A 62,884-nucleotide genomic window follows, 5' to 3' on the forward strand; every position below is an offset into this window, starting at 1 on the left:
GAGAATGTCTGCGGAGGAAAAACAGGGGGCAGGAGCTACAGAGAAGGGTCTCACTAACCGTAGTATTACCAGCACCAATTTTGACCAGTTGGGGTCTTTCCCAGCAGTCTGGGTAACCTGTTGAAACACAAGCATTACAATATAACCTTCTACAGCGGGCCTTCAGAATTCAAGTGTGCATGGACGATGGTCCCCAGACATGTTACAGAAGCACTGGGAATGCTGACATTAAGGCAGTTGGGAAACAGCCCCAACTCAAAACTGAGAGCAGAATCTGGATACAAACCTACCTTTATCCCAGCTCTTTACTCTTCAATGTAAGAACAGATGAAGATGCCACAGATGAAGACTCACTGCACAGGGTCAGCAGCATTTTCCAACCAGGGGGCTCCAAAGCACCAATTGTCTTGACAAGCCATGATGCAGGCCCCACCCAAGAGGCCTTCTCCAAAGGGCCTGTCAACTGAAAAGCACAACTAAGGTCAGTGACAGAGCCATAGCTGCTCCCTACTGGCTGTGTCTCCATGGTAATCTGTATGGCGTGTAAAATGCAAATAGCCACGTGTTATAAACTAGCTCTAACCCAGGGCAGCCAATGAGAACTGTAAGTACAATTATTGGTAAACAGATCTACCCAGAAAGTACTGAGAGTCCTGTTGCTGGAAACCACACTTGTCTATAAGAACTAATCAACCCCCTGATTTTCCAGAGTGTGTGTTAGCAGGATACCTCTAGGATGGAATCTGAATCCAACCCAAGTCAGAAGAGCCTGAAAAGTGTCCTGAAGCTATCTAGTGGCCTTGATTGACTTTCTAGCATACACATCCCCATACTGCCCTGACTAGCTGTGCCAACTGCAAAGGTAGATTCTGTGACGAGGCCAAGGACACCATGCTCTGTAAATAATGGACTGGATTCATTGTTGCTCTACAGCCCTTTTGACAACCAAGTCATAAAACAGGTGGGATCAGGGAGGTAGGAAGGGAGGGTGGGAGAAAATGTTACTGATTAGAATGAGGAAAACAAGGGAGTGAAGCACATGGAGTCAACAGTATCTTAGCACTAGAAATAAATGAGAAATGTGGTGTCAGCATCTCTGCCATGTGTAACCTGGAGCTATTTGTGCTTTATGGAAAGGCTAGGTAGGAGTAGGACAGAGCCAGGAGGTGGAAAAGCTATAAGGGATGGGTAAGGCCAGCATTGCTAACTTTCATAATTTTAGGAGTCTGACAATATTTGTGTTTCTCAAAGGTCCAGCTCCTGGGATCCTGTGATTATGGGGAAATAAGCTTCTAGCCTTCATGGGTATGGAGAAAAGCTTTGAAAATATGACATGGTTGTACCCTAAAGGCTCAGAAATCAGAAGGCAAAGAACCCAAATATTATTTTAAGCCAATCTCATGATTTTGTGGGGCCTGATTCACCAGTTCTGAAAGCTCAAGGTTGGTGATACTGGTAAGTACCCCAGAGAATACCCCCGGGTGCAGAGAGCTCATGTGCCAGATACCAAGCCAGCTCTGAGTTCTCCATAAGGCATGGAGAGCTTGCAGTTAACAGCTCAATCATTTTTATTTAAACATTACAGAACCCAGCGATGGGAAAAGGAGGTTACTCACTTCGTGCAGTAACTGCAATTCTTTGATATATGTCTCTCTATGGGTGCCCCACATCAGATGCACATGTGCTGCTCAAGCACTTGATCGGAGATTTTCAGTTAGCAGTGCCCATTCGGCCCGCACACATGCCCTATGCCTCCTTGTGCCATATACCAAAGCTATATTGGCTGCGCGAGTGAGCCGTCCTCAGTTCCTTCTCCACCCAAACACCCCCGAAGGAACAGTCCGAAACAGAGGGTAAAGAGGGCAGGTAGTAGAGTACCCATAGGGGGACACATCTCAAAGAACTACAGTTACTGCACAAAGTGAGTAACCTCTTCTTCTTCTTCTTCTTCTTCAAGTGGTGTCCCTATGACTGTATTCCCAGATGGAGGAGGGAGCTTTGGAACAGAGTCCAGAATTGAAAATAGTACTGCAGAACCAAGTGCCTCATCAGATCTGACAGCATGGATCAGGGCATAATGTTTTGAAAATGTATGTATTGAAACCCCTGTAGTAGCCCTACATATTTCAGATACTGGTACATTCTTCAGTAATGCCATAGATCAGTGTTTCTCAAACTGGGGTCGCCGCTTGTGTAGGAAAAGCCCCTGGTGGACCGGGCCAATTTGTTTACCTGCCCCGTCTGCAGGTCCGGCCGATCACGGCTCCCACTGACCGCAGTTCGCTGCTCCGGGCCAATGGGAGCTGCTGGAAGCGGCGCGGGCCAAGGGACATACTGGCCGCCGCTTCCAGCAGCTCCCATTGCCTGCAGCGGCGAACCGCGGCCAGTGGGAGCCGCAATCAGCCGGACCGGCAGACGGGGCAGGTAAACAAACTGGCCTGGCCTGCCAGGGGCTTTCCCTACACAAGCAGCGACCCCAGTTTGAGAAACACTGCCATAGATGTTGCCTATGATCTGGATGAATGTGCTATTACCCTTTCAGGAGATGGACCCACATCTGCAGCATCATAACAAATGATAATACATCCAGATATCCATCTTGAAAGTCTCTGAGTAGAGATCGGGGACCCCATGGATATATCCTCAAAGGAAATGAAGAGCCTAGGTGACTTCCTAATTTGCTTGGTAGAAGGCCAATGCCCTTCTAACATCCAGGGTATGTAAAGAGGATTTCTGTAGAGAACTGTGTGGCTTTGGGGGAAAACACTGGTAGGTCAATGGATTGATTAAAGTGGAACTCTGATAGAACATAAGGTAAGAATTTAGGGTGTGGATGTAAAGAGACCTTGTCCTTAAAGAACACCATAAAAGGGGGATCTGCCACCAAGGCTCCAATCTCCACAGCCCTATGGGCCAATGTGATGGCTACCGTCTTCTTAGATAAATGAAACAGAGAACAGGTTGGCATTCTTTCAAATCAAGGTCTCATAAGGTAACTGGGTACAAGGCTGGGGCCTCAGGTCGGGGTAGGGTTTTTAATCTGTGGATAGAGATTCCCCAACCCTTAATAAGCATAGACAATACTGGATGAGCAAATATGGAGAATTCTTCTACCAAAGGATGAAAGGCTGGTATTGCGGCCAAATGGACCTAAATTGAACTAACTGATAACCCTGATTTCTTTATATCCAGCAGACAATCCAGGATGACTGAAAGTGGTACTGAATCAGGCAAGAGGCAGTGAAAATACCACCAGTGAATCTCTTCCAATTCTGCAGGTAAGTAGTGCGGGTTGATCTCACTGCTATTAACACCTGCTGTACTTCTATAGCACAGTAGGATTCTAATGCCATGAACCATCTTTTCATCCCAGAGAACTGCTAGGTTGGGATGAAGTGCCTGACTCGCATCCTGTGACAGGAGATGAGGAATGGTTGGGAGTTTGAACAATGGTTGGAGACATAGGTGAAGCAGGTAAGGGTATCAAGCTTGTCTCGGCCAGGTCAGCATTGTAAGGATAAGTCTGGCTCTGTCCAGTCTGATTTTGTTTGTCACCCCTTACTATAAGCAGTGTTGGAGGAAATGCATACAACAGACCCTCTTCCAAGACAGAAGAAAGGCACCTTCCAGGGAATGATGGCCCAGACCCCTTTGAGCAGACCCAGACCCCTCGGGTCCCAGTCCCAAATGTCTATGCTTGCCTTCCTTGCTGGTAGAAGGTACCAAGGCCCTATCAGAGCCATGTTTCTCCTTCATGTTCTGGAACTTTACAGACCTGCTGGTACCAGAGGAGGAGTCCTTCAAATCAACAGCACTGAGTCAAGAGGTCACGGCTCCAGAGACTGTAGATCTCGGTGGGGACTTGAACGTTTTCAGAGCTGGCTCCTTAAGGTGAGAGTCCACATTTCTCTTTTTGGAAGCCTTCCCTGAAGTCTCCAGAATCTTCCTTTCTTAGGGGAAGCCAGCGCCAAGGTACATGGGGCACTGGATCTATCTGGAGACAGACATATAAGTGGGAGATGCGTCTCCTCACCTGACTCAGAAGCTGGCCGAAGGGACTGTTCCATCATTAGCAGTCTGCATTTAAACTCACTGTTGCTCCTTGCCCTGGACATGAGGGCCAGGCAGAAGTCGCACTTCTGGGTGATGTGGGATTCCCACCTCAGAAGGGGCGGCCAATGTTGGGGTGGCGGGGGGGCGCTTGAGGGTTTTTTTGTTTGTTTGTTTTGGCTGGGCAGCGTGGGGGTGTTTCGGTGGCGCAGTGCTGAGGGAGCAGGGGCTTTGGCGGCGCTAGGAGGCGCGGTGTGGCACTGGGGGGCGGGCTGGGGTTTGGCCAGCAAGGCCCGGCCCGGTGTGGTGCTCCGGGGGTTTGGCCAGCCCGGCCTGGCGCGGCACTCTGGGGGTTTGGCCAGCCCGGCGCGGCCCAGCGCTGGGGGGCAGGGTTTGGACATCCCGGCCTGGCCCAGCGCTCCGGAGGTTTGGGCGGCCCGGCGTGGCGCTCGGGGAGAGGGGGTTTCGGCGGCGAGACGGGGGGGTCGGCAGCGCGGCGCTGGTGGGGGGGTGTTATGGCAGGGCGGCGCTCTTCTTTTATGCCTCAGGCGGCAAAAAAGTTAGAGCCAGCCCTGCTAGCGGGGGGTGGGGGGGTTCGAACTAAGATACACAACTTCAACTACGCTATTCGCATAGCTGAAGTCAAAGTATCTTAGTTCGACTTACCTGGCCGTCCTCACGGCGGCGAGTCGACTGGCGTGGCTCTTCTGTCGACTCCACTTATTCCTCCTGCCGAGGTGGAGTACGGGCATCAATTAGTGGATTGATTTTATCGCATCTCATCTGGACGCGATAATCGATCCCCGATACATCAAACACTACCCGACGATCCGGCGGGTAGTATAGACATACCCTTAGAGTGGCCGTCACTCACAGGTATAGCATCTCAGCAGAAGATGCAATGTTTTAAACCTGGCAAGCAGGCAGGCCCTGACAGGAAAACAATAAGTCTCCCCAAGGGAAAGAAGAGGACAACAATCATCCCACTACTTATCAGACTAACTATAAGTACACTAACAACTATAAAAACAATCATAACAACTACCGAAATATTAGAAAAGCTGAGGCACACTCAAGATGGACACTCTAGGGCAGTTGAGAAGGAACTGAGGAAGGTTTGCCTGAACACCCTTATATAGCTTCAGGATCCAGCACGAGGATGCATAGGGTGCATACGTGGACCAAACAGGAACCACTAACTGAAAATCTCTGGTCAAGGGCTCAAGAGGCACATGCACACCTGAAGTGGAGCACCCATAGGGACAAAACTCAAAGAACCACCTGCTGTGAGCTGCAGCCACTCACAGTCAGTTCTCTCCCCTGCAGCCCAAACTGGAGGGTGATCTTTGGCCTTGTCAGTCATGCCCTAGGTAAGCTGTGCAGCCACGTGGCCATGCAGCAGGCTATTTAGGGCCGTGCAGGTCCCCTGGCCCGGCCAAACCCCTCCGGAGCTGCCAGGGAGAGAAGCCCCTCCCCCGGCCCGGCCCCATCAGAGCTGCCATGGCGGGGACAGGTGCCCCTCCCCCAGTCCGGCCCAGGCCTGCCAGAGTTGCCGGGGAGAGGTGCCCCTCCCACCCAGCCCAGGTGCTGCTGCAGGGAGAGAGAGCTGGGGAGAGTCCTTTCTCCCCGTTGTAGCCCCAGGGTGGCCCCATCCCAGAGCCTGCACACCCCAGCCAGAGCCCTCACCCCCCTACACACCCCAACCCTCTGCCCCAGCCCTGAGCCCCCTCCCACACTCCGAATCCCTTGGCCCCACCCTGCCAAGGTGTCACACATCACCTCCATATTGGTGCACATAACAAAATTCCTTCCGCACATGGGTGGGAAAAATTAGAGGGAATGCTGGTCACACCCACCTTCTTATATAAGAGCCACAGTTGCTCTATATCTCACCTCACAGCATCCCACGTGTTAGGTGTGGGGGCAAAGATGGGGGACTGGGGCCGGGGAAATGTGGCCCAACTGGACTGGTGATTCTGCTACATATAGGGGCCGACGAACTGGCCCCAAATCCTCCCCTCTGTATAAGTGGTCCCTGCAGCTTGGAGCCAAGCGAAGTTGTGGAGTGCCATGCAATGCTGGCACTAGCACTGCATACACTGAACCTGTTCTGCGGAAACCCAGACAGCTTCACTCTACAGAGCTGGTAACCCGGCCTTTCCACCAGCGCTGATTTCTTTAAGAACTTAAAGAGCAAAAAGGCCTATGCACACCGCCCCCAAAGGCAGCTGAAGCTAAGCACGCCCCAAGTATGCCTATAGAGGTGCTAGAATGAGCTTTTGTAGAGCCGGAAAGGGAGATCTACAGGACTGGGGATGATGTTCTTATCCTACATGTAGTTGGAAATTAACAGCTCTGCCAAGACTTACACTCAAGCAGAATAAGACACTTTCCCCTCCCAGCCCCCTCACATCTAACCATTTGATCAATCCCCCTCTCTGGCACCTGATCATAGAAAGTCCCTTTCCCATTAGCAATCTTCCTGCCATGCAAAGGGTTAAGTGATCAATAGCTGCAATTTCCAAGAAACTGAAACAGTTTCTAGTAAGACAAGTTCATCCCCTGCCTGCTCTCCGGCTCTGCACACATGTAATTTAGCTCTGAAATACGTCCCTGGGTTCTCCTCCCCGAGCAGCACCTCCCCAGGGGAGCAATGAAGAGCCCCTCTTGGTGTTCAGACCAACTGGATGGTTATCAGTGGCTATCAGCAACACTACTTTATGCTGTCTGAGCCTGTATTTACATTTCAGGCCTGTTACTGCGATCAATGCTTTGCAGAAACACTAACCCTAATCTATGGCAAGTTCATAACGTCAGAGGTCTGTTGTCTCTGGCTCAGGGTTTGGCTCCCTGGCTAACAGTCAGTCCTTAAAATTCCAAAGAGCTTCTAGGCTGTGTGAGATGGAGATACTGACACCACATTTCTGATTCCTTTCTTTTAGTATTAAGCAACTTCTTGGCACAGTTTTACTCATTTTCTTTTTATCCTTGAAGATAAGAGTTTCATCAGTGGCTCTATGCACGCCTCCTACACTCCCTACTGATTTGCATTACACCAACATCTAGAGACCTCACCTCAGATCCCAGCCCTTTGGTACGAGATGTACAAACACATAGTGCAAAGATCCCTGCCCCAATAAGCTTGCTATCTAAATAACCAAGAGAAAGGGTGAGGAGGGACTGCCCCCATTTTACAGATGCGGGGAGGGGACTAAGGCACAGAGACTAAGTCACACTTGCCAAGCTCACATTTAGTCTGCAGCAGAGGTGGCAATTAAGCTGAGATCTCCTGAGCTCCAGGCCAATGCCCTAACCCCAACTATCCTTCCTCTGTCCAGCAGGTTCCAGATAAGTAGCGCTCCTAGCCACTTAACTCTCTGGGTCATTTAAAAACTCCTGATAGCCTGTTACATCCTGTGGAAGGGAAGGAGAGCAATATCTGATTCTTAAGCATTATCCATCCCATCTGGTTCTGTGAAGCTTGCTCCATTCCAGTTGGTGGAATCAACCTGTTGGCCACCAGGCATGCGGGGAAAAGTCTCACACTACCTGAAAACGCTTAGAAAATCTGAGAGGCCTTTGCAACTCCTTGTTTTACATTTGACCTCGTTAAAGATCTACTTGTATTTGTTTTAATAATAACTTTTCACCTCTAGGTACGCAGTCAAGGTAGTAGGGATTGAACAACGTTGGCATCTGCTAGCGGTTAGATGACCTAACCCGCATGGAATGAGTTCAGTGGGTCTCAGTACAGCTCCCAGTGGTCAAGGAGCCACAGCTCCACAACAACCACAGCTGGTAGTAATTGACCCCTTTGCTGGCAGTCCCGGGGGAGAGGCCACACAGCAAATGGTGCATGGAGATTGGACTCCCAGTTCAACCCCCACAGGTACCCTCTCTAGGTTGGGATTGAGGGCTGCTGGTAAGGAGTAATGGGAGCTTGTGCTGCCACTAAACTTGCTGAGGGTATAAATTAGCTTTTCAGAGCTGTTAGCCCTGAATTTTCAAATGCAGGAAGAATGGCCTGGGAGAAAGGTTCCTGGGGGTAGGAGGGTTCAAAGCTCAACTGAAGAGCAATAGCGAAAGGACTTTAGTGTCAAGTTTAGTGCTTATTCATGCATCCTTCAGTTAATGTACTGTACAGGAAGCCTGGAAGCCTCTCTTGCGCTAACACGCTAAACTCCGCTGTATGAAATAGATTGAAGAGAGGGCATTACTGCAGGGAAACAGGAACTTGAGCCTGTGTAGGATTGGATTTGCAGATGTACAAATAAGTATAAGTGGTCTTTTGCCCTCATACAGGTTATTGACTTCTTTTAGGGAAGTATCCTACAAAAGTTTGTACTGTAGGGCAGTAAAAAGACAAAGGTTGTGCGCTGGAAAAATTTGTTTACAAAAATTACCCTTCTATGTTTGAGGGTGCTCACCTGCACAGTTCAGCATCCACTACACTGAACACCTGAAAATCCAGTCACTATGGAAACATGTACATGGTAGTACCACAGCGATGTACTTGGTAGTACTTGGCTGTACATGTACACTACCAACATTCATAGCAATAGCCAGTAATGCTTTCTCTCCAAGATCTCACCCCTTCTGTTCATACATAGACCTAGCCATAGCAACTCATGCTATCATCTCTAGGCTGGACTAATGCAAAACATTTTGTACCTGGCTTTGACAGTGGAGATTATATATAAACTATTAGTTCAACTCGCAGCAGCCTGCCTACCTAGCAACAAAAGGAAAAGTGCATGTCGCACCAATGCTTCGCCTTCTAGATTACCTGCCCATCCAATTTTGGATCTGATTCTGTGTCCTAGGGCTGACAGACTCTGTGGTCTACTACAACAGATGCAAGTGGGTGGAGCTGCTGTTGCAGAGTCCAGGCTGATCCACACCTCCGTTAAGGTTTGCAACCACTGAGATTCTCAGGAGAAAGACACTGGATACTACAGGGCTTTGCAGAGGATAGCTACAGATAAGGGGAGTCCTATGGGGATCAGCTGGGTTGCCTCTTTTCTGCTATAGTGAGGCAAATAGGACTGAAAAGCAATTAGCTAACTACGCTGCTCTACAAGACAAAGTTAATCCAGCCGCATGGGTGAATCAAGGGGGTTAATGCTCAGCTCTCAGCAAAATAGTTATGAGTTATTTCTGCTTCTGGTTTGCCCTCATGCATGTCCAGCTCTTGCAATGAGTTCCACACAGGGGGACCCCTGCAGCTGCACAAAACTAACTTCAGGAATTGGGCACTTGAGGAAGTCAATTTACCTCCCTGTGGCTAAGTTTCCCTATCTGTAAAATGAGAATAATACCTCTACTGGACGGGAAGGCTGCAAAGCTTAATGCATTGTAAACTCTGAGATCTGTGGCTAGAAGCCACCATAGAAGTCCAAGGTATTAAACCAAAAGAACAATATGATTTTTTTTTTAATTGTGTGGAGGCTAAACATTCTGGGTATTTAATAAGTTAAACAAGCCAACTATAAATGAGCAGTACTAAAAAGTTTCATTCCTCCACCAGCATATTCTTCCCTACACAGCCTATGATAGTTGCCATTTTAATGACCGGATGGATAGTTGGGAGAGTCCACCTCGATAACAAATAGTGTTTTATGGGCTTTTTCCCCTACCCTGTCTGATGCCAGAGGCATTACCTAGCTATCTGGGCCATCTTTTCCACTGATTTCCCACTCCTTAGTACTACCTGCATCCATGAAATTGTTTCAATTTCCCCTCCCTCTATTTATCACTCAACTGTTTTGAAACTGTCAATTTTTCTAAAGTTCAACAAATGGGGGAAGGAAGAAGTAAAGATTAAAAAATTGGCCAAATACCTTTTCAATAAGAAACTGGCTCTGGAAGTTGTGATCTACTGCCACTTACTGTTGGCTTTCTCAAACTGCAGTCAGCGTTCATTTCTCTGAAAAGGGACTGTGTAAACGGACAGTGTGGCTGGTTCTCTGACTTCCATGTCAAATGTGCTCAGCTTGCAAGTGATTTTTTTTTCATAAGTGCCAGTCCTGTAAACTCATCCTTAGATCTGAATGTCAAGCTGGCTTCTTTCCTTCTCATGGACTGCTACCAAAATCAGCCCTCAGTAAAACCAATACAACCTAAACTCATCCAATTAAGCTCCTAATGACACCTGGCCTAACCTACTGCCTGTACTGGGTTTGCTCAAGAATGACTGTCTGGCCTGATAACTGGTACTTAGTGGTAACAGTATTGAGAAGGAACAGCTGCAAGCTCATTCGCACAGCTGAGTCGGATCCGAAGAGTTGACAGCAGTAAAGTGGCATTTAAAAAAAAACTTGATTTTAGTCACTAAAGAAAGCAGCTCAGACATCGATGCACAAAGGAGCAGATCTGCAATGTAAGGAGATTAAAGTTTGCAATTTTCAGAGCAGAACCACACTTTCAGCTCAGAATGGATTTTTGTGGACATGTCGGACAGGCTGTAAAACCTGCTTCATGTTTAGAGGGGGGGAATTCCCCACAAGCTAGGCACTGTGCTGATTGATGACTAAACAGCCTCTAATAAATTAGATGAAGAGCCTCCTAATTTAAATACTACAGTTCACTGTAGTAATATCCCCTCCCCCAAACAATATAGTAATCATTAGCACTTCTTTAGTGCTAGCTCTTCAAAATACTGTTTAGAAACATCTGATCCTCACTATAAGGGGAATGATTGATCTCCCTTAACAGAGGGGAATCAGAGAGCTTTGTTTCTAGTAAACAGGATCCTCAAAGCATAGCATTGAAATGATGACAGGTTTCAGAGTAGCAGCCGTGTTAGTCTGTATCCTCAAAAAGAACAGGAGTACTTGTGGCACCTTAGAGACTAACAAATTTATTAGAGCATAAGCTTTCGTGGGCTACAACCCACTTCTTCGGATGCATATGATGATATGCATCCGAAGAAGTGGGTTGTAGCCCACGAAAGCTTATGCTCTAATAAATTTGTTAGTCTCTAAGATGCCACAAGTACTCCTGTTCTTATTGAAATGATGGCAACTTCTACACCGTTGTAAGTGTCCAGAATGATACTGCTCTGCTATCTGCTCTCTGCCAGCTGACTAATAGTAGGCTGCCTCTGCTATTACAAAATGCCAAGTTTAAATAATGAGGACCTATGTAGGGAGAGGGTAGAGCCATTGAGTCATGATCCGGTTTCAGGGGTCTAAGACACTTTCATAAGAAAGGTGCAATCAGCTTGACAGCCTTTATGTCCAGGTGCAACAGGGTGTCTGCCACCTTCCTCCTCTACAATTTATTATTAGTTATTTGACTGGTGTGAAGAAATGTATGCACCCAGGAGCTAATCTTGTTCTCCTCAGGTGCGTCTCCTGATTCACGGCTTCCTTTCTGCTGACTCCTCCTGTCTCTCCCATTCTCCTCACTGAACTCAAGGCAAGATGAACTCAAGGCCTTAGCTTTCTCTCAGGGTTCAGAAATACTCCCCCTTTCAAAAAGGGTCAGGCTGGTGTTATTTTAAAATTCTTTATCTACCACCTCAGCTTCCGGCAGGCAGAAGTGCTTGGAGGGAGTCCCCATGTTGCCAGTCCTTCCCTTCTTGGTCTTGTGTCTCCAGTTGCTGGCACAGGATAAACATGCACGGTCTGCACTGACCCATTAGACAGAGGAGTAGAGAAGATCCTGGTGTTTCATTAGTCAGGGGGCATATAGAAATAACAGAGCAGAGTTCACCTGCTTTGATTCCGGCAATGCACTAAAACACTTTTTTTTTGATTTGAGAATACATGCAAACTAATCTGCAATGAACAGATTATGTAAAGGTCCCATAAAGATGGTGAATGTCATGGCCAGGAACAAGGGCAGAAAATGGAGTTAAGGTACAGCACTGTATCCTGAAATTAAAGGAATATTCTAGTGGTGTTGGTTTTTTTTAAATAAAATAAGCCAATTAGAATCTGCAGGCAATCTGGTTAATATACTGGGCACTTGTGTAACAGGGCATGGCTACAAAACTAATGGAAACTGCATCACCTTAAATCCATCTGCCTGAGCTTTTCATTTTCATTTTAGCGCATGCCTCTTCCTAGGACTGGCTGAAGAATGGGCCACAGCTGTGACTGCTTCCCCATCAATTTGTCACAGCCACTGTTAATCTCCTGGAAGTGATTTGCATTTCAATTGCTGTTGCTTTGACTGAATTTCTATTCCAATTAGCTTCATATTATTTCTACCATTGGCAATCCTTTTTTATAGTAGGCTATCAATACAGTGAAGGTCTTATGTAGAAATACTAACAGCACCTTCTATTGCTTTAGGGTGATTTAACATCTAACTTCAGTGGGTAGTGAGGGAGCTATAACTTGCTTTATTTTTACAGGAAACATCGCTTCAAATACAGCTTTGGTGATGCAAGAACATAATACTCTTAATCACCCTCCCTTCAGCACCAATGATGTTTCTGCTAAGACTCTCTGTACAGCACAGAACCTGCTTCAAGCCAGCATTATCAGTCTCTGTAATCAAACTTATGTAAAATTCACAGTGCTATGAATCAAGCAGGCAAAGCCTAAGGCCTGAATTTCACAAAGCAACTAGTGATTTTATTAGCTTCACGCTGTGGGTGAAAGCCCTTTAAAGGGGCCTGATTTTCAGACAGGTGGGGGCATTGTACTCCTTTCTTTTCTGTTAAGCTGTCTCAGTTTGGATACCAAGATATTAAGGCAGCCAGTATCATTAGTCACTCTTGGCCCAAATCTTCAGAATCAAGTGTGCCTGTTCTGACAGTGTGCTGCCTCTAGCACGGTCAGGACAGAGGAAACATAAGTAATTTTTCTACTGGGGAGACTGGGATTTCTTACACAGACCTATTCCACTTGTTCAACTGAAGATGCAACTAGTTACATGTTGTAACACCACTTTCAAATCTCTGTGCTCCTAACTTTGCATGAGTCACAAAGGCCTTGCTGGGTACAAGGACTCAAATGAACAAGAATCAAATTATTTTGCAACAGGAAGAAACATTGGCCACGTAGCAGTGTCAGCCTCTGGAGCACAGAGTTCAAGTGCACCTGGTATTCCCGGAAATGCCAAATTAATTGGATGCTCACTGCACGGCCATATCACAATGCAGATCAGCATGCTACAATCACGGCAGAGTGGCAATAATCACTAGCTAGCTAGCTGGATGTGTGGGAAGGGATATGTTCTCAAGCCTTCTTGATTCAATTATTTTATTTCTCTAGAGAATGTTTCCAGAGGACAGAGCAATATGGAAAGTTTACAAGTCTTTGTATTCAGCTCTCGCTCTCTGCCCCTTTAAGAGGAAAAAACTACGTTGGATCTTTTTATTTAGTGCTTTTGGTGTTCTTCCCACGGTACAGTACACAGAGACAGTCCCTGCCCCAAAGAGCTTACAATCTAAGAGAAAAATACAGAGAGGATGGGTTGCACTGGGAAATCCAAGCGGGGGGAAATGACAGTTTGTCATACTCTCAGTGCCACACACTGAGGCGAACATATCTTATTTTTTGCGCTGGAGATGAGGACCTAGACACTGCACAGACCACACACTTCACACGACAGAACAAGCTTTGTGGGAGGCAGCAATGTAAATGAAGTTTTCAGAAATGATGTGCAAGGCAGCCCTATGGCAAGAAGACATTTATTCTATGTAGAAAGTTTCACTTATTTACACACTTCTTAGAAATGGAAATAAAATTATAGTTAACATGTTCCAAAGAAGCACATCAACCAAACCAATGTCCTTACAAAAATAAAACTTTCAAACCACATTTCTAAAATAAATATCAAAAGGGTAAGAAAAATAAATACACATGTACCCAAGCGACTGTGCTTAAACACAAAGGGGTAATGTTCTTTATGAAAAAGACAGCCAGGGGGTCCCAGTTAAACCACTAGCTGCTGAAAATACCCCTGTCCCACTGGCATAAGAGGAGGAGAGTCCTCAACAGCAAAGAGCAGATTGTTTTAATAAAAATATATAAAGGATTATGTTCCTGATCAAGGGAAGTACAGGGCATTTTAATCTTAGCTGAATCTTGCTAAAAGCAGCATTCCTATGAGGTTTCCCTTCTGAAATCTCATGAGGGTTTGAAGTGTTAAGAGAGGCTGGCACATTTATTCTTACTCAGAAAATAAAGCTAAGCCCCATCTGTGAGTCTGCATAAATCCTGTTCCACAACAGAACATGTGCAAACATCCCACGATTGATCAAAATGTAGCCCCCTCCTAAATGGTTGAGCAACAGCAAACCCAAAGAGATTTCCCCACTGCTGAACAGTGCTTTAATTTCAAATACAGCACTATCTACAGAACAATTGTTACAGGCTGGGGAAAGCTCGACTCACAGAGAGGAGGATTCTGCTGCTTCAGGGCAACATCATACCAATTAGGCACAGTTAAACACAGTATCAAGGTTTCCATGGCAGCCCCTTACATTTTAAGGGCCAACTCATTGTCCTCCATCTACCCACTTTCAGCAGGCAGTCTCAGGATGGTCAGCAATATTCACAGTGCTCCAAGGAATGGGAAGCAGGGCATCCTGAACCCTGGTCCTCTCTCTCAAAGGGTGCTGTGCCATGCTAAGCATTTGGTTTCTTTCCTGGAGGTTTTGAGTCTTTGTGGTCCTGTGTCCCCCCCCCCCCCCCTTTATATTCTGATCATTTGTCTACCTATTAAAAAGAGCAACATATCCAGGTTACAGAGAGTGGTCAATTAGGCCAAGGAATAATATGTTCACAACGCAAGCTCTACTTAGGTTTACAATGTATTGGTCATGCATAAACCCCTACAGGATCCTGGCAGGCATTTAAACATTTAATTGATGTGGGGTCAGGTTGCTAATGAACTGACTGCTGAATGGACTGTAGCCAGCTTTGAATTAGCGGTAGGTTTTGCATCTGATGTCAGAAGGCTCAACAGGCACACCAAATCAGTGGTCATCTACTTTAACTCTCTTTGCTTTCAAGGAAAGATGCTGCAAGAGAAAGAAAGAAAGTGCTTAGTACATATGGCACAATCTCATAAAAATCCAAGTACAGTGTATTGAATCAGTCTCCATATCTGTATCTCAGAATACTCTATAGAATCAACGTAAATCCTGTTGTTTTTGTGGTGGGGGGTTTTTTTGTTTGTTTTTTGTTTTTGGTAAAATGCATCAAATCTTAATGCTCCTCTGGAAATAAATGCAGAAACTCCAAAAGCCAAACGTTCCCTAAGGTATTTAACTGGTCCTAGTGCAAACATTAATACTTAAACAATTTGCAAGAGGAAGCAACTCGTCAGTGTCTACTAATGCAGATTTTTTATGCACAAAATAGTATTTACCTCTGGCTACCTGCCTGATGGTGCAATTACCAGATGTGTGCATGCAAAATGATATATTTACTAATGCTGCAGCTGCAGTTCTGTTGGCCCTTTGAATATTTCACCCTTAAAATCTAATAGGAAGGAAAAAAGTGCCATGGAGAAAGTGCACACTGAAGAGGACCCAAGAAAGGGTACAGTTTCTCAAAGGTATATTCACTTTAAGGAGTGAAGCATATGTGATTACTGCCCATGCTTGTGACCAAACCAGAGGAAATGAAAAAATAAAAATAAGAACATAATTAGCTTTTTGATCAGGGATAATTTGTTTTAGATCTAGTGATTGAAGGTATCAAGGTTCCAATGTTTCTGGAACTTCTTAGTGCGCCACAGAGATTTCTCTGCTAAGCAATCTCAGTCCATGATGTCTTGACCTAAGTGGTTTCAATATGAGACAACAACTTTACAGATGTTTGGGTGATTTATTTTTGTTTGCCTGCAGTACTCAAATACCACTGCTTCTGCAAACATCCATTCATATGTTTTTATAGTGCACCAAGGGTAAAACAGAGGTTCTGGTACCTTTAGTCCATGCAAGAGAAAGCAGCAGAGTTATTTATAAATTAACATCTGCCATTTGTGTGTCTTTAAAAGCATCTAAGACACTTCAGCAAGATAGTGCATTAGTGAGCTTTCCCAGTGCCTCTTTGAAAGACGTTCTTCCCTGTACCCTTGTGGACTCTTCTATCATCACCAGTGGGGGAAATTTTTTTATTCCTTAAAAATGAGGAAAGTTTAACGTATTCTTCAAACATCCATAGCTAACTGTATGTTAATATATGCAGCCAACAAGAACTCTTTCATATGGGAGTGTCGCAGTTCATATTCACTTGTCTTTGTGTGGGATCAAACTGGCTGCAAATAGCTAGTACAATCACACTTATGTGAGAATAGCACCAATGCAGAGATCATCTAAGTGGGTTTATATTAGTGTCATGCGAACAGCATGTTGCACGATTAACAGAAGAGAAGACCCCACAGGGGACTTAGGAGCACTTAATTTTTTTTTTTAAAACCCTCCATGGATTTGCCCAATCTTACCTCACAAACCTCCTCTCTCTACCCCTCCCTGCTCACCTAGTGTTGTCCACCACCCTGTCCTTTCACTCGCTCCCCCCCGTGCAGCTCCTGTTTGTCTTACAGAACACAGGCAGGGCCATAGCAAGGCTTTCCCTCCCCCCCCCCCAAAAATAACTAATTTATTTTATTCCTTGCTTATTGCTTGTAATTTCTCGCTTCCTTTGCTACTAACTCTGTATTAACTGCACACTGGGTTTTGAGAATAGGTTTATGATTACACTGTCCCATGGTGGGTGTGAGCAGCGATGTGCACCAAAGTGCTGTGCTGTAATTTCCCCATGTGGATACTGCAGGTGCCAATTAAAAGGTTCCTAGTTTGCACTAACGTAATTCCCTTCACACAGGTCTACATTAATGCAAACTAGGAACCCCTTTTAGTTGGCGCTCGCAGTGTCCACGCGGAGAAGTTACAGCACAGCACTTTGGTGCTCACACTATTCACACTCCCATAGTCCAAATTTAAGGGCAGTGTAGACAAGCCCTCAGTGAAAGATGCTATAACAAAATTAAGTAGTTCATTTATTCTGATTTTTACCCCAAAAAAGCAAAGTGAAACTAAACCAAGGCTCTAGGCACCACAGATCAAATATAAAACAATTTTTATATTTTATACATTCAGCAAATTCACCTAAGTCTTCGCAGCAAGGGGGGGAAGGCAAGCAGAAAAACAACAAAACCTTCCCCTACTTAGGATGAAAATGATTCTTAGGACATGTGGCAAAGCTGAACAGATTTGATCTCTTTCAGACCAAACAAGAGGGTGATGGTGGTGGAGTGAAGTCCTAAAGTCATCATTGAGAACACTCTGCTAGCAGTTCCCTCTCTATTAAACCAACGGAGCTTTTAGATCAAGCATTTTCAATTATCATAATGGTGGCAGTATCGCACAGGGAGAGAGATGGTCACTCCAGATAGGCAGGTCCTAAGCCATCGGTATAGTGTAAAACACCAACTCTTCCAAATTAATCATAATCCATGTAAAGATCTGAGTCACAAGGATTCCAGAGGCAGATTTGATACAGTGGGAATGTTGGCTCATTTCCTTCTAATGCCATGCTTGAGGCACATGTGTTTAATAGCAGCAACAGAAGCCCAAGGCCTGCCTTGCAGTGTCATTACCACCTCAGCCAAGAGAATTATGGAATACCCAGCAGAGACTCTTCAATCTAGGAATCATTCTGGGCAAGTTCTATGGCCTGTGTTACACAGGAGGTCAGACGACATGATCACAATGATTCCTTCTGGCCTTGAAATCTACGAATCACCGGAGAAGTCTATTTATAGCATGCTAAGCATCCTATATAACAAATGAATTATCCAAGTTTCACATTTTAGAAAAATCTCTGAAATCACTTACATGAACATAATGCCAATGCTCTGCTGTAATCACATTGCTATGTCTTGCTAACAAATGAACTCACAAGGTCATGTAATAAGAAGAAGCTCTCATAGGCATATCAAATCTTTAAGAGGATACACTTCCCTAAAACTCCTTCAGTGTCGCCAAGAGATATGGACAATAGGGATCAGATTTTCAAGAGGTCAAGTTCACAAATATGCATGCAAAACTATGTGCAAAATTAGTGTGCACAAAAAAGAAATAAAAAAAATACATACACACACACACACACGGCTATTTAGCTACATTTCCACATCCAATTCTCTTATTTGCATGTGCAACTGTGGAATTTGCTCAGGTAAATTAGGCACGTAATTTTCACTTGATCTGTTGAAAAATCATGTCTGAAGTTTTTATGACAGTATTGTCCTGCATTTGAGCATCACAATACCAGATCTCATTCCAATACAGACTAACACAGGTTTCCATTCTGGATCCCTTCACATCAGAAGAGGCTTGTTCCACAAGTGGAGCTGCATATTCCTATTCCATGCAGATTGCTCCTGCACAGATGGTAGTGGCTGGCTTGAATAGAGCCTCACAATAATACTGCTCTTTGTGTGCCCATTTTATGGCCACCCTGAAGAGTACCAGAATTTGGCTCTTTGCCACTGATACTCCCACATCATTGTTTTGCTGGAATGTTGCCCATCAGAAGAGCTTTATGAAGATTCACACAGAATCTCATGATGCATATGGAATGAAGCGGTTTGGCATTGCTTTATAGTAAGTACCTCTCAAATTCCACTAAGGTTAGGACTGAGTAATTAGTCTTCCTCCCTGCATAATCACACATGTGACACCCATTTGGTCACCCCTACTGTTCAGTGTTTATGTACAGTCTGCTATTGCAGAGACTAGCTTCAGTGTCACGAGCACAGGGCTAATATTCCACTCTACATCAAGCCTGCTCTGACAGTGCCTAATGAAGGTGGGTAGATGAATGAGAGCAAAGTCTAAACAAGACGAGGTGATGAAGGTTGGCAGGAATAAGTGGCAGCTACTGAAGATGTACACGTATGCTCTTTGTGGATATGACTCATGACTTTTAGGGGCCATACTCAATCTGTCACTGCTCCTGTGTTCCCAGATAGCAAAAACTTGTAGGGCCTTTATTCATGCAGTGTCAATCAAGAGACTGCAGCATCTCCTCTCTCTGAGAGAGACCTTGCCACAGTGATTGATACATACCCATCATTCACAAGCTACATTACAGCATAGGGCTACCCTTGAAGAGGATTCAGAAGTTTTAGCTGGAACACAATGTAGCAACTTGCCTCTGAGATACTACAAGGCTATTGTGCCAATGCCTCATGTTCTGCATTAGTTACCTGTTTGCTTTTGGATACTATTCAAGGATGTGCCATAGGTCTAGGACCCTATTACCTAAGAAGTCACCTCTTCCCCTGTTCCCCATTGAAGCAGTTATCTGCTGGATGCTCTTGCTGTTCAGAACTGGTGGCAGGGCTCTCTCTGCTGAGTGTTCCTGCCTGTGGCACTTACTCCTTTCAGGGGGCTAAGGCCAGAGTTTGGCTACTTTCAGGCCCAGAGAAAAGCTTTTGTTTTTTTAAATAGGCTTTTAGCTAGAGGGATAGCATCAACTGGAAAAAATAGACATCTGTCTGAAAATGTGGTGCCTGCTGTCATTAGTGGTACCTGCCAACCTGGCTCATTTTTCTATTATTTCACTTTGTGTATTTGAGCCACTTTGTGTACAGGGAAGCTAAATAAATAAATAAATAAATAAATAAATAAATAAATAAATAAATAAATAAATAAAGGGATGTACTATTTAAAAGGTCACACCGAAAGAACAAGCCAGTACTCCTCATTCAAGTCCTGTGGCTCTAATCAACTTCCAACGTAACTGCTTGAAGCCTAATTTTTGCTATTTAATTGTTATGGTGCCTTGGGGCCTCAGGAATACATGTTATATAACTATACATCCAGCTACCTCAGGTCTTGAACCAATCTCTTTCATGTAAAGGTGCTAAGTACAAAAATGAACTTATATTAAGTTTATCGATAGAAGGACGCTTCTTTTCATGACTCCAAATTTTAAGCTCTAATGTATTTTCCTAAGTAAGAGAGCAATTATCATTTATTTGCTTGAAATAATAAAGTGTTGGGTACTGCCAAGAAAGACGTTTCAAGGCACATGAAGACTCAGGCCATCTCAAGTTTACACTTACCTACAGCAAGTCAACAGAACTGCTGAGAAAAGTGCTATTGAACACATATCTCAGGATAGACTAGTTCTGTGCTGAATTTCCAAATGGACCTCAAATGGAGAAATGCAACTCTGAGCTAGCGTCTAGACAGGCTGTACTCCTGTATGGCAAACAGAGCTCTTGCAAGGGTACTGCAAAGCAGAGTTTTATATATTAAATCCCCTTAAATGACTTACACCCCAATTCATTTCTATTCCCATCAAACAAAAGAAAAATACTGGGGAAAAAAAGCTTTAAGTACAAGAGCTGTCAATACAGCAATGATACCATTTGGTGTCTATGTCGAGTCCGTACCGTTCCTTCTTGGTAAAAGTGAGGTGCCAGTTCCAATAGCCAAGTGGATTCAATAGCAGTCACATCTCTCATGAAGTACCTGGAGGTCTGTATGACTTCATTGTAGACTACCCTGAAAACACAGAGAGAAAAAAACAACCCGTGTTATATAGCAGAGAGGGACTTGTCTCTGACTGTCTGAACATTCCACACTATAGAGATTACAGAGTTATTTCACGTATAAGATGCCATTGGGTAGTCTCTGCTTTGCGGGAGGAGAGTCAATTATAAAATACCCTCCGACCCACACCCACCAAGGTGCTCAGAGTATTGTATAGCAGGGCGATAAAAAGATTTTTAAAACTCCAGTAAAAAAAAATATCTCCACAAAACCATCAGGAAGAACAGACCGGGGGGGGCGATAACAAGAAGAAAAGGGAGGGGACACTTGTAAGTATGCGGCCAAGAGCTCTCATACTAAACACCTCTGAAGGGGAGATTTTAGGTGTTGTGGACAGAGCATGACTGAGAAGGATGTTGAGGGTTGAGTGCAAAACCCTAGGCCCATCAGAGCTTAGTAACGATCCACAACCTAATAGGACAGTAGGATCCCTGACTGCAGGCACGAGTCAGGACAAGGCTTACGGGAGGAAGTGTATGTTTTGAATAAGGCCAGGACATACACTGCTTCGAGCTTTAGAAAGCAAGCACACCAGTTTACAAATAATCTGCTGCATCCGAGGCAGCCATTGCCAAGAATGCAGGAAAGTTCTCTCTAAGGCCTGTTACAATGACCCTCCATGAGGACTAAAACATCTCCATCCCCACACCCTGCTCTCTCACTCATCCAGTTCATAACCTCACCACACGGAGCCATCTTCCATACACAACAAAAAAGACAAAGCAATCGCCACGCTGCTTAGAGGGGGGGAACGCTTTTGAGAACAGAGGGTTAGTGAATGGAAGCAAGAGGAAAGTTCTCACTTTTCCCTTCTTCCCCAAGACCCACCGACCCATTCGAATGCATCTAAAATTTGAGGAAAACCAAATTAAAACAAGAAGTGAAAAGTCACTATACTCACAGTTGATAGACAAAACACAGAGCAAAAGACAACATTCTTCCCTTACTAACAACAAAGAACAAAACCAAATCAACCCAACGGACACTGTCCATAGCCCAGTATATTGATTCACACATGAACATGCCCTAGAACCAAAACTAAACAAGTGGAGGTGGAAGGAAGATGGATGAGATAAGTTCTAATAGAAGCAGCACAGTTAAGACTGAGTGATCTGAATTCTATCTCCATCTTGAGCATCAACAGAATTGATTGCTAAGTTCCAATCAGCTACACCTGTGCAAACGCTGTGGTACAATTCAAAGACAATCAAGTTGCACAGGTGTCACTGAGAGCCTAATTTAGCCTGCAAAGTTTTTCTCACTGGTGATTATGCACAAAGTTGCAAGAACCTAGCTTGACTCCAGGAGCCCAGGCTGCAGTTGCTAGGCTGCCAATTAGAAAAACATTTTCATTTGTTTACTGAGCACTTTTGATATGAAAATCAATGAGACACGAACATGTAACATTCCAAGAGGACATGCGACTAGAATCACATTTTAAAACCCACTTATTCCACAAATCTGTTTATACTGTCACACCTTCCTTTTCCTGAAGTATTTTGTCTCTTCCATTTTAGATCGTAAACTTCCTGGAGGAGTAACAGTGTCCCAGTGTGCCACGTACATTTACTGCACTATGTAAGTGTAAAGTAACTACTACCTTGTATGGTTCAAATATGTCTTTTTCAATGGGATGGCCTTGTTAGCCTCCACATAAACCTCAACATCACTGAACTAAGATAGCCTTCCCAGTAAGTCGAGGGACCCTCCTCAGAGAGCAATTCCTGTGAGTGATTTTACCTGCAGCACAAGGCTCTGGATTCTGGTATTTTTTAGGAAGGGGCCACCTGGCTCCCCTCTCTCGTCTTCACAGCTCTTAATACTTTTTAGTACCACGTTAATGCCACTTTTCCATATCCTCCCCACCTAGCAGTTTTATTTGGGTGTTGCCTAAAGACTATTGCAGAGGAAACCTCCTTTGAACTTACATTCTCGGAACCAGGATCTTCCAGGTGTGTTGCTACACTGAGGCAGAACAGAGTTATTAATGGGAATCTCCTAACAATGCCTGATGTGGAGTGCCTCCTGGTCTAGGCAGACAAGTGAAACCAGCTCTAGCTTACCAGCGAGGAGGTTTCTCTGCATACAGCACTGAGGTGGGATGGATGTGCAGTTCCTGGTCATCACGGATAGTCCTTGAAGAGAGGGAATTATGTCAGATTTAGCAATTGCAAATTTATTCTTAAAATTTATTTATTGGTGACCTTTCAGCCCCAGTCAAAATGCTAATAAATTTGGGTACTGAAAGAGCTGAAGCAAGTTAAAGAGGTGCAAAGTTAATGCACTGGCCTTTCAGTTGCAGAGATCAGGCCCAAATTCTGGCCAAGACACCAGTGAAAAAGTTTGGAGTTATCATTCTATGGGTTTGTCTACAGGAGGAGTTATTCCTGATTGATTAACTCCATTTATAGACATTCTTATTCCAAAATAAGAATATCAACAAATAGAGTTAATCAGGAATAATTAATTCACTTTAAATTCATACCCTACATCATTCCAAAATACTTTTCATGTGTAGACAAACCCTAACACTGAATGGTTTTCTGCCCACATCACAAGAACAAGGTCCTGCAGGCTTGGATTAAGGTGCATTGGAGGTGCTATGGAATTGAAGCATTTATAGTTTCCTGGTCACATTAGCACATTAGTTAGTAACTATTAACAATTCCCCTCTCTCAACCTTACTGTCATCATTTAACCAACAAGAGAGGTGATAAACAAGCAAACAGCATTTGGAAACTGTTACATGTGACACTGCAAGACTTCATTAATTTAATGAGCCAACAAAACTTTTCTTGTTAGTCTATCTAGAGAAGCATCTGTTTGTTGACTATCCAGATCTGTCAATTCATAGAAGCATGCTAAATAGAAGGACAGTTCTAAGGAATTATATAGATCTACATACATATTTTACCTGTAAGCTCCAGTGGAGTGGCATTTAGCTGCATTGGCAAAGAATCCAGAAACTATACACCTCAGAACAGGATCTGGGTCACCTAAAGACGGGACTGACATGTTATTCTGCAAAATGTATTTCATAAACTAAGCTGATGCAATGACGAAAAATCCCCTAAATACTGCTCTTTCATCAAAAGCAACTTTGGGGCTTTCAGAAGAAAAGCTTAAGACAAGAGACTCAGGATTCTTTATTTCCCTCTCTTCGGTTTCACAATAAATCTCAATTACTATGTAAAAAACAAAGGTGCCAGATTACCTCCCCTGGAGATAGTACCAACCATAGCTATCTCACAAGGTACTATGAAGATTAAGTGGTTGCAGCCTGATTTTTAGAGGTGCTGAACACTTGCAATTCCAACTGAAATCAACAGGACTTAGGGGTGTTCAGCACAACTGAAAGTCAGCTCCAAAATGTCTATACCAGGGGTCGGCAACGTTGGCACGCGGCTCGCCAGGGTAAGCACCCTGGCGGGCTCGGCCAGTTTTATTTACCTGCTGACGCTGCAGGTTCAGCCGATCGCGGCCCCCACTGGCTGCGGTTCACCATCCCGGGCCAATGGGGGCGGTGAGAAGCCGCAGCCAGCACATCACTCGCCCGCGCCGCTTCACACCGCCTCCATTGGCCTGGGACGGCGAACCGCGGCCAGGGGGGGCCGCGATCGGCTGAACCTGCCGTGTCAGCAGGTAAATAAAACTGGCCCAGCCCGCCAGGGTGCTTACCCTGGCGAGCCGCGTGCCAACGTTGCCGACCCCTGGTCTATACAGAGCCTTGATCATAATGAGAGATTTTCAAAGGTATAAATGGGGGGTGGTTGAAAATCTCCCATTAGGTTTTATCTATGACATTATTATTAATTACCACTACACAACACTGCTGCTATCAATTAAGCCACCAAGGTTTGAAGAAATTCTAATTGTAAAAATGGGCTCAGGTGCTGCTCTGGAAAAGTATATTTTGAAATCCCAGTTTTATTTAACAGACATTATTTTTAGGCTGGCAAGATACAGTATTTCTTGAATGTAGTAAGAAAATAAACTGACAGTTGGGCGACTCAATATTCAGATAAACTCCAACAGGTATGACACAAAAATCCTCATTCAGTGGCTCCTACCTTCACTGGATTTCTTTGGTACTTTAAATTTGACAAGAAGCTTTTTCAGCTGCTCCCTCACAGTGGTTGCTCTCACAAGCCCTTTGTAGTTTAGAAAGTGTTCCTGACACCACTGAGAACTCTTGCTGTGCTGTATAGCAACAATACAAGAACAGTTACAAATGCCACAATCAATCTCCCTACTGCAAAGTGTAGTCTAGTTCTGTTCCCCAACCACTGTGTTGTGTTCTGGTATTTACCGATTTGCAGTGGGAAGTTAACTGCAGCCAGTATGCATATGAACTGCCACTTCCTGCACAGTGTATTTCAAATAGAAATAATGGCTTCCAATTCATAAACACATTTCCAGCACTTATTTCCTACTAATGTATTTGAGTCATTTCTTGGGATGTGGTGGGGGAGAACAGTGTCAGCTATTTCATACTATCACATAAATGTGCTTCATCTCGGTATAAATTATGTCTTGGGCCAAAAAAAAAATTTTTTTTTGACTCAGATTTAAGTAGACATCTTTGTACTTTGTTTTCCAACATGCACAAAGACAATCAGTTCAAGATACATTTAAAGCCTGGTCTACACACCGTTTTTGTACCAGTGTAACAACTTCGGTTAGGGTAGAGCTCCTAGTGCACGTTATATATATGCCTTACATTAGTATAACTTATTACCTTTCCCTACATATGTATTATCCTGGTATAGTTAAAGATGTACAACCTGAGTATTTAGACAAGCACTAAGATTTCAATTAAACCTCACTGATCACTAAGCACTTTAAGCCATTGACAAGACTTTATATAATGATTAGGGATGGGATTTTCAAAAGAAGCCTGCAGGAGTTAGGTGCCCAACTTTCATTGAAATTCAAAACTATCAACAGACAATAAATGAGAACATGAATTTCTCATGTTCCTTCGAATGTCCCAGGATAACTGAAGATATGGAGGTTACAGTTAAGGGCCTGTGCGTTACACAGCCACCAACTTTATGTCTTGCCAACGCAGTGGGATTATGTGAGCATCTGTGACAAATGTAGCCATTAATTAATTAAACAAAAAGGTATTAGACACTTGGGTCCATATCTTACATAGGCTCAAGCTTCTAGGATTTTTATAGCAGGTCTACACTAATGCTTAAGTTGATCTAACTTACATTGCTCAGCAGTGTGAAAGATCCCTCCCTTCCCCCCCCGAGTGACGCAAGTTACAGCGACCTAGGCACTGTCCACACTGGTGCTGTATCAGGGGGAGATGCTCCCCTTCTGACATAGCTTCTGCCTTTCACAGAGGTGAAGTAATTATGCCGATAGGAGAGCACTCCCCTGTCGGCATACAGCGTCTTCACCAGACGCACTGCAGCTGCGCTAAGTAGGGGTTCTAGTAAGTACTCTCTACCTGAAGAACTAAGACCTGCCCTTAGTTTTGAGCATCAGGCATTAAAACCACTGGAACCCACCCTCTCCCCTTCCTCATCCTCAGGAATCCACATGCACTCTAACCTGCTTACTTTAATAAAAGCTTCATAAACATTAAGCATAGTGAGATGATCTCCCTCTTCCACAGCAAATTTTCTGTGTTTCCTGATCTGGAAAAAAGAGAAGAAATGCATTTTTATACAGAAATTAGGTTTTTTTCAAAGGTCGTTCCTGCTGCCCTCAGTTCTTACTGTCTTGAGTATTTAGTGACCTTTAACTCTTATCATGTAACAACTCTCCCTTAACTGATATGCATGTTTCACTATCCAACATACTATATTTTCAAGGCAGAGCTCTAAAACTGAAATTAAAACTCATTTGCACAAAGGAAATGGGGTTTACTTACTGTATGTAAGGTTATGCTCAGCAGTATTTCTACCTCTGAATTAACCATTTCATATTAAATAATTTTATCAGCCTGAAAATAAATTTACTTTTTTCTCTCAAAGGGAAGTTCAAAATGAACAATCTTCCTTTCCATGCACCCCAAAACTGACTAATACAAACTTATGATCCTAACATTTCCAAACACTTTCCTAACCCTCTGTAGTACAAGGCCTCCATCATTAGCCAAGGACTGTCTTCAGGTTTCACTACCGTACAGCTTCCCCTTTCTCCATTACCAAGCAGTATGGGCACGGACAGAAACCCTCAGTTCCACTCTAGCACGTCAGACTTTGCATGTCCCTAACAGATATTAATTACTGAATTGGCAGACACTCAAAGATGTGGATTAAGTGAAGAAAATTATGAGACCAAACTTACAGCCTGAGCCTTTTGGTTTGGAGGGAACATAAAGATGTTCTGAATCTGCATCATGGCAGCAATGCTCAAGATCTCTTGGGAGCAGCCAAAGTTTCCTGTAAAATAAGTGATGAAAGAAAATAAAGTTTCTTGCTTCCAAGATTATGGAACATAAATAATATCATAAAAAAGGAAGGAGAAATTTACTCTTAGATTTTCCAGAAAAAAGCATTTTACAGTAACGATGGGGGTGGGGGGGGACTTATTTCATTGCAAAGGAGGACTTTGCTGATAAAAAGCCCCTTTTTGTAACATATGATGGGGAGTTGGAGGAGGGACATTTAGGAATTTCTCAGCAGTGGATCACTCAGTCCCTGCAGCAGCAATCCGCTCTGCCATCGCATCTGCATGTTGTCATACACAGACCTGAGAATCAAGGGCTGGCAAATGCCTGTTACATTTCTGTCTGCACTTAGAGTACAGAAATAAAGAATATGTATGATTTTTTTACATATTTAAGCGAGACCTTTGTTACAAAGGTATGCTTGTATGTACTGGGCATACATTAAAAACAACTTTTCTTACAAAGGTTTGTTCCTTCTTTTCCTTTAAAAGAGAACTTGGCAAATTATGGAGCTTGTGAAAGATATCAAAAAGCAGCTCTGCCTTCAGTACAGTATGGGCAGATTCACTCCAACACACAGCTTTGCTAATATACCCCAGTCTCTATATTTCAGTCCTTGAGAACAGGGCATGAACTGTGAAGAAATGTATTTTGGTTCTGTGAGGAATACATATTTTCACTGGAGACTGAATTGAAGATGAACTTATTTCACCAGTGGCCTTAGCAAGCACTTCAAACCAGGTAATCAGAACTAAGAGGTTAAAGCATTAACTCACTGCGCTGCAAAGACTCATACATGTTCTTAAAATTATCCTCATAACTAGTCCCATTAACTTCAATAGGATTACTCTCCATGCATAAAATTAAGCACATGCATGAGTCTTTGCAGGATTGGGGCCTCCTATTATACTACTGAGCCCTGCAGTTGGGAACTATTATTTATTGTTTATTATCTAAGAAGTAACCTTGTGGAAGCTGAACAACTCTGTAAAAGATGTTGCCCTGATCCAAAAGTACAACCAACCCCAAAGCATTTTTCTGCTGGCATGGAGACCAATCACTTTTAAACCCTGTAAGGTACATTGGTGCAATACTGCAGGTCAGGCATATAAATATGCCAAGTTATACTAGATAGACTAACTCTGAAGTTAAGATTACAGGAAGGCCTATGGGATGCATGGATGGTATCAAATGGTTTATTGACTTCTTAACTATGTATCACACCAAAATTGACTATAGCTTCTTTTAGATACACTAAGTATTATTGTCCCTGGGTAGACAGTATCTTATACTCAACACAAGACTAGTGATGGCACCTTGCCTTTTACCTACCTGATTCCAACAGCATCTTTGCAAACATAGGGTTCAAAGGGAACTCTGCTATTCTCATACCAAGAGGTTCTGTTAGGCGACAATGTTTATCCAGACCTGCAAGAATAATACTAAGTATTCAGAAAGCAGACCAAAATAGCATAGAAAATTATCTTAATCTTTGTGCTATCAGCTAATATCTAGCAGAAACTCACAGAAAAGCTTATTGAGCTAGCAAGTATCCAACTGGGAAATCAGGAGCTCTTATAAATACCCATTAACTTTCCCATGAGTCCTCGGTACTTTTTAGCAAACACTATATTTACATAAACACTGGCTTCTTGCAAACACACAAGCCACTCAATCCATGACCAAGTTCTACTGGCACCTCCAGTAATTCAGGAAATATGTAACCACCAAGGTCACAGAGATACATTCTGTAATGTATTTTGTATACACCATTTGGAAACCATTTAACCTTGCAAAGTAAGTTTTGTAGGAAAACTTCCACCTACTCTTTTGGAATTTGCTTCCAAGTTATTAGAAAAAAAGAGCATTGATAAGAGAGGAAAAGATTGGGCATGGCTAGCAGATACAGAACAAGTCTCTGGCATGATAGGGTGCCATTTTTCAGAGTCATATTTACTTGGCTCATTGACAAAAATAATTTAATATCAGCAGCACTACGGTGCCTATTCCAGCTACAGGAAAAGTTAGCTGCAATCTGTTCTGCCTCATGCATCAGTAGCTAAATCAGCAGCTACATTCTAGCTCCAGAATGATGGTTGTTGGTGATGATGCACAGAACAGAAGGATGACAGTTTGATTTTCAAATTATTATTGCTGAGTACAGAGTTATGTTATTTTACAAAAAGAAAAGACTTGCCGCTTACAATCGAAGTACTCTCTACCTGAAGAACTAAAATTAATTCTCTACCTGAAGAACTAGTTACTTAGATTGTGAGCTCTTTGGGGCAGGGATCATTATTTGTTTGGTATTTGTACCACGCCTAGCACCATGGGGTCCTGATCCATGAATGGGCTTCTTGACGGTCCCCGCAGTAAAAATAATAATATAAATGTGCAGATATACATAAGTTTACTCACATAAAAAAAGGATTTAATCCCTATTGTAACTGCAGACACCAACACAACTTTAACTTTGCAGTTATTGCCTCCAAAATAAAAACAAAAAATCCCTTGGATATCTGAGAGTATCAGTTTCAATCTGAACAAAACACACAACCCGCTCCAAGCCAAATGGCAGCGGTAGTAGCATTTTTTGAGCTTCTAGAAAACATGTGGGAAACCAGTGGACAACATCTCTGCACCTTTCTGCGATTCTGTCCAAGGGTGCAGGATTTTTGGCAGAACATCAAAGAGCTAATCAGGGATCTTATCTCCCTCTCAGTTTGAGTCCTCCCTAAGGTGGTTTTGCTGTGTATCTACCCTTGCATTATACTTCTGAGCCAATGGGAGAGCACTGGTTCCCAGCTCAAAAGGGTTGCCAACAATCAACTAAGCTCACAGGTGAAAACTCTCTCGTCCTCTTTTCACTGAATGGAATGAGCACATGAAAAACCATGGCCACAAAAGAACTTACAGCTCTAATGCCGTATGTCACAGCATGGCATCCATGAGTACAAGGAAAAAACAAACACAAGCCTCTTGGAGCCACAGAAGCCTGCACAATGTATTTCAAACTTACTACCCTCTACCCAATGTTTCAATTGGGAAGCACATAGTCTGTTTCAGATACTTCTGAAATGAGGATAGGTATGGTTTTGTTTTACTCCCTAGCTTTCTTGTCAAAAGTTCTTAATGCGAGTGTGAAGGTGGCGTCTTTTTACTGGAAAAATTACAAGTTTCTGTTACTGTTGTAGCATGCGACACAAAATAAAAGACATGTCCACTGTACCAATTAAGAACTTCAGTGCCAAGCAATTTATCCAAGTGAACAAATGTCGATTTAAGTGCCTAACTTTAGGTACTGATCAACTTAGTATCCTCAACCTAGTTCCTAATGAGCACTTCATAATATTGTAAAATCAGGAACACAAGAACTGCCACTGCGAGCCAGATCAGTGGTCTATCTATCTCAGTATGCCATCTCTGACAGTGGCACATATCAGATGCTTCAGAGGCAAGTGCAAGAAACTATGCAGTAGACAATAATGGAATAATATTTCCTTCCTAAATCACAGCAGTTAAAGAGGAGTACTTGTGGCACCTTAGAGACTAACAAATTTATTTGTTAGTCTAAGGTGCCACAAGTACTCCACGTTGTTTTTGCGGATACAGACCATCACAGCTACCACTCTGAAATCAGTTAAAGACTGGCTTATGCTCTGTGCATGAGAATTTACAGCCTTTCTAAAACTCCTGGGGTATTCTTGTTTGGAAAAGGAATAGAAGATACTTACAAGTCAAGACTGAGGTACATTGACAAAGTCATGGACTGAGACCATAATAGAATCTCGTACAAATAGTATTCTTGAAAATAAAGATCTGGTTAATACTCAAGTTAATACCCACACACACATTAAAAAAAATGACTCAGTAAAACGCACATTGATTTGGATTTGTTCTCTAGTAACAAACTATAAATACAACAACGAAAGTGTAGCATGCTCACCTCCTAAAGCATACAGCAGCTCTAATGCTTGCACCATAGACTGTGCAGGGGGTGGCTGTGAAGAAAAAACAAACTTTTTTAAGCTGTCACTGATATGGGAATACGTGAAATTTCCTAGTGAGAATTTTTAAGTCCACCCTTCTTCAAGGAGTATTCCTGCCTCAAAGGCACCAATTTGAGTCCTCTTTTTCCCAGATGCAGTATTTTCCTCCAGCCTGCTCCTACAGAATGGTGGAAGATGTCTCAGAGCATCACCTGATGTCCTCAACTGACCAGCCTGGCTCATTAGACCCACAACTCAAAACCCTCTCCAGGTTCCTGCATCCCCACTATGATGCTCTCAACATCCTGTGACCACATGGAATAAGTCCAAGCTAAAAACACAAACTTGGATTGTCCAATATAGTGATACTATTACAGTGTCAGACCAATTGCTTCCTGAATTCTCTCAATTTAAATTCTATTATGTTGGGTTTATCAATGCAGATGTAACTGGAAACATTACAAGGAGATTCACTAAACAAAGTCTAATGATTGCTACTTGCCATTAGTTAATAAAAATTAAAGTAAGTGCAGAGGCTTGATACTGTTGATACATCTTTTTCTCCACTTCACGGAAAGGCCTCCACAATTCTACTTTGGACAAATTGAGGATTTTCACCTTCTAAGTTGTTCAAAGTCATTCTTGCTCATTCTTTGTTCTCAAATACAAACTGTACAACAGTCTAAAAATAGTGGCATTTCAGTAGTGCTGGCAGAATCATGGAAACCTGATACTCCTCCACAACACGGTATTAGGTCATCAATTGCTTCTTCCAAAGTAACAGAGTATCGGTTAGCAAACAATGACCCCTGGGCCTCAGATGGTCTATACAGCACTTGCTGATGGTCTACAGAGAGCAGGTAGGTCACATAATATGGGATCTTTGTCTTGGTTTCCGGTTGCATCTACAGGCATCCAGAAACTTTATTGCAAAGAAGAGCCTGGATATCTGTAGAATCAACAGGAAACAAGGAAGAGCCAACCAGTCACATAAGCCACTACTGTAGCTACCACAGGAATGTTACATGATTACAAATGGTACATTGATTAGGAGGTGGTCCATAAGACAAATAGAAAAGGAGGTGCTCAACAAGATATTTCTGTTATGTGGTCCACACTATGAAGAAGTTTGACAACCCTTGTAATACAGAATTTCAAACAAGAATCCAGGACTTACAGACAGGAAGGGGAACCTGAGCACGTTGTCTATCCCCAGAGCTTTCAGCTGCAGGATAACAGGGGCCAGGTTACTGCGCTGCATCTCAGGAACAGTAGATTGAGGCAACTTCTCAAAGTCTTCCTCTGTGAGGGGAGAAGTCAAAGCTCCATGTGATCATGTTTCAGATTCAAACACGGATTATATTGAGCCAATATCCTCTCACTGTCTCAGAGTGACAGAGGGGTAGCCGTGTTAGTCTGAATCTGTAAAAAGCAACAGAGGGTCCTGTGGCAGAAGACTGTTAGTCTTAAAGGTGCCACAGGACCCTCTGTTGCTTTTCACTGTCTCCAGTTTCAGTTTAGCATTATTAATGGGAGTGTACATACTACTGAGGTGCTAACTGCACCAAAAATGACTGGAAGTCAAATAAAAGAAACTTATACCTCTCACCACACCATTTATGCGATTTGAATCCTAGTGGGCAAAATGATTATTAAATATAAAAATAAAACAATTTAAATAGGGACTGTCCGGGTTGATAGGCTCCACATTTGACATACTTCTTAATTAACTTTTTAATGACTTTTTACACATTTTTTCAAAACTAAACATTTAATCTTTTTTTCTTAACAGATCAGTGTTTCTAAGCAGTCAGACAATAACAAACAAGTGTGCACACATTCTGAAAGCAAACATTTTTATTAAATGGAAAAATGCTTGCAAAGGCTTTTTACAAAGAGGAAAATATCTGTTCACGTTGGGAAGAATAACTCAGGGTCCTGTTATTAATACATAGGCAATGAGTTTTTTAGAAGCATATAAAGCATTACTATTTGGGTTTTTGTATTTTAACCCCCACTTGCTATTTTACAGAGCCCCTTTTAAAATATTTTCCTTATAAGGCCAAAATCAGGAAAAATATTTTATACAAGGTCAACAAAAGCTGTATTTTACATTAGTCAGTTAACTTGCCATTCTAATACTGTGACTTCATCAAACCTATAGCCCACACCCGGTATTGACTTCAACTAGCTACATCAAGGTGCAAACTACCTGTGTCTTGTCTCCATTAGGATTTTACATCAAGTTCGCTAGTTTGATGTAAAAAACAAACCTTTTTTGCAGTGAAAACTTAGCGAAAATTATCAGAATTAAACTGGCTCTCCCAGCCCACAAAGTAATTCATATGCAATAAGAGCTTTACACATTTGTGCCAGCACTACTCCCTTTAAATAGCTATGATGTTTGAACTACTACGTAACCTACAAAAGAACTCTGGTAATAACTTGAAAAATTTGGAGTATACTTGTGAGTGCAGAGTCCAGATATTGGCGTTTCCATGAAAAATGTTGGAACACTACACTGTATACTGACATGCAAATAAAGATCTTTGCTTCAAAATTCCTACTCAACACTGCCATAAGTGGCTTTGACAGCAGAATAGTGCTTACTCCAGCCAGGTATGCAGCCACCTGGACATTTGTATCAACTCATCAGAGTTCAAAAGTAAGCTACAATAACATAAGTTAGCATGGATATGAGTACAACCAACCCCACTGTACACTCAACCCTCAAAAGGCCGTTAATGTGGGACAAATACATAAGAGGTAGAAAGTCTTTGTTCAACATAAGAAAAAAGACAAAGCCTTTGCATGTGGCTAGAAAAAACACAAAAGAAGAACAAGTCATTTTGAAAAGTTGCTCTCCCCACTGAGCATACTAAGTCGCAGTACTGATAAAACACACTAAGTACTATGGTTTATTGACTTTGGAGCCACAGTATTATTTTGATTGTCTCCCCAGGTAGTGCATTACATGCTGTTTCAGATATGGAAGAGGTCATTCGTCAGATCTGGGATCACAGATGAGAAAGAGCTCTCGCAATATGGCTGTTCCCTGGAATCTGGGACAGGTATCTGATTTTCAAAGGAATGAGGGCTACACTAGTGAAAAGCATTCTACAGTTAACAAGAAATGCATTATAACAATGGAGTGTTTTAAATCACAGACCAACATAACGAGAGACCTACACAGTGAAGTGTACAGACAGCCTACTGGAAAGATGCCTTTTAATATGGTATTACATAAACCTTACTATGATCATTAATCTTAACCACACACAGAGCATGTGCCCCCTACTCTCACTCCCACACAGTGCTGGAACACTCTCTTGATAGAACTAAGGCAATAGTAACCATGGTAGTACTCTGATTGCAAACAGTGGGCTCATAAATACACAGAATAGACCAAGTTTACATTTAAAATTGTAATTGTAACTGATAGCCTAGAAATTTAAAGACACACTAGGCCTATTTAAATCTTAAAGCTTCAGTAAAACGAGAGGGAATCTGAAACATGCAAGCAGCTACACAGTTATACTGAAAAGCCTTTCCTCACAAAAGGAAATAGCCAAGAGCTAAGTATTTAGACTGCAGCTTTTTGAAGCTTACCAGTTGACTGACTGAATCATTTATAACAACTAATCTCACTACACCAGCCTCACTGAGCCTCACGCAACAAGCTAAGCATTTGTTTATGACAGCTAATGTTCCAAGAGGAATCACATGAGCAGGGAATTTTACCTTTAATTATTCAGACGATTTCCAGACATACGTCTTTGGTAGACGCAGTATCTGAAAGAGCCTTTTCAAACATAATACAGAACAAAACATAACAGATAAATAGGTAGAATGAGTTGGAGTAAATTCTCAGCCTACAGCACCCCAGAGATATCAACAAGAATGCATTGCTTAGTGGACTTCATGGTCCAGACTTAGAGCAGCATCTTAGGTTTGCAATTGCTGCTGGTCTCGCAGCATGTCTCTCTATCAGCCTGCTTTTGCATGTTATTAAAGGGCCTCAATTTCAGAGACTCTGAAAGTGCAGCACAAATGGGGTACTATGTCTATAAACCTGTACAACATGCATGCATGGGTGGGTTTATTTGCATACAAAGGGGTGTGGCCTGCATATCTTGTGGGGAAGATTTTCTGAGGCTGTTGGAAAATTTGGCCCTGAAGTTTTAATTATTTATTACATATTTACTCCTTTGTAACTGTTCAACTTAATACAGTATAACTTGATTAACACCTACTAGTATGAGGCCTCTGGTGGATGATTACCATGCTGTCCGCATGATGCAAAGACCATCACGGTTAGCCAAGGAACTTTATACTAACATCACCCTGATCTAATGCAAGTGCAAGTGAAATGGAGACAGTGCATTCTTGGTGAGAAGTTAACTATAGAATTTGCTTCCTGCCTCTGTTCAACAAATCTGTTGACTTTCAGGTCATGATGCAAGGCTTTTGCTGGTGAAGGTCTGGTGGGAAGAGTGAATTGGTGAGATGTGGAGAGACCTAATTTTGTCAGCTGTTGTAACTAAAATATTTGTACTGGTGTCCAGGACGAAGCACGAGCACAAAATCACAAGAGTAGAAAATGTAAAATAAACACCAAGTTAACGTTTAATAATGACAATCAGTTCATCTATGTATTTGCCATATGCTATCTGTTTTGTTTTATTACTGATTGAATATATGTAACTGACTTATACTTCTTGTTGAGAAATGCTGAATCACTTCCAGACAGGGGTCTGTGGCCCTTGGTCAGAGCCAGTGAAGACTGCATTGTTTAGAGACCTGGGTTAACTAATCCATGCGAGTAGTGAAGGGAAGTCACTAATTCCTGCTGAAACATAGATTTCAATTCTTTACTTCATGATTTAATGTTTGTGAACAGAAACTGGTAAAGCTAGCTGCAAGTCCCACAACAGCGAGATCTCCTGTGCAACACACCGCCTACCTGTGTAAAGTCTATAACATTTTCCAGAACGATTCCGGCCTGCACGACCTGCTCTCTGATTAGCTGATGCCTTAGATACCGGGACAACCACAAGGCATTCGACTGCTGTTTTTGGATTATAGGCCCGAAGCTTCACAAAGCCACAGTCGATCACAAATGCAATCCCATTAATTGTGATAGATGTCTCAGCAATGTTGGTGGCCACTATCACCTAAACGTATCAGAGAACAAAGTTATTTTGTGACCTTCCACTTCTATTAGTGTTAAAACCTGCAGTCAGTGCAATAGGACTCTGATAGGAACAATTTGGAAATAACTCAGTTAAAGAAGCTACATGGAATGCATCTGAGAGCAAAAAGAGGTTATACATAGATGAAGCAGTTCACATCACACTAGTGAGATATTGACAACTTGAAATCTGTCAATTTTTATGATTTTACAAGCATTTTCCTATTTAAACTGCTGTTCTCTCCCACCAAAAACCAGGGAAACTGTCAATACAAGGAAAATCATGAAATTAACTATATACAAAGTGCTAACAAATAAAAACTGAAAACTGAGAAAAATGTTTCTCTGTAATTTCTGTCTGTTATAATCCCAGGTGTCACTTGTGACAACAACAAAAATGGGGATGGTTGATTTAAGCTGACAGTTTCCCCTTAAAGTTACATTCGTCACCTTCGATCTAAAGAACTGCAAGAAAATGCTAGAGCAGAGTACAGAGAAGTTTAATTTTTAGTTCATCTGAAACAGCAAAAATTAAATCCTCGTTGTTGCTGACCAGTATCAGATTCACGAGCAATCAGGGCAACTTTCCAATTGCTCATCCCCCTCCAACAGCGAGTCAATGATATAGCACTAGTTAAAGCCAAGCAAAGGCAAAAGCTATGATAGCTCACCCCAAGCAGTTCTGCCAATATATCTCAGTTCCAGACATAGGCCTCACCTAAACAGAAAAGCCAAATGGTCCCAATTGCAAGGTAGCTCTGTGCTGTGGAAAAGTGTCCATTACAGGCTAACAGGACAAATACGTGCAAACAAGTTTTAACTAATTTCTTCAGATCCAATTCTAGAGCATTAGCCCAGTGTGCCACCAAGCCTCCTTTTATTACTGACACAGTGTCTCAGCTGTATAAATTGAAGGAAGAAATCCAATTGGAAAAGTAGGCAAGTGCAGAGTACTTTGAAGAAGAGGATGAGAAGCTTGAGGTGAATGCAGAAACACCACGGGAGCCAGTGCAGAGACTTAAGAATGAGAAACTGATCAGGTGGATGGAAGGGAAAGATGATTATAACCATCACATTTTGGGGAGACTGAGAAGGTGGAAGAAATAGAAGGAAGCCAGAAGAGTCTGCAGTCACTGAACATGAAATGATTCCCTCTATACTGATAGTCTTCACTTGCGCCTTCTGAAAACTGATAGGCAATGATAGCTGGTGCATAAAGACTGCTTAGAGCAAACTCAGAGACTGCTTCATTCTAAGGATGGGTGGGCAGTATCTTCACAATCTATAACCCTTCTGGATGACAGGCACTATAGCAGTATTATATATGGCAGCCTTACCTTTCTGACACTTTGTGAAACTCTCTCAAACACTTTCATCTGCTCCGAGGAAGGCAGCCCAGCATACATGGGAAGAACACGAAGGTGTTTCTTCATCCCAGAGCGAGAAAGGACTCGAGCCTGTTCTATTAGCATAGAAACGATGGTCTCCACCTCCTCCTAGAACCATATCAAACCAGAAGACAGACCAACAGAGATTAAGCCTTAAAATTGCACAACTCACTCCCAGTTGCATAAGAAAAAGGTATACACAAAGTTTGTCGCTAGTATCTTGTTACTAGATTGTGAAGAACTTCATATTGCAATCATCCCTCTTCTCTCTTTTATGCTTTGATCAGGAGTGAAATAGTTAACAATACTGACATCTGAACTGCCTTAGCTTCAGATTTTGGACCCAACTGAAATTAATGGCATTTGACTCCTTTCAAAACTTTTGTTTCAGGCTGCCTGCAAACTGAGACAAAACACCACTGCATCAATTAGCTCAGTTTTTCAAAACTTAATTTAGCAACAATAGCTGCTAGAGAATTTTTCTTTAAAAAAAGCTTGAAATCTGGAGCACAAGATGTCAGCCACTACAAATAGCACCAATTTGCCTAGCTTCCTTGAGACAGCCCAATTCAACCCCTAAAAGAAAAGCATGTAAACAATCTAAAAAGAAATAAAATGAGATGTAAATATGTTACCCATAATGCTTTGCTTGTTCCCTTTATTTACATGGTCAGGAAAAGACATTGCACTAAACAAGAAATTTGGCATGCAAGACAGCAACAGGCTTCCTTCACCTGCAACCTTTCCCACTCCTAACACAGGATAGCTAAACCCAGTGGTGGGCAACCTGTGGGCCGCATGTGGCCCATCAGGGTAATCTGATTGCAGGAGGTGAGACATTTTGCTGACATTGACCATCTGCAGGCATGGCTCCCCCGCACCTCCCAGTGATTAGGGTTAGGGCTCCATTCCCAGCCAATCGGAGCTGCGGGTTAGGGTTGCCTGCAGACGGTCAACGTCAGCAAAATGTCTCGCAGCCTGCAATCAGTTTATCCTGATGGGTTATATACGACCCACGGACCGCAAGTGGCTTACAACTGGCTAAACCACTTTTATTATTATTGTGCATCACAGTACCACCTAGAAGACCCACCTGAGATCAGGGCCCCCTTGGTGCTATGCACTATACAAACACATGGATAGGACTTGACCACACTTGAAAGTTAATTTCGATTAAGGTTTGATATTAATTTAAAGTGCAATAGCTATTCTTGAATAATTCCATTTGTGGACACCTATTCTGCTATTCCTGAATAAATTCATGTGTACATAAACCCCTAGTAAGATAAAGTCCCTGCCCCAAATTGCTCATATCTGAAGTAGGAACCTACACTAACAAGGTAGCAATAGTTACTGTACAGTTGTTGACTTTGCAGTCACATTGTTCCATAGCACCCATATAGAGTAATAAAAAGCTTGTCGGAAGGGGATTAAAATCTATACAATAGCAGGAATTAAAAAGCAAATTGGAAAATATTTCTTTATCTGAAGTATCAGCTAGGTTGAAATATTACTGGTCAAGTCATTTTAAAAATATTTAACTTAACTGACACAATCTTACAAACTTAAAAACTTAATAGTCACCACAGTTGGAATTTCTACTGATTAATGAGGATTTACTGGCATTTTAATAACTTGGTGAGTTAGACTAGTACGTAAAAGTTTTGCATTGTTTCTCTGGATAGTGAGAATGAAAGTGCACCGTAACATCAAAGGACATAACTCACCATAGCACCAAGTGTTTGACTTTGAGAAATCTAATTTACTCTGCAGGTAGGATTTTCAGAAGGGCTCAGCGTTGACCTAACCCTGCTCCATTCATTTCAATGCCTTTAATGGAAGCAGAGTTATACCAAGGATGAGTGCTTTGAAAACTCCAGCATACATCGAAGTAGAGTCTTTAAGCAAAAAAGAACAGCGTCCCTTTTGTCTGTACCTGGCCAGTTAAAAATGCCAATATATCTCCATCACTCTCTGTCTGGTGAATTTTCATCACAGTTTCCACAGCTGATTTGACATAATCCGGAACAGGGCTGTGGAAAACAAACAACCAACCAAGACTTAAATACATGGACCAATATAATCTTCTCTCTTTAGTAAGAAAGGAACAAACTTAACTTTGCATAGACACTACAAATCAGTCATGTGTTCATTTAATTCATTATGTATCTCCATTAAATTAACCAGTCAACCCTTGGGCCTTCCTGTATCCCATATCCACCAAATCAGAAGCATCCCATTTGTTCCCTTCATACTATCATAAGCTTTTACAAAAATGTATGATGCTTTTTATAGTAAAAGTATACATAAAAAGCAATATTTTAAATATTTTTGTTTCCTAACAGATGACAAGCAACTCACTCAGGTGAAATTCTAGTGCAAATACTATGGGCTAAATTTTCAAACAATGGTGAAACTGTTTACTGCAAATGCACTCAGAAAGGCTCCTAATTGCCTAAGTCTTGTATGCAAATTTTTTGAAAATCTGACCATAAGCATTTCCATTTCCTAATATTCTACAGGCTTTATTTTATAGGACCATTGTAAAATTTGGATATGCTCTCATTTACATGCAGGAAGAGTGACATTTTCCCATACTAAATGTGATAACATGTCAAGGCATGTTTGTACAAATGTGAGTTAACAGGTACTCAAAGAGAGAGGTGCATAAATTAGAAGGCTTGTTTGAACATCTGATCGTAATGGACTGCTATCTGAGTGACCCCACTGATATCAAGGGCCTGCCCGGGTTTCCTTTAGAAACCTTTTCTCACCCAGAGGTGTGTAACTCACCTGTAGAATTTAGACATTATTGAGAAAAGACTTATTTGTAAGAGGCTAGACACATTTCTTTCAAAGCAAACCAAGGGAAAACCAAAAATCCAGACCCACCAATTTGTCTGTAACTTAGACTGTATGTCTCGTCATTGTAGCCAGGCCACAATGTGCTCAAGGAGGGGGATGGCCATTAGTTGAATGGGAGATCTTTAGATAAAACCCAAATGCAGCACAAGTGGTGATGATGCTTAGAAGGTGCAGTAGTTCATCCCCAGCATGGTGCATGATGACACTGTTACCTAGATTTAAGTAGCAATTCCTTTACTTCTTAGATGTTCTTCTCCTTGCAGTTCATTATTACTACTGTTTCATTTTAAGCATCCCCCAATAGCATCTGGAGCAAACAGCATTGGGGTGAGGGGTACATAACTCACTAATATGTGACAATGTACCGATCACACCCACAGTTCTTTGATCAACAAAAATGCAAACTAAGCACTGTATACGCGTGGGGTAAAAGAGCTGACTGCTGCCATCAGACCTGTCCATCCCATTCTGTGGAGGAGAGGGAGCACGAAGCTTCTGCCAGGTTTGCCCATATCCCTTGTGTGGAGGGAGGGGAGGTAAATAATGAAATAACACTGGGCTTGCACCCTCACGGGAAGGAGAAGCATGAAGATGCCACTGAGTCCCTGCAGCACTTGTCTGAAGTCTGTCCAGAGGAGAAGGGAACAGGGGAAGGTTCCTGAAGCCCTTCTCCACTGAAGTCTGCTCCTGATGCTCACAAAATAGGAGAAAGACGCATTCAACTGCAAAACAATTTCAGTTTTACAACCTTAATGTGTTAGTACCGAAACCATGTAGTAATATTTTGAAAGCATGACTGAAGACCCCTTAATAACTGAATTCCCCCCAGAGAACTCCCCAGACACTAACTAGGTAATCTGAAGTCATAGGTGCATATTTCTCTAGTCATCACTTACAAGGATTAAACAGGAACAGACCTCTGTATGTAAAAAATGTCCACCGGAAATGTTCTCCCTTCCACGGTAAGGATCATGCTGGTATCCCTACTGGGGTCGTTGGTCTCATTTTGATTGAAGAAATCTCTAAATTTCTTGATAAAGCAAATAAAAATTTTTCCATTTTAAGTCAGTTTTTGAAAGAACTGAGGCAGACCCCAGAGAATACTGAAGAATGTCATGTTAATGTCACCTGCATCTTTCCAAATCTGACAATTTGTTATTTTAATAAAGTTGAAGTCCTTGTTTTTTTAAAATTAAGGCTAGGGTTTTGGTGCCCAAATCCTATTGAGTCTCAGTGGAAGTTGGGTATTTAAATCACTTGAGACCCTTTGGAAATCCCTGCCTAGAACTCTGTTGTGTAGTTATTATGGGCACACTTTTGTACACCTACAGCTGAACTAACAATTTACACACTCAGTCACAGTAATCAAGCACATGCAGACCATGGATCTCTCTTTTTAAAAATCAGAGTTAAAGTGTTTCGGAAAGGAACTGATTTATATTTATTAAAACATGTTAATTATTAATGGATTAATTTAATATATTAAATTGCTTACATATGTGTTATCATAAGGGATTCCGTAATTATTGCAGTTAACTATATCTCAAGGTTTCAAAATATATCCATTTAATAACAAATGTGTAACAAATATACTGTATATAAATATAATGTATATACTTAGATACAATATAAGTCACATATAAATACATGGCTAATATGTCTCTCTCTTCCCTACAAGATATTTGAAATTTAACACTTTTTTGATAGTATACAACTCCTCAAAGATTGAATGGAGTATTGTAATGCTATCTCATACTTTTACAAAATATATTCCAATATACATGTAGAATATTACCAAGTATGGCACATTATCGGCACTAACTTAAATTTAAATGCTAAATGAACAATATAGATTTTTTTTGATGCATTAGTCTTACTTTGTGTTTATTTGCTAATTAGCTAAATTCTATAATTCTCAACGGGCTGTTGAGTTACTAGTGAGAAATAGTAAGGTTCTACTGCAGAAGATCATTTAATAATCTTACATTTTTAATAATCAATGATTGTGTCAATTTGTCATCACCAATATAGGGCTTAAGTATTTTGGTTTTATTAGATAGGAAACAAGCTAGATTAAGCAGCAGGAACATCTTTAAATAAAAACAGCCATTTAGGAAAGAAATAGCCACAAATACATGACAGAAACTGATTCATATTAAAATAACCTGCCAAAAAATGAGCTTACATAAACAAAACTGCAAAGAAATAGAAACACAGCTATTTCACTACTTGTAGGTTCTTTTTGCCCATCACCACCATTCAGACAATTCTCCAGATAAGCAGACCATGTAGGACGAGATGTCTTTACCGCTAGAAGTGAAACTTCCACTTGAGCTCACTTAATTTTTAAAACAAACTCGTAAACTGTACCTCTGCATCCAGTGTGGCTGATGCTACGATCACTCGAAGATCCCCTCGTTTCTTCTGAATCTAAGACAGACAGTAAGAAATTAATGGAGAAATGCCACTCACCCAGGAATGATTAACAGACATGAGATGTCCTACAACATCTTGACCATCAGTAACTCTTATGCCTGGTCCACACTAACCCCCCATTTCGAACTAAGGTACGCAAATTCAGCTACGTTAATAACGTAGCTGAATTCGAAGTACCTTAGTTCGAACTTACCGCGGGTCCAGACGCGGCAGGCAGGCTCCCCCGTTGATGCCGCGTACACACCTCTCGCCGAGCTGGAGTACCGGCGTCGACAGCGAGCACTTCCGGGATCGATCCCAGAAGATCGATTGCTTACCGCCGGACCCGGAGGGAAGTGTAGACCTACCCTTAGTTACAAATACTTAACAAGCCACAAAACAACTGAATGAGTTAAAGCTCATCCAACAAGGACTGTGCAAGACTTTTTTCAAACACTGGGATAGGCTAACTGGTGCCTGTTCCAGAATGATCTTGGTAATCCTATTCCTCATGCCAGAAAAATCAGGAGAAAGTATTTCCAAGGATACAAATCACTTCATACCAGATCACTCATAGGGAAGCACTATCAGCTGCCATGGAAACAGATTTACTTTACGCCCATGTGGGATAAAAGAAAAGAGGAGTTATGTGTTGTGGAGGCAACAGGGTGGAACCTGAGCGCCAGCTGGGGAAGGCAGAAAGCTGTGTATAAAGAGAGGGTTTAGACCAATAGATGCATTATAAACCTTTGCTCATGAAACTTTTTCCAACAGGGCCACCAAGCCGTGCAGCAGGATTAAAGGATTAATGGTGAAAATCAAAACAAAAACTAAATACGGAAGCTAGTGAGGAATAACCTTTTTTAACAAACCGATGGCAATGTCTGTATACAGGGTTCTTTCATGGGCTTCATCCAGCATGAGGACACTGTTAAAGCAGAAAGACAAGGTTTCAATGATCAGATCTGATTGCCTTTGGAACCAAGACATCCTGTCTCAAAATCCCTACACTTTCAGAGAAGTGCCTGGAATTTTAGGCACATCACTCATTAAAGTCAACGTATGCTTGTAACTAAAATCCTCTCAAAAACAGAGGGAAATGCAGCAAATTACCAGTGATAACGCTTTAATTTACTAACCATAACACCAGGCATTACAAGTAGGGATAGGCAAGCTTCTTTTGCCTCATTTTAAACCTTCTTGAATATCATGGGTTTGAAGATTTACTCAGATGTTACTGTTCACATTCTACTTCAGTGAGATTGTGGAGAGAAGAGGAGCAGAGAGAGAAAAAACAATCCTGTGTATGTGTGTGGGGAGGGAGAATAAAGATTGAAACATGGAATGAAGTGGGGAGGGAAAAGAAACAGGAGGGGGAAATAGAACACAGGCTGTATATTAAGCATCATCAATGCCAGCTAGTTTTTTGAAGAGGTGCAAGAGGGAATTTCTTCTATCCTTAATACACAATACAGACTTTCCTGGCACTACGGATTTTGTTAGTTTTTTAGTGATAACCCTGAGGGGTTTAAATTAGCGTGGGTTTAAATTAGCAAACAAAATGATTTGCAAACTAATTTAGCAAACCCAAACAAGAGTAAGACGTTAACAGAACAGCAAATTCCAAGAGATTCATTTATCCCTACTAACAAAGCCATTGCATCCAAAGATGCTTCTCAGCAACATTTATTTTTGCATTAGGGACGTGGTCTGCTGCTTTTCCTCTTATGATTTTGGTTTTCCTTTGCCCCATCTTCTCAGTAGCTCAGTTTACGCAGTGAAAGTGCAGTTCTGCTCTGAAAAGTCACTATATTAAAAACTGCAGCTCTTTAGTCAACCAGCCAAAACAAGTTTTTACTCTTGTTGACCCTGCAAAGCCAGCACAGCTATAAAAGCATGAGCTGTATTCTATTCTGGTTTGTGGATAATAACGATTAACTAAATTTTGGTTGCAAATGATTGTTACTGATGCACGGGCTGCAATGAACCCAGCTTGACTTTCAGATTGTGTCTGCAGGGATGGCAGTAAGGAAAAAAAATGATTTGAGCTGAAAGAAGCTGAAAGAAGCTGAAAAAAAACCCAAACCTAAACTGAATTCTACCACTGCCTCCCTACCCACCCACAGAGACTTTTTCAAAGTACACCCTTGTTGTAAGGTAGGTGTTTTCCCTTTCTACTATAAACCTCATTTTTCAGGGGGGCTTATTTCTTGACTCTGCTTAAATGTTTCTGGACTGAAACAAAATGCTCAGAATTGTACTTATGCCAAGTCTTTGTTTCATGCACTCTCCTGAATTTAGTGTAGCATATGCTACAGTACGCAAGCTTCCTCCCACAGCTCTGCTGCTGGTTCTTGACCTCCTGAAGCAGGCACTAAGTGGTGCTGTGTTGCATAGTGGTTCTGTGAGGCAGAGATTCAGATACGAGCGAGGGTGCATCTGTCCAATGGCTGCTTGTGACCATAGTCAGAGGAGAAGATGTTCAACTTTAAATGAACAAAAGCAAACCCTCCACTGGGCTAGGTTACCCAGGTTTACTTGGGTACCTTAGAAACCTTCCAAAGGTGGGGCACTGTTTGCATGTAAATTATTTCCTATAATTCCCTAATAAGGCTGACATTCAAATGCCAAGATCAGCTTCAGTCTTTGGGATGTTTATGAACTGCCTTTTAGCTGGAAAAAAATTCAGACATTTGCTATGGGTCTGCCAGTCATCAGCAAGGATCTGCTCCATGTAACATGTCTTTACCTGTATCTCGTTAGTAGTGGGTCAGCCATCATTTCCCTCACCAGCATACCATCGGTCAGAAACTAAAATCAAACACCAAGAAAAATGAGTCATCTATAGCCGACCTCTAGGCTCACATTCAGCTGGATAGGCTATTTATATTACCTGTTTGTAAGAAACTAACAAGTATTCTGGATTACAAAATTCTATTTATATTGCCTTTGACACATTTTCTATGTGCCTTTCATGCTCTGCAGTGTCAGCTACAGACATGTGCTTCTGAACGCTAGTACTGAAAAATAGTAAGAGCTACAAGTAAGGGACACCAAATCAATCCAAGTATAAGCAGATCAAATTTGTGTAAGAAATTCATATTTATTTTTTTATAAATTAAGTTAGTTCTTGTGCAAAAACATGGACTGACAGCACTAAAGACAGCAGTTCCTCATTCTGGCCTGCCATCATGCCTCAACCTGCCTTAAAGAATGCCACATGTATAGAGTGAAAAGCTTCTTCATTCTCTGTACCCGCTCAGTTGTCGGTACCTCTAAGGAAACTGCTTAACAAGTGTCAGGTAGCTCAGATCAGAGTACAGATGATGTTTTGTGATATGGACATTTTCTTCTTAGCTAATGAAACCACAATCTTTTCACAAAAACAATTTCTAGCTACTCTGGACTTAGAAACAAAACCTTTTCAGTTTACTCATGAGTTGGACACGGCCCTGACCTAGATATGAACTGATGACTTTGAGACAAAAGGCTCCATATTTCTTCCCTTACCAATCCCATAAGCAGCCAAGTACTAAAAAATATTTAAGAACTGTTTTGTAAATACACGTCCTCCTATTGTTTTATATTGCTTTTTAAAATTACTTTGAATTATTCAAGCTTTTGACAATACTTTTAATAAAGGTAAAGTATTAGATAAATCCTATTCACTGTTATTATTCCATAGAAAATAAAACAAACTCTCTTCTCCACATAGCATAAATAATTTCAATATTCCCCAATGTGATAACAGAACAAAGCTGTGAGGGGGGGATACCAGAAAGCTACAGCCCACATGAAGTCACCTTCAGCTAGTTTGTTCATTCTCTCAGTCTAATTTTATCTTTAAGGTGGCTAGGATAGCCTAGCTTCAATTCATTGCAGCCCTTCCTTTCCACTTCACTGGTATCTCAGGTTACACTAGCATTGGAGCAATATCTGATCATAACCACCTTGAAAAGCTCTTTTGGGTTTAGAGTGGTGACGGCTGGTATTAGCAGAATAGAACATAATGTTCTATTCATTTTATTAAGATTTAAATAACCATTTAAACATTTTAAGCATATGCAAACACACAAAGAGGATAGAATCAAGAACCTTACATAAGCTGACAAAGTCCTTAACAATGAGCAAAAAAAAAATACAAAATTAAGACTGAAAATTCAAGTTATATCCCTTAAAAAAAAATACTCCTTTCAATAAACTAACCCACCATCCCAGAAATAAGGATTTAATACAGCACTATACCACTTCCTTTATTAAACTTTAAAAATATTGAAGGCAGTGTGACTAATGACTGTGGCAGGAACCTGAGAGCCTGTTCCTCATTCTTCTACTAACCCACTGTATTATTCTGTGCAATTCACCATTCTGTGACTCAGTTTCACAATATGCAAAATGGGTATAGTACTATCTGTTCCACTCATTGGGTGTTACAAAGCTCACTTAATGTTCACAAATGCACTTTGAGAGCTTCGGCTAACCATTTCAGGATACCGGCACTCTGCTTAAGTTTCACCTTAATTCTTGTAGCCTGTGGGTCCGTGCAGTCATCAAATCGAATACAATATCCAACTTCATGACCCAGCACTGCGCCCCTTTCTTCAGCCACTCGGCCTGCAACCTAAGAGAAGAGAGGTTTTGCAATGCAACCGAAATGGTACAATGGAAATCTGTTGTAAACCACCTCCTTTTCATAGCTTTGTTGGGGGGCGGGGGGAGTAGGAAATGTGGAGTGTGAAAATACTGTCATTTGCACTGATTCCACTGGACTCAAATTCTGCTCTGTATAGCAATATGTCCTGAACAAACATTCTGTAGTTACTTTAAAAAACAGTAGGATTAATTAAATTAAAAAAAAAAAAACATGACATTTCAGTTTTTCCAAAAGAAATTATTAGAACACCAGATGAAAAAAACAGGATACATGGTCACTTTACTTGTAGATAACAGTGAAACCAACAACAAACAGATCAGTTTCACTCTGCTTTTGCTTAAGAAAGCTATGGAGCTATCTTCTGTGATAGAGAACTCAAACGGAAAACATGGGAAAGAGACTGCCCCTCAAAACAGACAGAAAGCTGAGGGAAGGACAGAGTAACAAACACACACAGCCCATTGCCCAAGCTTGGAGGCAGAGGCTTCCTAAACCACCTTGCAGCAGACAGGGCACATAAAAGATTTTTTTAGATTATTTTAGTTTGAGTAATTTGGCACTTCTAGTGGGAAAAAACAGGGAAAGGGGAGTCAGAAATCCACAGTTTGATTACCAGGCCTATGCACTTTGGTAACTGCACTGCTAATCAAAATACAATCTTTCTACGGTAATCCTGAGATTACAGCGTTCACTATCAAATTCAAAATAAAGGCACTAAAGAATGGAGGGAAACAACCTCCACTAACCAAAAAAAACACGCTTGAATATTTGAAACTGAATTTTTAAAAGTTATTTCAATAGACTGCATGAATCCAAGTCAGGTGGCCATGAAAAAGGAACAAGTTATCGCTTGCAAAATCATATGCACATGGACAGCATCTTTACTGTCTTTTTCTACGAGGACAAATATTTTATGTTTGCAAACATGCTGAGTCAATTAACAGCAACCCTGTCTGGTGCAAACATTTATAACCTCTGAAATATCAGCTTTAGCTGAATTTCCTATTGGGATAAATGGAAAAATACCTGTAATTTATTGTTTGTGGTAACATTCATGGCTGCTCAACCAGACTTCTTTCCACATGATCAACACTGGTAAATATGGACATGAGGTTTGTCAATATTTTTTCATGTCTTCAGTCAATGTTTTGCAGTAATAATTATTATAAAAGTCTTCACACATTTAATGGATACTTCCAGTTTATACCTTATTTATAATATGCCAATTTCAGAAAATTTCATCGGGGTTGCCAGCAACCTTGAGAGAGAGAGAGAGCATGTGCACATTTGTGTGTGTTTATGTATGTAGGGAAGGTGGGCAAGTTCTGCTCTAAAACTACTATTTTAATCAATGGTGGATCTAAGTTGGCCCAAAAACCAAGGGAAGGACTGGAGTGCTCAGTTCTGATACCTAATCTTTTACTGATGAAGACTGAAGACATTAATGTAAGGTTCAAACTTAAAATGTCAAAGTAACCACTCCAGAAAATGAGTCACACATTTGTAAACAGTTTAGACCCATGCCTAATTTGTGCATACAGTTGCTGAAAATGTTTTCTTAAATCTAGAAATCATGTGCCCAATTTGTTTAAAAAGAGATACGATCAACTTAAAAAATCATACGTTGTAAGCCAAATTTCTTTACGCATGCTACTAACACCTAAAAAACAAATTTAAAAATCCAATTTACTTATTTATAGACTTTTTGCATTTCTCTCAGCTTGGACGATGAAAAAAATCTTTTCTGCCCAATTCACTTTCTATTTACACTCAGTTTCACCTGCAGGTGCTTAGTGCTGTAATGTTTGTGTTTCAAACACTGCAAGGGAACGTTTAATTAAAAACAGCTTGCACTGGAATTTTACATAAACTGTCAATGCATTTCTATTGGTCTTCTATTTTACAAATGCTTTTAAAATAAAATCTTTAAATTAGAACTGAGGCACATTTGTGCTACGTATTGTACACACACCTAGAAACAAACAATCCCTACCCAAGAGAACTTGCAGTCTAAGCTCCCTGTCTGAAAACTGATAGTACGCAGGCAGACTGCTGTGTCCTCACAGGTCCATACAGCAGCCTGCTGCACACTATCAATTGCAGAATCAGAGGCCAACAATACAAGTGACGCAAAATGGAAGGAGAGATCTAAGCAAATATGTTTAGTATTATAATTAAATAATCAATTATTCCCATTTGTCCCTCAACTGACCCAGCACTGACCGATTTCTTATAAAATGACAATGTCGCTAAAAAAAAAAAATTCTGAGTATAGAATCTTCTATCCATCGGACAGATAGAGAACAGGCAGAAGTAATTCAAGCTAATCCACAATTGTTTTGCCAATGTGACAACTGGGACAACCACTCGTGAGGGAAAAGGGTAGCTCTGTCTTCATGGTCTTTCCAATAGTTGGCCTCTCTCCCGAGACTGTGTACCAACTAGTTTTGATGGCGATTTTGTGATAGTGACACACAGGAAGTGAACTGACTAAATATTTTTCATGTGTCACTTTATGACTATCAGACGGCAATGACTATGGGACACTACCAACTTGGGCCATTTTAAACCAACAGCCTAGGAATGAAAGCTCCAATCTTGATTAAGCAGATCCTATTCTATATTATTGGTTTTCTGAACCCAGACATCAGCTGTCCAACACCTACTTTTAATGAAAAACGAAACAATGTGCATTTTAATCCTATTAATTTGGTCAAAATTACATTGTTTTCAACAGTCATTTGAATTACACTCTTTAAATTGTTTTGACAGGCTTTAAAAATAATCTCCACATGTGTATGTTTGTCTCTGCCCTGCACATAAAAATGAATTTCTCTCAATCGCCCATTTTCTCTGTTATTCTCTCTTCCATGAATTCCTTCATGAACCCATTACTTCAGATGGGATCTTCTCAGCTCCCTTCCTCTCTCAAACCAAGCATTCAAGCAGATAACCAGGGCTGACAATGCAAAGCTAATTCAAACAGAAGTCCTAAAGTTTCTAAATTATTTCTCCTTTATAGCTCTGCAACTTCCTCTTTCCCCTCTGGCAATGTCTATCCTCTAGTGAGGAGAGCAGATGAACAGTGCTCTTTAAAAAAATCCATTTCAACCAGTCAAAGTAATAAATAACACCAACCATGCCTCCCAGCCCCCTCAAATGGCCAGACAGTCAGGAGAAATTTCAAGGGTGTTCCCAGCTTGAGACCCCACTGTGGCAATATGCTAAACTACAATCAAGCAATCTCAGTCTTTGAGCCTTAAAAGGAAAGGGGGTAAAAGCAGAGGTACCATTGAGAACACAGATTATAATTTAACATAAATCTTTACAATATACAGAGTCTGTCAGGTACAGAATTACACAGTCAGGAAGGCATATTAGATGGAGGTTGAGAGAGAAAAGATGGAGGGGAGCATCCCTCTAGAAGCACTAGACTCAGGTCACTGCTGGAGGCAGGATGCTGGACTAGATAGATAAATGATCTGATCCAGTATGAAAATGCAACAGGAATCCACCAAGCATTTATTTTTCTAAGACAGCATATTACCATAGGTACAGGTTGACAGGTGGCACATACAATGTAATGTAAAGAAATTAGGACATGATATAGAATAGCAAAGAGGTCTGTGTATGAAATGGTCAGAAGCTGCAAAACACAGATGAAGAAAACAATTGTGGCTGAGGGGAGAATGCTACAGTGGACATAAACGCAACGTCTGGCAGCAGTTAAGAGAAGAACAAGGGCATATCAGAAGAAAAGAGCACAACTCAGTAGAAATGATCATGGAAGCATTATTAAAGGCAGGAAGAGCCCATATTGAGTAATGGGGACTTTGCTACAGGAAGGATATTGAATGTAAAGATACAGAAAAGGGCAACAAAAACAAAATGTCCCATATGTTCTGAGATGTTGTGAAAATTAGGTTTATAGTCATTAGAAAAGAGGACCTCAAGAAGGGAACATGACTGAGGTACCTACAATTCCATGTGGTACAGAGAAAGGGGATGCTACCAAACTAGCAGTGAAGGCAACCAGTTCATACAAGAGAGAATGAAAGAATCCAAGAAAGACAAGTCACTAAAGGATTAAAAAGGCTAACAATGTTAGGAACCATTAGGAAAGGGACAGATAAGACAGAAAATATCATAATGCCTCTATATAAACCCCCGGTACGTCCACATCTGGAATACTGTGCCCAGTTCTGGTCACCCCATCTCAAAAAGGATATAGTGGAACTGGAAAAAGTACAGAGAAGAGCAACAGAAGTTGATCCAATAAAAGATATTACCTCACCCACCTTGTCTCTCCACTAGTTTAGTGATACAGATAAATGGAAACTAATGTTCAGTTATATAACTTGATACAAACAATCAATACATCCATTCAAAGGAAATCGCTAGTAAATTAACCTGAACCAATATGTGGACTAGTAAAAATTTCCTATGGTAAGGCCAGATCTGAAACTGTACAATTTTTATTGAATTTAGAACTTTTGAACATTCTGCTTAAGGAGAATCAGTAGAAGAATCATTTAAACTTGAAGCTGCAACAATGTTAATTTTTATAGCAAAAAAGAAAGAACTCACTGAAACAGCAGCAACTCTGCGAGGCTGCGTCACTCCCACTACTCTCCCTTCGGCTGTCCAGCCAGCTTCTGCTAGATACTGTAAACAAACGTTGAAGACAGGAAATTAATTAGTCATACATGACACAATGTATCCAGCAGTTAAAGCATGGTACTGGATATCAGGGCTTCTAAGATTTATTCCTGGTTCTGACATCGACTCTCTGTGACACCGCAAGTAAAAAAACGAAGATTTTGTGCATTAGTTGACCCCACTATAAAATACGTATACTACTACTACCCCGACCTCACAGGTATATTAGCATTTAGAAAGCATTTTAAGATATTGAGAAGCGAGAAGATTCACAACTGTAAGTATTTCTTCTTAGTGATTCCTTCCCTGCCCCTCTCATTTAGTAGTCCTGTCTCAGGAAAAATGTCTGAATAGCATTAGTCAAGTACTCATGCTGAAGCAGTTAATATACCTCACTAGTTTTGTAGCCATGTGGCAAGAACAGCTGATTTTATATACTTAGCAAATATGGTTGTTGTTTTTTTATAATACTTGTCACAAAAAAACAGCTACTAAATTTCTGTAACTGTTATACTTCGGATGTGTTGCACATGTCCATTCCATGTTAGGCGTATGTGTGCCTTGAGCACAGTCGCCGGAAATTTTTCCCTCAGTGGTACCCATTGGGTTGGCTCTAGCACCCTCTGGTGCGGCATGCTCATGACACCAGTATAAAGGGACCGGCTGACCCTGCACCTCCCTAGGGTGTCCCATCAAATGTTTTCTTTAGAGCCCCCCCAGGTATCTGGCTGGAGCAGGTACAGATGCTGAGGTGTATGGGGGCAGCTGCCTGCACGTAAAACCCCTGCTTTCTTTTGAAGGTCATGGAGGGATGGTGAAGCATAGAAACGGGTGCTCTGCTGAGGCCTGAAATGCTTCCTCAAAGGCACTAGGGTGTAGAGGCCCAGGGACTTGAGGGTAGCTCTGGAGTCCTTCAGTCCATGGAGCTTTGCATCTTTCTGCCCTGAGAAGAGTGACGTCCTGTCAAACGGAAGGTCCTGGAGAGACTGCTGGACCTCCGTCGGCAAGCCTAAGGACTGCAGCCAAGAACAGCTGCACACGGCCACAGTTGAGGCCATGGATCTAGTTACCAAGTCTGCTGTGTCCAGAGCAGCTTGCAGAGAGGCCCTGGCTATTGACTTCCATTCTTCCACCAGTGCAGAGAAGTGCTGCCTGGACTCCTGGGGAAGCAAGTCCCAGACATTAAAATTGTATCTCCCTAATAACGCCTGTTGGCTGGATATGCAGAGCTTTAAATCTCCTGTAGAATAAACCTTTTACCAAATAGGTCTCTGAGTCCTTCGCCTTAGGGGTTTCTCCATGCAGCTCCTGTCTCTCCCTTTTATTGGCCGCTGAGACCACCAGGGACCACAACGGGGGGTGGGAGGAGGAGTACAAGTACTCATACCTTTGGGCAGGAACAAAGTACTTTTTCTCAGCTCTCTTTGAGGCGGATGGCAGGGAGGACGGGGTTTGCCACAAGGCTTTAACTGGTCACATGATGGCCTAATTGAGAAGCAGCCCTTTAGACAGCCCTACCGCAGCCAAGACGTTGACAAGGCTGTGGGAGGATTCTTTGACTACCTCCACATGCAGCCCTAAGTTCAAGGCCACCTCTTCATCAGCTCCTGATGAGCTTTGAAGTTGTCCGGGGGGGGGGCGGGCGTGACATGCCCGCTTCTGACACTGCCTTGTCCAGGGAGGAGGAGGAAGCCTGCACTGGCAAGGGGCCCTCCTCTTCTCCTTCTGCACCGACTGTGTCCCGCAGGTCTAGGTCCTATGTATCGGTACCAGGATCAGTACCGGAGTCCAGGTCGGGTGCTGTGTGATGGGATGGAGGAACCCTTCTCTCTGAAGCCTTCAAATATAAGCATCTGGAATGTGCCCCTGACATCAGGGGAAAACCCCAAGGGTTCCAAAATGGCCATTGCCTTGACACAGGTCAGTGCCCACTGGATCAAGCACTTGGAGGTACCCCTGTGTCCAGGTCTATCACCACATAGGTCTGAACAGGAGGGTACCGACAGCAACCCATCTGTTGGGTATCCGACCCCACTTCTGACTCAGACGATGAGCCTTCCTCCGGAGACCATAGCTGTGCGGTACTCATCGGCTCCAGAGATCAGTGCCAAGGTGGGGAGGCCAGCATTGAGGATAGCAGGGACAGTTTCCCCCTAGATGGTACCAAGGGGCCAGGTACCAAGCAGCAGCTTGAGGTGACGTGCTCCCTTCTGCCCACCTACACCACCAACACCAGCTCTTGCACTGCCAGCGATGGCAGTACCAATAGCACCAGCAAGTATCTGGCTGCTATGAATGTTTCCAGGGTGGCCAACACCGTGATCACGCCGGAGTCTTGCTGTCCCTCCAGCACCAGCTTATCTGGTACTGGACTCAACAGAGCCTGCAAACAGGATGGAATCAATGGTACCCGCACATGGAGAGGGGGCAAGGCAGTGACCTGACTCATGTCGCACTCCTGCGCTCCCCATGCTTGGCCTTTTTCTGAGTCAGGGAATGCCCCCTTTTGGTCAGCTGCTTCTTATGTTTCTTTCTCGGCACCGGTGACAGGGAATGGTACTGAGAGTCCCTCCTGGTGGGAGGAGCACTCTGCACTGACGCTGAAGTACTCAGTGCCGAGTCTGACTCGCTTGGCTCCGAAGAGGGTCTGAGTGCCTCTTCCATCAATAGGAATTTCAGTCTGGTCTCCCGGTTCTTCTTCGTACGAGGATTAAAATCCCGGCAGTTATGACAATGGTCCCGGACATGAGCCTCACCCAAGCACTTTAAGCAACTGGCATGCGGGTTGCTCAAAGGCATAGGCTTGGCGCAGGACTTGAAGCCTGGTGACTGAGGCATGCCTTGGCACCAGGGGCAGATGAAAATCCACTAACAAGCAAGAAGCTCCAACTAAACTATGTACAAAAGCTATTTACAGTACAAACAAAAAATAAATAAGTAGTGAAGAAAGAAACAGGGGAAATGGATGAAAAATGAAGACTTCTGAGTACAGCTTGTCGTAGCAAGAAGAGCAGTTCCAGCAACCATCACAGGCAGTAAGAAAGAACTGAGGGGGGCATGGGGTTGACCGTTCCCTTTTTTACCTGCGCCATGAGTGCGCGGCACCAGAGAGCACTAGAGCTGACCTGGCAGGCATCACTGAGAGAAAAATGTCCATATACTGTGCTCGAGGCGTATACACACCTAAAGTGGAATGGACATGTGCAAGCATTCGAAGAAGGTTAATATTTTAATGGAATATGAAAAGGTGCCATACAAATATGTTTCTCCCATTCATGTTACAATTTTCCGGCAAGGAAGTACAGGAAATAAAGATGGTCACTGTTTGACCAAAGAATTAGAAAGATCCTGATTGAAATTTTTTCTTTACAAATGGTGATGAATTTAAAAGAATTCTGAAGGCGTAATAAATTTCAGAAAGGTTGGCCTCCTAGTTGAGCAGGAGCTTTTTGCAGTGGGAATTGTGGACCCAAGTTTGATTCCTGAGTATGGTCCTTTGTTACATAGGCCAATAAGTTATGTGGCAGAAGGATTTTATGCTGTTGCAATCACAGAATATCAGGGTTGGAAGGGACCTCAGGAGGTCATCTAGTCCAACCCCCTACTCAAAGCAGGACCAATTCCCAATTAAATCATCCCAACCAGGGCTTTGTCAAGCCTGACCTTAAAAGCCAGGAGATTCCACCACCTCCCTAGGTAATACATTCCAGTGCTTCACCACCCTCCTAGTGAAAAAGTTTTTCCTAATATCCAACCTAAACCTCCCACACTGCAACTTGAGACCATTGCTCCTTGTTCTGTCAATGCCAGAACTTGTTGGCTGATATCAAGGGAGAGACAAGGTGTAAGGCTCTCTCATACCTCAGTGCATTGCAATATCAGGACTGGGCCTAAGGTATCACCCTTGCCCCATAAGGTCTCTACACCATTCCCAAGAGTTGGCTGTCATCCTACGTAAGATCTCCTGGAAGAATACAATTTTGCTAAGTTACATGCACACTCACTTGTGGAATCTGAGTACTTTTTCCACATCCTGTTTCTCCAACAATCACCAGTGTCTGATAATTCTCCACCAGATAAAGGATGTGGTTTCTAAGCTGGAAGGGCAAAACATATTCAAGTTAGGAGAACAAATCTGTACAACAGAATTTTCAATACATTTCTGCAAAGAGCAATGCACATATAGACATACACTCAGTATAAGGTATGAATTATTAATTCATTAAACTTCATCAATGCAATGCACAACATATAATATTTGAACATAAATCCACATAAAGGTTGTAATAAAACAGAGCAGATTCACTTTTGCCAACATCTAGTAAACACAAAGAATAAATTTCATAAAATAAAAGAATGGTGACTTCCATTACATCACTTTCATGTTGTAAAATTATGTTTAAGAGAGAGGATCAAAAACAACTTATAAAAGAAACACAGCAGGCATGAGATTCAGCATATCAGAAAGTTCTTTCATACCTTAAACACTGGTAACTTTTGTCTCTGTTGTTCAATTGAAAGAGATGCATAGGGATTATAGATGACAGAAACACCAGTACTTTCAGCAGCACTCTGCCTCTCTTCTGTGAGACTGACACCAGGACCTTCTGCGCCTACATGACATGAGACAATTTTAATAGGAGGATGATAGAAATTTGCCTGGCATATCTCAGTCTAACTCAGACAAATAAGTTCTTTAGGAAAAGGAACTCTGCCTTCTAACATGTGCTGTTAAGCATCTCTAACGTAATAATAATAAACATATGTAGTTAATGCTTAACAAACAGAAACTTGTTCCAAATTAAATGTAAATCTCCATTTTTTAAAGTCTCCTAACATGGCACAATATATCTGTGTCTTTCAAATAAAATTTTAAAAACTTCTGTGAGACATCTATTTCATGAGAAATGTACAAAAGCCTTAACTTTTGACACCTCTCTTTTTCCTTTTCTTCTGCTTTAAAAAAAGTTTTTTGACATATTCACTGTTTTTCCCAGGAATGCCTCTATTCATTTAAAACCAGGAATAGGCAATAAAAATCAATTTCATCAACACACAATGCTAGAATAAGTCTTCCAACGGAACCTTTTTGATTGAGATTAATTCTAAGGTATACTTTTAACCCTACTTGCTTATGAGCCACGCCACTCACTAAATTGAACTCATAAATCTATTTATTCCCAGTACATGTAACTGGGAAACTAATGACAGCTGGAAATGCTCAATCATGTGAGGGAAGGGAGAAGATTTTTCTCATTAAGGTAATGCATCATCTGCAGTTTTCTCCTCTGCTATTCAGTTGAGATGTCCCTCATTTTGTAGGATCTGTGTTGCACATTATTGGCCATGTCCACAGAAGGATTTAAACTATATTTGCTCAATTCTGCTTTTAAACAGACAGGTCCCATCCACATTCAACAAACTGTTTACATTTTGTATTTAACATAGACCAGTTTAAAGAAAGGTTAAAAATGGTTCCAATAAGAATTTAATCCCCATTGTAGACAGAGATTTAAACATCAGTATCATATAACATTTGGATGCCAACTGAAAGATAGGGAATAATTCCTCCGATCATCCATATGTTTTCTGTTACCGCTCTCCTGGACATACTGGACAGGTAGTCATCTGAATTTAAATAAATTAATTCAACTTGCCAAGGCTCATCCATTTGGAGGGAGACTCCCTCATTTTTAGATTATTTTACAGCAACGTATACATTTCTCATTGTTAATCTTCAGTGTATGGACCGGATCTTCCGATGTGTTTGTACAATGACCATGCTACAGGGGATTGGGGACACACAGGAGACTTCAGTATATCCCAGGAAATTGACTACTTTAATTCAAAATGTTTCTGCCTCTCTCTCTACTATTAACTAGTCTATATTCTGGCTCTTCCATAAGCTCATTGCTGCTTTGGTCAAGTGCATTACTGGAACCACTAGGTGATAGTAAATCCCGCCACGTGAGGGTCACCCCATCCCCATTACCCAGCCCGCTTACTTATACCCATGACTGTCTCTACTTCCCGTATGGGTGTTAGACCCTCACCGCTTATCGACTGTTTCCTGATCCCGCCCACCGGTTACCCACCCCTCATTGGGGACATTGCAGTCTGTATATACTATGTGTGCTGCCCAGTCCCAAAACACCAACATACCCCTATACTCTGTATGTTACCCCCAATGACCAATAACTGACGCTTCAAATTTTCTGTATTGTTTATTTTTTAAATATTCTCTAATAAAATTGTTTTCAGATCCTCACACAAAACACAGAGCATAAGCACAAGATGGTATAATTCTTTCAGGAAGAGTTTTGCATTTCAGTTAGATTTGCTCTCTGCTTTGCTTTTATTATAGAAGAGCTGCAGCGCTGCTATAGTTAAGGTTGGGAGTCCCTTGTTTACAAGATGACTAATTCTATTTTATTTTAGAGGTATACATGAATTTAGTGCTGGTGAAAGATACCTGTTTGATATCCCTGAAGACCCACCACCCTATTTATCCACAGGGGAGTTTCAACCCAGGCAGCAGGAGCACACGCTTCCCGCCCGCGCCCCCAATGCAGCCTTGCCAATGTGCCTTTACCCTACAGCCCAGAGCCCACGCTCAGCTGCACGAGCAGAGCTCAGACTCCGTGACCCATCAGCCCTCAGCATCTCCGCTGACCGGGGGCCAGGCAGGACCAGGGAGAACGGCAGCTCAGATGATGGGGGCGCCCGGACTGTAACCCGGCCAACTCAAGGTGAACTTAAATGCCCCACCCACCCTGAGACTCTGGGGGAGGGGGAATAGTTACAGACCATTAAGTCACCAGCTCCGGGTCACTGTGGTGGGGAAGGGTAAGAACTGAACAGCTTCGCCCCAGCCCCGGGCAGCGCTAATAGGAGGTGGGACGAGGGGAGGCCCAAGAGGCTCCTGCCGGGCGGCACGGCCAGGTCCCGGCGAGGGGAAGCAGAGAGGACTAGCACCGGCGGTACCTATCCCCGGCCTTTGCTCCCCAGTGGCTCCCTCCCTCCAGGGCCCGTTCGCCCCTCACCGGGTTTCCAAAACTTCATCGGTCCCACGGGCGCCGCCATCTTGGGGTGAAAGGTCAAAAAGGAAGTGACGCCCCCCGCCCACTGCAAGGGGCGGGGCTGTGTGTCACGTGATGAGCTATGCGATTGGCCGGCCGTTGCCATAGCATCGGTCCCGCGGGCTAGCCGCAGTTGTTGTTTTCTGGGCCATGCCCTTCCCAGCCCTGAGTCGTAGGGGAGCAGGGGGCGCAATTGGGCCACGGCCGCTCCCTCCCCCACCAGAGGAGGCGCCCAGAGACTAGGGTGATGGGCGCCACGGTTGGAGCCAGAAGGCCCCTCCCCTGAGGGGCGGCCCGGCAGCACCCGGGGGAGCAGGGCGAGGCGCAGGCTCCTAGGGGCTTTGTGCCTTGATCTTTAATAGCGGGGCGTGGAAGGACTTTTAGGGGTAAAATGCGGTAAGTGGGGATTTCGCTATGCACAAACCTAGGAGAAAATATTTCAAGCAATAATGATTTAAAGCTACAGCTGGGCCAAGTCGGGAAAATGGGGCTTGAGAACATGTTAGATCAGTGACACTCACTCAGACCTCCTGGTGCAGGAGCCAAATCGCGTTTGGGTCTTTTTCTTATATAGGCGCCTATTACCCCCCCTCCTGATTTTTCACACTTGCTGTCTGGTCACCCTAGAGCCAAATCCGTATCAGCTGTACCCAAAAGTCATAATAGTGTGAATTCATTGTTTCTTTATATATATATATATATATATTATTCTCACAGCAAAGGGACTGACCAAGTATTATTATTTTTATCAACTATAATTGGTTAATAACATACCAAAAGCATCCTGACTGGTTAATAACTTAGATTGGTTAATAATTAAATCACACCATGTTTTAATGTGTGCTGCAAAGAGCCACTTGCAGCTCCTGAGCCTCAATTTGAGTATCTCTGTGTTAGAGTTTGATTGAAGGCTATTCAGCTGATAGCTTTTGATGTGTGATGTTGACTATTTGTGTAACAGTTATGAAGCTTTAACTTTTTGCATCTCAGTGCCAACTGTGATTGTTTTCACACTCCTAACCAATAGTTATGCTAATAAGGCTTTCTAGTATAGACCAGATCCAAGTGTAGATCTGACCCTAATCTAGACTAGAAAAGGGTTGTATGTGTTTTTATACCAGTATCGCTACACTGGCAAACCCTCCTAGTGTAGACATAGTTTATACTTGCAAATTGCTAGTATAGCTTTTACTGATTTCCCCCAGCAAAACAAGTTACACTAGAGCTTTTGCATTCCCCCTTCCCTTGGGTTTCCATGGGCCCCCTTGCCTATGCCAAGGACTGTGTATGTACGCCCCAGCCCCCCACCTCCAACCCATCCTTTTTCTTTCTCTCTGGCAGATAAGTAATTCAGGGTGTCAATATGTTTAAACTGTACTAGGAACTGCAGCAGAGCTGAGATTGGGGTATTGCTATGCTGGAAAGCTGCCATCAGCTGGTTCTTTGATCTACAGCCACAGTCACTGGTTGAAGATGCTCAATCTGCTAACCAGATGCCAGAGGATCTATGCACCCCCCATTTCTCCCTGCTGGTTTTTTGATTTTCATCCAGAGCAATAGGGTTCTGCCCACTGATACTGCAACCGTCCCTGAAAGTTTGGAGTTGATCAAATGCAGCATGCAAACATTATTGCATTGCAGACAAGCACAGAAAATGCCACCCCACTGAGTGCAAGATTTCATTTCACCTGGCCAACTAGAAAAAGAGGTTGAGTTTAGGTTGACCACATGTTAGCTAAGCCTTAAATTCACACAAGAAAAACAAACAAACAAACCAAAAGTATGATGCAAGCCATAATCCCTTGCATGACTCATTAGTCCTAGCCAAGCCTTATGAAAACCCTCTGACAGCGGTTCTCAAACTGTGGGTCAGGACCCCAAAGTGGGTTGGGACTCCATTTTAATGGGGGTCGCCAGGGCTAGCTTAGACTTGCTAGGGCCCAGGACTGAAGCCCAAGGACTTCAGCCCTGGGCAGCGGGGCTCAGGTTACAGGCTCCCTGCCTGGGGCTGAAGGCCTTGAGCTTTGGCTTTGCCCCCCACCTAGGGTGGTGGGGGCTTGGGTTTTGTCAGAGTGGGACGTGGTGCAATAAAGTTTGAGAGCCTCTGCTGTATGATAAGACAAGGCAGCACAGGCTGTATTTGAAGTAGTGGCTCAACCTAAGGAGAGCCACAGGATCTTTGTCCAACAGCTTCAATAAAGAATCCCTATTATATTCATTACAACCAGCTCAAGTTTCTTCTCTACCATGAGTGGTAGATACCACAAGGATATATGCACCAAAATCATTGCACTTTATACCAGGCAGCTGATGGTTTGGGAAAAGAATCACCAGACAATTAAGTTCAATTACCCTGATGCTTTATTAAATCTTTGACAGAGAGGGTGAAAAACCTCACAGAACCACAAAATCCCCAGTCACATTTCACTGGCTTCTCAAATCACTAGCACTCTTTATCATGCACATAAATAATGTGAGAGCAACACTATGACTATTGTAATTAATCTTAAGTGATGCTTTTATACAACATTACCTAGTTAATATAGTCTTGCAATTAACTATTAGATAATAAATAAAAATTGTGTCGCAAACTCTTCTGGAGAAAATTATGTCTGACTGTAATAAGAGTAATCTTAAAATCCTGGCTGTTTATTTGGATACATTTTGAAATTACAAGCAATACAAAAGATCTCAGTGGTTTGAGCATGGGCCTGCTAAACCCAAGGTTGTGAATTAAATGCTTGAGTGGGCCCATTTAGGGATGTGGGGCAAAAAATCTGTCTGGGGATTGGTCCTGCTTTGAGCAGGGGGTTGGACTAGATGACCTCCTGAGGTCCCTTCCAACCCTGATATTCTAGGATTCTATGTAAATGTTGCTTTTTTCAATCACAGCAACAATAGCCCATACAGGAAACACTGTTACAGTAAACTTAGAATCCTTTATATAAAGGGGGGGGGAAATCTCATTCAAGAGAAAAGTCCATCATCAATTTTGAACACACAAATATACAAGACACTTACAAATTCTGAAAGAATTTGTTAGCCTGACAGGAACATTCTGCATAGATCACAAAATTGGCATTAAGAGGATTATTGCATTTAAGAGAGACATATAGCAAAGGACAAACCCACACTTAAGATACTAGTAAACAAGGATAAAAAACCATCATGGACATTTACAATTATTCAATGTTCTTAAATCAGGCAAATTAGAAGGGTTAAGTTTCAGTTACAATAAATGCAGAAGATAAATTATGTTATACATTCAGTTTGTCATGTTTTAATCTTAGTGTTATCTTTATTGCACATAAGATTTTTTCTTGTTTGTTGTGTATAAAAAATATACAGGCTATATGAAGTGCTAATTAATGTTGATCTAGAATATTACATTTTTCCTGATTTAAAACAGCCTTAATGCAACAATAACTGGGTTGCCCCAAGTTGTGTGTCTTTTTTGTTTTTAATTGCCATGCTTTATAACATACGGTAACTCCTCACTTAACGTTGTAGTTATGTTCCTGAAAAATGCTACTTTAAGCAAAACGTTAAGAATTAATGTAAATTGCGGGGGGGGAAGAATTAGGTTCCAGGGAATTTTTTTTTCCCCACCAGACAAAAAAACCTATGTATATATATTATACACAGACACAC

The 62,884-nt window shown here is 42.2% G+C and overlaps 1 protein-coding gene across 2 annotated transcripts; it reads right to left on the reverse strand.

Annotated features, from left to right (window-relative positions):
- Window positions 1-13,680: 13,680 nt before the first annotated feature.
- DHX35 (DEAH-box helicase 35) lies at window positions 13,681-59,257 on the reverse strand. Of its 2 annotated transcripts, none has more exons than XM_054046107.1 (22): window positions 59,198-59,257; window positions 56,634-56,767; window positions 56,159-56,251; window positions 52,083-52,160; window positions 47,358-47,462; window positions 45,591-45,652; window positions 43,700-43,769; window positions 42,797-42,856; window positions 41,344-41,456; window positions 39,498-39,594; window positions 37,511-37,669; window positions 35,946-36,156; window positions 32,160-32,284; window positions 30,940-30,994; window positions 28,326-28,421; window positions 26,891-26,985; window positions 26,158-26,235; window positions 24,655-24,784; window positions 23,499-23,580; window positions 22,648-22,719; window positions 20,425-20,536; window positions 13,681-15,031 (listed from the first exon to the last, which is right to left on the reverse strand). In XM_054046107.1, exons 1-22 carry the CDS (start codon window positions 59,235-59,237, stop codon window positions 14,987-14,989), a joined length of 2,112 nt encoding a protein of 703 aa, XP_053902082.1. In that variant the 5' UTR covers window positions 59,238-59,257; the 3' UTR covers window positions 13,681-14,986. The 2 variants fall into 2 exon arrangements, with proteins under 2 accessions (XP_053902082.1, XP_053902081.1); XM_054046106.1 differs by having other exon boundaries at window positions 20,398-20,536.
- Window positions 59,258-62,884: the final 3,627 nt, after the last annotated feature.

This window comes from Malaclemys terrapin, chromosome 12, assembly GCF_027887155.1.
Source record: "Malaclemys terrapin pileata isolate rMalTer1 chromosome 12, rMalTer1.hap1, whole genome shotgun sequence".
In the NCBI taxonomy this organism is placed as follows: Eukaryota; Metazoa; Chordata; order Testudines; family Emydidae; genus Malaclemys; species Malaclemys terrapin.

Bases quoted from the DNA above. Each gene is read 5' to 3' on its own strand.
- DHX35 (XM_054046106.1), bottom strand. From the start codon at position 59,237: ATGGCGGCGCCCGTGGGACCGATGAAGTTTTGGAAACCCG. The intron at 56,252-56,633 runs GTATGAAAGAAC...TTGCCCTTCCAG, and splicing joins AAAAGTTACCAGTGTTTAAG to CTTAGAAACCACATCCTTTA. The intron at 45,653-47,357 runs GTGAAACTTAAG...GTTTGATTTTAG, and splicing joins CACAGGCTACAAGAATTAAG to TTTCTGACCGATGGTATGCT.